Source organism: Vitis riparia, chromosome 13 (genome assembly GCF_004353265.1).
Source record: "Vitis riparia cultivar Riparia Gloire de Montpellier isolate 1030 chromosome 13, EGFV_Vit.rip_1.0, whole genome shotgun sequence".
Lineage (NCBI taxonomy): Eukaryota > Viridiplantae > Streptophyta > Magnoliopsida > Vitales > Vitaceae > Vitis > Vitis riparia.
In genome coordinates this window covers 28,185,727-28,253,744 of record NC_048443.1, presented here as the reverse complement: position 1 = coordinate 28,253,744, position 68,018 = coordinate 28,185,727, and the positions used below count along the sequence as shown (strand labels likewise).

At 33.3% G+C, this 68,018-nt stretch overlaps 10 protein-coding genes across 18 annotated transcripts; 6 read left to right on the top strand and 4 right to left on the bottom strand.

Annotated features, from left to right (window-relative positions):
• The first annotated feature begins 2,465 nt into the window (after nt 1-2,465).
• LOC117927972 lies at nt 2,466-4,981 on the top strand. Of its 2 annotated transcripts, none has more exons than XM_034847713.1 (2): nt 2,466-3,434; nt 4,228-4,981. In XM_034847713.1, exons 1-2 carry the CDS (start codon nt 2,620-2,622, stop codon nt 4,865-4,867), a joined length of 1,455 nt encoding a protein of 484 aa, XP_034703604.1. In that variant the 5' UTR covers nt 2,466-2,619; the 3' UTR covers nt 4,868-4,981. The 2 variants fall into 2 exon arrangements, with proteins under 2 accessions (XP_034703604.1, XP_034703603.1); XM_034847712.1 differs by having other exon boundaries at nt 2,467-3,470.
• A 3,197-nt stretch (nt 4,982-8,178) lies between these two features.
• Nucleotides 8,179-15,041, top strand: LOC117929039 (biotin carboxyl carrier protein of acetyl-CoA carboxylase 2, chloroplastic). The gene is made up of 9 exons (XM_034849231.1): nt 8,179-8,417; nt 10,288-10,497; nt 11,643-11,710; nt 12,190-12,243; nt 12,660-12,920; nt 13,009-13,071; nt 13,502-13,570; nt 13,665-13,710; nt 14,661-15,041. The coding sequence occupies exons 1-9, from the start codon at nt 8,384-8,386 to the stop codon at nt 14,720-14,722; spliced, it is 867 nt and encodes a 288-aa protein (XP_034705122.1). The 5' UTR covers nt 8,179-8,383; the 3' UTR covers nt 14,723-15,041.
• Nucleotides 15,042-15,358: 317 nt separating this feature from the next.
• On the bottom strand, nt 15,359-29,884 carry LOC117927862. 3 transcript variants are annotated; one of them, XM_034847558.1, is made up of 12 exons: nt 29,854-29,884; nt 29,525-29,741; nt 27,818-27,990; nt 27,531-27,712; nt 26,352-27,401; nt 26,186-26,257; nt 23,377-23,701; nt 23,052-23,251; nt 22,615-22,691; nt 19,064-19,165; nt 15,848-16,034; nt 15,359-15,748 (listed from the first exon to the last, which is right to left on the bottom strand). In XM_034847558.1, exons 3-12 carry the CDS (start codon nt 27,987-27,989, stop codon nt 15,659-15,661), a joined length of 2,457 nt encoding a protein of 818 aa, XP_034703449.1. In that variant the 5' UTR covers nt 27,990; nt 29,525-29,741; nt 29,854-29,884; the 3' UTR covers nt 15,359-15,658. The 3 variants fall into 3 exon arrangements, with proteins under 3 accessions (XP_034703449.1, XP_034703447.1, XP_034703450.1); XM_034847556.1 differs by lacking the exon at nt 29,854-29,884 and having other exon boundaries at nt 29,525-29,824; XM_034847559.1 differs by lacking the exon at nt 29,854-29,884 and having other exon boundaries at nt 29,632-29,824.
• A 6,379-nt stretch (nt 29,885-36,263) lies between these two features.
• Nucleotides 36,264-42,847, top strand: LOC117928968 (protein RETICULATA-RELATED 5, chloroplastic-like). The gene is made up of 7 exons (XM_034849128.1): nt 36,264-37,014; nt 39,120-39,249; nt 39,596-40,126; nt 40,396-40,503; nt 40,713-41,261; nt 41,886-41,999; nt 42,278-42,847. The coding sequence occupies exons 1-7, from the start codon at nt 36,344-36,346 to the stop codon at nt 42,422-42,424; spliced, it is 2,250 nt and encodes a 749-aa protein (XP_034705019.1). The 5' UTR covers nt 36,264-36,343; the 3' UTR covers nt 42,425-42,847.
• Nucleotides 42,848-43,551: 704 nt separating this feature from the next.
• On the bottom strand, nt 43,552-45,915 carry LOC117927604 (arogenate dehydrogenase 1, chloroplastic-like). 3 transcript variants are annotated; one of them, XM_034847209.1, is made up of 7 exons: nt 45,649-45,912; nt 45,317-45,485; nt 44,582-44,737; nt 44,387-44,469; nt 44,217-44,286; nt 43,954-44,028; nt 43,552-43,837 (listed from the first exon to the last, which is right to left on the bottom strand). In XM_034847209.1, exons 1-7 carry the CDS (start codon nt 45,822-45,824, stop codon nt 43,748-43,750), a joined length of 819 nt encoding a protein of 272 aa, XP_034703100.1. In that variant the 5' UTR covers nt 45,825-45,912; the 3' UTR covers nt 43,552-43,747. The 3 variants fall into 3 exon arrangements, with proteins under 3 accessions (XP_034703100.1, XP_034703102.1, XP_034703101.1); XM_034847210.1 differs by having other exon boundaries at nt 43,796-43,883; nt 45,649-45,915; XM_034847211.1 differs by lacking the exon at nt 44,582-44,737 and having other exon boundaries at nt 45,649-45,914.
• A 6,091-nt stretch (nt 45,916-52,006) lies between these two features.
• Nucleotides 52,007-52,813, top strand: LOC117929181 (protein EARLY RESPONSIVE TO DEHYDRATION 15-like). The gene is made up of 2 exons (XM_034849431.1): nt 52,007-52,367; nt 52,456-52,813. Exons 1-2 carry the CDS (start codon nt 52,022-52,024, stop codon nt 52,617-52,619), a joined length of 510 nt encoding a protein of 169 aa, XP_034705322.1. The 5' UTR covers nt 52,007-52,021; the 3' UTR covers nt 52,620-52,813.
• A 43-nt stretch (nt 52,814-52,856) lies between these two features.
• Nucleotides 52,857-53,643, bottom strand: LOC117929182 (copper transport protein CCH). Its single transcript, XM_034849432.1, has 3 exons — nt 53,479-53,643; nt 53,296-53,371; nt 52,857-53,212 (listed from the first exon to the last, which is right to left on the bottom strand). The coding sequence occupies exons 1-3, from the start codon at nt 53,485-53,487 to the stop codon at nt 53,085-53,087; spliced, it is 213 nt and encodes a 70-aa protein (XP_034705323.1). The 5' UTR covers nt 53,488-53,643; the 3' UTR covers nt 52,857-53,084.
• Nucleotides 53,644-54,844: 1,201 nt separating this feature from the next.
• LOC117928505 (cytosolic sulfotransferase 12-like) lies at nt 54,845-55,581 on the top strand. Its single transcript, XM_034848380.1, has 2 exons — nt 54,845-55,104; nt 55,176-55,581. Exons 1-2 carry the CDS (start codon nt 54,845-54,847, stop codon nt 55,579-55,581), a joined length of 666 nt encoding a protein of 221 aa, XP_034704271.1.
• Nucleotides 55,582-56,204: 623 nt separating this feature from the next.
• On the top strand, nt 56,205-58,704 carry LOC117928526 (staphylococcal-like nuclease CAN2). Its single transcript, XM_034848403.1, has 9 exons — nt 56,205-56,448; nt 56,557-56,612; nt 57,085-57,199; nt 57,296-57,406; nt 57,501-57,688; nt 57,779-57,835; nt 57,931-58,090; nt 58,166-58,234; nt 58,309-58,704. Exons 1-9 carry the CDS (start codon nt 56,299-56,301, stop codon nt 58,405-58,407), a joined length of 1,005 nt encoding a protein of 334 aa, XP_034704294.1. The 5' UTR covers nt 56,205-56,298; the 3' UTR covers nt 58,408-58,704.
• A 128-nt stretch (nt 58,705-58,832) lies between these two features.
• LOC117928527 lies at nt 58,833-64,022 on the bottom strand. 4 transcript variants are annotated; one of them, XR_004653571.1, is made up of 5 exons: nt 63,600-64,022; nt 62,834-62,903; nt 62,684-62,744; nt 60,754-60,903; nt 58,833-59,059 (listed from the first exon to the last, which is right to left on the bottom strand). XR_004653571.1 is itself a non-coding variant. In XM_034848405.1 (4 exons), exons 1-3 carry the CDS (start codon nt 63,945-63,947, stop codon nt 62,692-62,694), a joined length of 471 nt encoding a protein of 156 aa, XP_034704296.1. In that variant the 5' UTR covers nt 63,948-64,022; the 3' UTR covers nt 58,833-59,059; nt 62,684-62,691. The 4 variants fall into 4 exon arrangements, 3 of the variants coding, with proteins under 3 accessions (XP_034704296.1, XP_034704297.1, XP_034704295.1); XM_034848405.1 differs by lacking the exon at nt 60,754-60,903; XM_034848406.1 differs by lacking the exon at nt 60,754-60,903 and having other exon boundaries at nt 62,690-62,744.
• Between the last annotated feature and the right edge of the window lie 3,996 nt (nt 64,023-68,018).

The window sequence follows — 68,018 nt, the reverse complement described above, 5'->3', positions numbered from 1 at the left end:
GCATTAGCTCGCCCTAAAAAGTATGTGATCTAGCCACACCTTCCAATACAATTGTCTTGTTACGACTTCACTCCAGTCACTAGTCCTACCTTGGGCATCGCCTTCCTTGTAGTTAAGGTAATGACAAGTCATCAAATAAAATTAATGAATATCCAAAGCCATTGGAATTTTTATTTTAAAACATTATTAAATAGTTATTTAATATATATATATATATATATATATATATATATATATATATATATAACACTTTTTATCACTTAATTTATTTTTACACTAAACTTGTTTTTTTTTAAAAAGATGAATTAATCATTTTTTATATCAAATTCATCTTTTCCAAAGACAAGTTCATTTTTTTTGCACAAATTTCGTCTTTTTCACTTGATTTGTTTTTATTTTGAACTCGCCATTTTAAAATATGAATTCATTTTTTATATTAAAGCATCTTTTCAAAATATAAGTTTATTTATTTATTTATTTTTGCCCAAATTTCATCTTTTAAAAAGATGAATTCTCTTTTTTACTTTAAAATCTTTTATATTAAACTCGTCCTCATAAAAGGACAAGTTCACATTTATATTGAATTCATCATTTTCAAAACATGAATTCTACCTAAAATCTAAAAGTGATAATTTTAGAATTATTTTTGTGCTACTTTTTTTAAAAAAAAATAAAAATTACAAACCTGTTTGGTAACAATTTTTAAAAACAGTTTTTAAAACCAATTTTTAAGAACTGTTTTAGGAAATTGTTTTCTAATGTTTTGTAAAATAAAAGTTTATTTAAAAATCTAAAATATTTTTCTCCTGCTTTTAATATTTTTAAATATATTTTTAAAATAATTTTTATGTCTAATATTTTATTTTTAATCATTTTATACGTTTGCATAATTATTTTTTAAAACAATCCTAAAAATATATATAAAAACAAAATAAAACAATTAAAAGATGTGATATGAAAACACTTCTTAAAAATAAAAAATGAAAAATGATTTTTTATTATCAAATATCTTTTTCTATTTTTTTTATTTTAAAGAATAAAAAAAATATTTTTAAAAATGGTTACCTAACGGTCCTAGGCTACTCTTCCGAAAAACTCCAAAGCCACCTGGATTGCTTGTAAGGTAAGTGGTGGTAGAGGGAAAGAGCTGAAACGAGGTTTGATTCTCGTAATGAATGTTAGGCAAATTGCATTTGATGGATTCCATTTCTTTCCGGTCTTCAGTCCATAGAGCATCCTCCATTCTCATCCTTACACCAACCCAACCTTATCTCTTCTCATCCTTGAATGGGCATCTAGCTTTACTTTGGCCTAATCTTTTAGATTTTCAAACAATCCCATTAAGGACTATAAGTCAAGGTCTCATCTTCTCAAAAAGTATTCTTTTGTTCTTCACAAAAAACCTCTCAATTATTTGTCCTACGAGGCTGTGCATGGATGCAGCGTCGTTCTAGAGCTACTTTTGGCTTTATTCATAAGCTGATATGCTTTGAACAAACTTGTTTTGCAAGTAAGTATCTGTCATTTGTTTTCTTATTACCTAAAAAGGACCAATTAGTCATAGATGATGATTCAGATAACTAAATTCAAGTTTTAATTGAATTCTATTCGACCAAAAACTCTTTTTTAACTTTCATAAAAGATTTTACACGTCTTTGACTAATTTTATTTAAGAGCTTATAACTTAAAAAAGGATTGTTTAATGTATAAGCATAAGTTCTTTTTGGCTTAAACAGGAAGTCAATTCCTGTTTTAATAAAATCTGTTGTATTATTGCTCTTGGAAAATTATGATGCTCCCTTCAACTCCAACGAAAAGATGAAAAGTCATGTCAAATTATCGAAGGGTATAATATAAATTGTGAAAATAAATTCTACAAATTTATCCTTTTAAATGTCATATCACCTATCTTTATCATATAATATATATTTATTTATAATTATTTGCTTATGGATTTATCTATCTCTTTACGGCGGATATAAACATGCAAATTGCGGTATTAAAAAGTATAAAATAGAACGTAAGCTCAAACTATACAAATTTGAATTTTTAAGAAAATTAGTAGTACAATACAAATCGAGGTTTTAATTAGAGTCGTTTTCTTATAGAAATGAGATGTTTGATAATTTTTAAAAATTATCGAAATATTTTTTAAATTTGTATCTAAATACTAAATTATTCCTTTTAGAAGTAATCAATATGAATAAGAAATGGAGGCACAAGGTGTTATGTCTTTCAAGCAACAATCATTCCTCTTTTGTATGGTGTTGCATTTGATAGCAAAACTGTGAAATAAGAAATGTGCCAGTTTCCCACTTCTCAATCTTTGTAGTGAGAGAGAAGGCTAGGATATTCTTTTGTGTTCAACGTTTGATTTTCAGTTGTGATCATGCCTAGCTAGCTAGTAGGAATAAGGCTTCTCTACACGCATACTTTCTAAGTAATTTACAAGTTTCTTCCTAACCATTAAAGAAAACTTCAGTAGAAAAGCATCTCAGCCTGAGACTTCTTTTTCCATCAGAATCTCATTCACTTTCATTCATGGAAGAGTCTTTAAATATGAAGATCATCATCTTCAAATCCTTACCCACAATATAGAGCTGAATCCAGGCTGCTTTCATGGCTTCTTGCTGCTTTCCTGATATATTGGCCTGGATTCAGAACCTTCCTCCACTCCATGAATGGAGAACAAGCACCATGTCCATCTGCATATGCTCTCCAAATTCAAGTGCTCAGCCCTCTCTTAATCTCTCCATAGCCAAAACCCATCTAAACCCTTCTGTCTCCTTTTCTATCATTGCAGATTTCCATCTTCCCATCTCGCTTTGGACCTCCAAACCCTTCAAACCCAGCCTCAAATCCTCAAGATTACTAGATGAAGAAACCACTTCCAGACTTCTGTCCAATATCATTGAGGATATCCTCGGCTATGGCTTCAATAAAAACAACTCGTGGCTCAGAATTCCCAGAATAGATTCTGTCGCCAACTTCAAAGACATCTTCACTCTCTCATTTCACACCCTCACTTTTCTCATATTAATCTATGAAGCTCCGGCGGATCTCCGGTCGAAGTGCCTTACCAATGTGAAGAATCAACTAGCAGTCTCTGAGTCAAGAGAGGCATCAAAGCTTCTCATGAGAATCTTGGGATCGAACTTAGAGGAGCAGTGGATGAGATCCATAAATCTCGCCATTACTAACTGGATTGTAGAGCTCCAAGCTACTGGCCATGCCCTTAAAACCCCATCACCTCTATTTTCTTATGCGATTTCAACGGTTGGGATGTGGAAAGTTCAGCTTTATTGTCCAGTAATAGCCATGGATGTTGAAAATCCGAGCAGTTCTTCACCTGATGAGCGGCTGCTCTTCTCTCTGAATTACCACCAGCTTGAGGGTGTGATCCAGTTTAACTACAGAGTAATGGTTCGAGAAAGGTGGGTTGAGGTGATGGTGAACATAGATAATATAAGGTACAGTACAAGAATTGAGAAGAAAGGTTCAAACTGTGAGAAACTTGTTTTGAATTATGCTTTTTTTTGCCTCTACAGGATAGGTGTCAAATTTTGATAGTATCCCATCCATGAACACAACTCAAATTCATGAGCTTAGATCGAGTATAATCGGGTTTGGGTCTTCTCTTGAATAATGCTTTTTCTTTATGTACAATAAGGGTGTCAAGTTTGATAGTATCCATGAACACGACTTGAACCTAAGAATACATTTTTCATGTATTTGGATTGAGTATGATTGGGTTTGAGTCAAATTTGTGTCCACTTGCAAAACTCATTTAATAAATATGTAGTTTTTTAGTTCACCTATATAATATGAATTTGATTTGAACTGATTCGTTTAGTAATTATATGAACTAACCAAATTATAACTTTAAACTATTTAACTTATATTCGACTCATTTGAAATTTATTTTTAAATAAATAAGTTAATTAACTTATAAATATGTTTTGTTGATATATTAATTATATATATATAATATATATTTATATAAGACCTCGGCTTATTGGAATATTAAATAGGATAACCTAATTATTGAGTGAGTTAAAAAGATGATGCAACATGAAATTTGTTTAATAATGAGGTAATATTTGAGTTTATATTTTTAATATGATTATTATTCGTTTTGAGTTTTTAACTTATGGCAAATCATCTTGACTCTCACATGAATTGCTATACAATGGCCTATTTTACTTGTTTTGATATGTTTTCCAACAGGTGTGATGTTGTTAGACTTGTGAGTGAGGCTCTCATGACTGAGCGTGGAGTTGGAGTAGCAGAAAAACACTTCCCTTCACGGATATCTCTGCAACTCACCCCAGCCCTTCAAACCAAGGTGCTGAGCGTATCAGTGAGCAAATCTTCTGAGAACCCCACAAGAGAAATCGGCTTGGAGAAGACGATAGAAGGTGGGTTTGATGCCCCCGGCTCCTACTTGGGACTTAAGGTTTCATCTGCAGAAACCATGACAATGAGCTTGAAGCCATGGAAGTTTGAGGAGTCCGTCCATGGCTACAGCGCAAACTTGAATTGGTTTCTTCATGATAGCGTGGATGGAAGGGAGGTCGTCTCTTCAAAGCCTTCAAAGATTGCCCTCATCCACCCAAAAGCTTGGTTCAAAGACCGATACTCCAGTGCTTACCGGCCTTTCACCAGGCAGGGAGGAGTAGTTTTTGCAGGCGACGAGTATGGAGAGAATGTGCGGTGGAAAGTGGACAGAAGCGCCATCGGGAAGACAATGGAGTGGGAGATAAAAGGGTCGATTTCCTTGACATATTGGCCTAATAAATGCAGAACCTTCTATAATGAAACTAGGAGGTTAGAATTTAGAGAAATCCTTCGTCTTACCCTCGGTTAACAGAAATCAACTTTACTTCACTTTGTATTCAAATCGAAAGATGTTTCTATCATAGTGTTAAGTATTTTTTAGCTCTAGTTCTTTTGAACAAGTTATAAACCAAGTGTGTGCTAATATATTTGTTATTTTTTTGTTTTAAAAATAGATAATCGCTCTCCTACAAAACGTAGGAGGGTATTATTAATTTATCAACCGTGGAGGCAACCGGTAGAGAGGAGGAAAGATCTATAAATTGAGAGGCTTCATATTGCGAAAGTGATCATAATAGTCACATCTCATACGAGAAGTAGATATATACCTTATATAGTGAAAAATATTTTTTAAAAGAACTTTTAATACTACCTGATAAGTTTCTACATTTTTACTAAGAAGTTACTATCTTTTGTATATAAATATTTATTTTTAAAAACTAAAAATAAAAAGGGTATTCAAGCATTACCAGAAGTTTTGGTATCACGTTAAACTATTTTTTAATTCAAAAATATGAACTATTGGGTAATGGTGGATTAATAATGTAAATATAGTTAATTCTGATGTCCTACATCGGATAGGGGAGAAAGTTCCTGACACTATATATGTAAAAACTCCTTTTAACCAAGTAGACGTATTTTAAAGTCGTAAGGGCCCCTTTAGGTCCAAAGCGGACAATATCTATATAGTTGGGAGTGGGTTGTTACGAGTGGTATCAGAACCGATCTCCGACCCTGTTGTGTCTACATAGAGGGGTGTTTGTGATGTCCCACATCGAATAGGAGAGAAAGTTTTTTGTGCTATATATGTAAAGGTTCATTTTAATCAAGTAGACACGTTTTAAAACCGTGAGGGCTTCTTTGGGTCCAAAGCAAATAATATCTACACGGTTGAAAATTAAAGTTGAAATACCTAATAAATATCAATTAATAATAACTACGGGTTATTTCTAAAATAATAATCTAGAATTGTGTCTAAAAGATTTAATATGATGGTGAATGTAACATTGTAATTTGTGGTCTAGAAAAGGTTAGGTGGTAAACTTTTGTAGCCAATTGAGTTTTAATTATGTGTAACGGTTAGTGCATATTAATTGTATAGGCAAAAAGTTTTCAATATTAGCAAATTCAAAAAGGGAGTAATAATCCATTTGATTAATTTCTAAGTTATATATAGAACAAAGTTAATGAGTATTATAGATAGATACATGGTTAAATTGATTAGGTTGCTTCTAATATGAAGATTAATAAGCCACAATGAATAATCCCAACTAATAATAGCTCATTTATTTTCAAATTAGGCTTAATTTGAATTACGTTTTGCTTTTATCGTGAAGAAGAAGTGAAAATTTTCCATTAAACATGAAGAAAGCTTTCACAATAAATAAATTTTCTTTTCTTTCATATTTCAAGTTCATTTGATAGTCAAAAACAATTTTGCTTAATCATCCAAATATTTGAAAACATTTGATTAAGCTTCAAAAAAAAAAGTTTTGACGTCTAAAAACTCAATCCAATTGTGATCATATAGTCCTCAATGTTTGGGATAAATACATTTAACTACTATAAGTTTGAAATTTTATCGAATATCTCTCTTATTTTAAATCAAAATGGATGTAAGTGAAAATAACAAATGAAAATAGTGAGGAATGTATTCGATAAATTTTCAAACTAATGGTGCTTAGGCATATTTAGTCAAAACCTTGCCGAATGTAAGTAAAATTAACCCAACAAAAATATTACATATTATAAAGCAAACATAGTGGATTAACCAAATTGTAAACACAATGTGTAATGTAGATTTCTATCTTGGGAGCTTCAATCCCTTCATATTGGGAATTGAAAATATATTTGATCTCTTAATTAATTAGCAGTATGCAACCACACACGATCATACTTACTTTTTATTTTTTAAGAGTATATCCTTTAGATGATTTGCATTGAGACGCTCCTCACAACCATCAATCTTAAGAAATAGAATGGACAATCATGAAATGTGACATAGTAATGCATAATTTTTAAAATAAGCTAACATTTTTTTTTATGAATAAAAAAAAATTAATACCTTACTAGTATTTATAGCAAAGATGTCATATCAATATATGTCACGTATAAGGAGGGAACAAATCACTTGTACAACGCAACATTATGCCTACAATATAAGATCTTTTTAGTGTGGTTCACCTACCTTCATATGGATACAAACCAACTCTTTTTGTCACATTGATATATAAGAAGCATATGGCAAATGCTAATAGGTAAAAGAAAAATAGAAAACATTCCTCCTCTCATTCTATGTTTGTTGGTTATTTCTCTTCCAACTTAAACATTGGAGGTTCTATAATCATTAAAGACCTAGAGAACTCACCTTAAATTTTGTGAGAACAAGATCCAAAGAGTGACAACAACTTAGGGGTGGAAAGGGAGTTGATAAGGTGACATCATTTGTGGAATGCGATAAAAGCCAAAGATGATTCGTTCCAAACTATACATGACATTTGTGACCACAAGTCCATTGAGAAATTTTTTAAATCTATTTTTTTTTTTTTTTTTTTTGTGTTACATTCAAAATTATACATGATATATGTAGAAAATCATAGTCATATATCATATCCTTCTTTTGATATCGATAACCTAAATTATAGATATTTAATGAAAATGCAAAATATATCACACGTACGAGGTTCTAAGTCTTGAGGAATAATGCAAAACACAACCAACCAATGGCATATTCAATGTCAAGTAAAGCTCATGTGGTAGGTAAAAATGTGGTAAAGAGGTTTGATAGAACTTTTCCTTCAATTTTATAAAATAAAATAAAAAAAAGTTTGTCAAAGCGATTTACCTTTTATCACCAAATAAACATTATTATTTTTTTTTTTCACAAATAGAAAGTTCTGAATCAAATTCGAATATCAGAAGGATTATCATATATAACATAAAATTTCTCAATCAATTCTTTCTAGGTAAGCCTCTTATGTTATTATAGTGCAAGAAGTAGGAATTACATTTCATACGAAACTTAATAATATATCACTTCTATAAATAACTTATAATGTTGCATCTCTTTCATACCCTTTACTTCTGCAAAAAAAAAACAAAATTATACTTTTTATATTATTTAGGAAAAAAATTTACTTTATATTAAAATTTAAAAATAAATGAATAAATAAAATGCCTACTACTACTACTAACAGTAATAACTCGTGCATCTACTTTTACTGAAAGCGCATTTACGTGGAAAATGTAACTTTTGACGGACAAGAAGCGAAAATAAGGTCTTAGGTAATTTTCAGAGAGGACACTTCATTACACACAGCGCACGTTAGCCAGGAGCAGTTGAAACTGAAACGGGCGGAGAAACTGATGAGAGAAGGCGGACATTTCGAAGGCGCCCTCCCAACTGTGCAAACCAAACTCACCCACATTTCTTCTCGATTTTGCCCCCTAACTTCTTCTCTATAAATACTCATCTCCACCTCGCTCCTTTTTTTCTTTCATCTCACTCTATTTCTTCTCTCCATTCTCTCACTCTCCTCCGTCGTCCATGGAGTCCGTCGCCGTTCTCCGATCTGTTCACTGTAAGTCTCTCTTCGATTGTTTCTATTATTTCGTGTTTCGGATCGAATGAGTTGTGTGATTTGTTTTGTTTGATTTCTGCTTTTGGCCTCCGTTTGGTAGCTGAGAAAATGAGGAAACCGGGAGGAGGAGAGTTTTTGAATCTCGTGTTGTTTGCAGAAGAGGAAAGATTTGTGCTACGTTTAGTAGCGGTTTAGGAATTTTGGCTTTTTTGAGCCTGTGTCCGTTGTTCCGGTTTCGCAGTTCGGATCGAATGTTTGTAGTCTCTGGTCTTGACTCCGCTTGATAGCTGAGAAAATGAGGAAAGAAAGGAAGAGAAGATTTTGGAATTTTGTGTTGCTTGCAAAGAGGAAAGTGTGGAACTAGGTTAATTTGAGTTGAGGCTTAGGAGCTGTAGTTTTTTTCTTTTTCCTACAATCCTCAGCATCCAAACGGAGTAGTAATGCTCTTTGTTTTTAGTCTGAAACTGGACGTTGAAAGGGAAATTAGGCTCGAGGTTGTTGGATCTATTGTGCTCCTGGGCTGTAAGAACCTTTTTACAATTTGTCAATTTGAGTGGATTAAGTTGAGGTGAGGTCTAGGAATTGTAATTTCTTTGTTGTTTCTAGTATATTTTTCTTACCAACCAGACACGAGATTAATGTTTTTTTGTTTCTTAGTTTATTTTGAAATTGGACTTTGGGAGAGAAATTAGGCTATAGGTTATTGGATCTACTATGATTTGATGTCTATTGTGCTTTTGAGGTACAGAAACTTACCAAATAGGGTACTAATGTTTTTCCATTTCTTACTTTGTAGTATGAAACTGGACTTTCGGAGAGGAATTAGGCTGGAGGTTGTTGGACCTATTGTGGTTTTATATCTATTATGCTTTTGAGATATAGAAACCTTTTGGAATTGGAAAACGAGCCTCAGTCTTTTTACATTAGTGTTTTCTCTTGAGCTCAGTGGATTTGATTGAAGAAAGATGCATAAGATTTCTGCTACTAGAAGCTGTATGCACTCCTAAGTTTGATGTATATATTTTTTTCTTGATAAATAAAGAAAATGTATTATAGATAAAAGAGGGTATACACGATATATACAAAGCAATCAAAAGACCCACAAAAGAAGTGCAAAGACACAAAAACCAGCAAACGTGCCCTACAAAGAGCTTAACCAATCCATAAATTCTAAGTTTGATGTATATATATTTAGGTTCAAGTCTAGTTACTTAGTGATTGGCTGTGACACTTTAGCTGCAATATCTAAAATCATTGTTCAATATGAGAAAATTTCACTGTCATTGCTAAAATTAAATAATAATAAATAAATACATAAATCCACTCAAGACCTTGCTTAAGGCACGAATCACCTGGAAATGAAGTTAACAAAATTTTCTGTTGTTATAAAAAAGTTCCCCACTCCTATTCCCCTTAGGCACCAATTGCCTGGAAATGAAGCCCTCACATGTAATATATCATATGTGTGGATTCACTTGCCTACTTTTTGATTTTATTGTCTGATGGAATTTTAGTGATATTGCTGAAGTGTGTCTCTGCCCTAAGACAAGTTCTTGGGTCTAATTTTCAGTAATATGAAATATTTTTGTGGGGGATGTGGACTCTTAATAAGTTCTCCTCAATTTAGCTGTTATTTGATATCTTTTCCATGTTACCATCTACATCTTATGGCCAGTTTCTGTTGTCATTTTAAAATATCTTCCTGATTATATCGGTCCATCTGTTAAAGGTGGTCTTTAGCTTGAAGGATCATTTGTGTGTCTTAGTATTTTGTGCGTATCTTTCTGTAATTTTAGTTTTGAGTTCCCCTATCAAGTTTTTGTTTATTTGATATGCAATTGGATTCTTATATGGTGTCACCAAATTCCAGATTCTGTAGGTGCTATTTCAAATGTTCGGTCATTTATTGAGAGACCTACCATGGTCCCCATGTATAATGCCACGTGGCCTACCTCAAATACATTGCATATCCAAGGCTTGACAGTTGGTGGAAAGCTCATTTCTTCTCCAATTAAGCAGAAAGGAACACTAATTTCATGTGTAAAGACACCTGAAACTGCAGGAACAGCTAAATGTGATGGTCAGTACATACCTCATTTAGAAAAGAGGTAGCATTTGGTCTTTTTGGTCTAGGAGTGATGTCAGGCCTTACAGAATCCCAGCACCCTCGCAAATTTCTTTTTGCTTGTTTAGAATATATTTAATGAAAAGTTACTGTATTATATCTGGTTTTGTTTTCATGTATGTCACTCATGCATGTGCTAGTTTTTCCAGCAGCAAGTTTAACACACATGCCTGAAACTTATGAACATCATCTGTTCCACAAAATAATAAATGGATACCAGTTTAACCTATGAATTAAAGTGATGAGCAGCAATCATGAGATCTAGGCCAAAAGATCACTTTCTTGCAGGTTTGTTTCAGTTGTCCTCAGTTCTTCAGGGGGAGGAGAAGTTGTCTCTGTGTGTGTGTTTTTCTTTTTCTTTTTCCACCCCCATTGTTTTTTTATCAAGGCAAACAAAAAAAAGAAAGATTTCTTTTCTTTGTTGAATGCCCTGTTTTACAGTTAAAATAGGTAGCTTATGGTGTACATACATCAGTGCACAAGCTCATCTAAATAAATCTAGGCACTGAATGTTACTGAAATGAAGTTGTCATATGATTTGAATAACTTCAAAAAGTCATTGGGCATTTTCACTTTTTATGGTATTAGGTAAATATCTGGCAGCATTCAGTTTTGTGCTTGTGCCACTAAGTGTTCGTTTGGATACACTTTCTGTTTTCTGTTTTTAAAATCAGGGTTTTATATCAAGCTACAGGAACTCTTAGAAACATTTTGAAAAAGTAATGGTTTTAAAAACTGTTTGAAAATTTTGAGATTAAAAAAAATAAATTTGCTACCTCAAATTTTAAACTTTCTGAAATTGATTTTTATAGACATAAGGTGAATCTATACTTTTTATACAAGATGTTTTACTTCTACATAGAAGTTTTCTGATTTTAAAAACAAAAAACAGGAAGTTTAACCTAACTATCAGTACTCCAGTTTTCTCTTCTTGTTTAAACATGGCACTGCACTATTCCATACCTACTCAATGATTTCATGAAAAAAGAAGTTTGAGGATTTTAGATATGCATATCTGCATAGTAGGTAAACATATGGTGACATTTCGTTGGGCATTGCACCCTAAAATGTGGTTACCATTATGGAGCAACTTTTTTCAGATGGCAATCCTCAAGGCTTACTGCAGAAGGATACTCTTCCAAGTGCAACTTTTCCTAATGGATTTGAGGTGAGTTTTTCTCTTAAAAATTTCCCTTGCTTCTTGCTATATTTGATCAAAAGTTCATGGGACAAATTTGTTGAACTAGCATTGATTGATGATTCCTATATAGAAACTACTCACAATATTATCCTATCTTCACCCATCCTTTCTCATTTTTCTGCATGATTTCTTTCTTATATTCTGGAAAAGCCCTACTGTCTTGATATCATGCATATGGGCATAAGGGCAGGTTTTGAGATCCAGTGTGTTAATTTCTTTTGTTTAAATCCACCTTGAGGGATGTTGTAGTCCTTCTCGATTTATACTTCTTTCTGTGGTTTACCTATTTTATATTGTGTTCATGATTGTTTTTTCTTGTTAAGTTATGCTTAAACTGATTATTCAATGGTTCTCATGCTCGTTGTTTCCTTTGCATTGAAATCTAGGTATTTGCATATACCTCTTTTATTTGAACTTGACTAGTGTGCTTATTATTTTCATATCAGGCTTTGATTTTGGAGGTCTGTGACGAGACAGATGTTGCTGAGCTGAAGCTAAAAGTAAACTCCTATATTCTGTTAAACATCCCTATTATACTTGGGTACCTTAGTCTTGTGGCTCAATGGTTTGGAAATGCCTTGGATTATGGAAAATGAATGTAAGAACTTCAGAAGAAGAATCAAAATGGTAGAGGAACTGAACATGTTACTCAGGAATTTTAAGCCTATCAAAGAAAGAAAATAAACCTTTACAGAAGGAATTTTGCATATTCAACACATGCCCCCATGTCAACTAGCATTTAGGTTTCCATGTTGATCAAATGACATGAGGATGCTTTCAATATTATTCCAGTAAATGATGGTGTTGTTTGTCCATAGATCACCGGCATAGGCACATTTTGGAGCCATGGTATGAGAATTGCTGTTTCATTCAGTTCATTTGTTTTTTTGACTGGTTGTCTGTTACATTTTTATAGGTTGGAGACTTTGAAATGCATCTGAGGCGAAATATAGGAGTCACAAACCCACCCATGCCTGTCATTGCACCTACAGCACCGCCAACTGTTTCAGCTAAACCCCCAGTTGAATCAGCTCCTGCTGCCCCACCATCATTACCACCAAAGCCCTCTCAAGAGAAAATCAGTCCATTTACAAAGAGCCTCTTAGAGAAACCTTCAAAGTTACGGGCCTTAGAAGCTTCTGGAGCTAATGCATATGTTTTGGTGTCTTCTCCAACAGTATGTGACATACCCGTGTAGTCAGGACCCTGCTGTGCTTTTGTTTGTTTGAAATAATTTTTATCGTATCCATAATCCTCTTTGACAGGTTGGTTCATTTCGAACCGGGAGGACACTGAAAGGAAAGAGGCAACCTCCTGTATGTAAAGAGGTATTCACAGCACCCTCATTTGTGTATTGACTTGCTAAAACTAATGTATCCTTAAGTTCTCAGATTTGTCAGTTAATGTGCCTATGTTCTATTCTCAAGTCATCTAAGCTTGCAAAATCCCCCCTCTTTAAGTATAAAAAGGAGGCTCATCTAAAATTAATAAATCATATATGGAATAAAAATCGCTAATTTTTTCCTTTCTTATTAATTAATTTATTTATTGGTATGTTTACTTGTCCCAACTTAAGGAAAATTTCCCAATTTTATGTTCATTTAGCTGTATGCCATTCATGTCCGTCTCAAGGATTCTTATAGCCCTATACCAACTATTTACATTGTTACTCCCTAATCTATTTACCAAAGTCAAGTGGGCATTGAATTTAAGTACCACCGAGTTATAATTTCAGCGGCCTTTCTCAATCTGAAACAGGGTGATGTGATTAAAGAAGGACAAGTGATAGGCTATTTGGATCAATTTGGCTCTGAACTTCCTGTAAAGGTGACCCTTTTCATTTCAGGTTATTAATTTCTGGTTCTTGCTTAATGAAAGATTTTTTCATGACCTTTTATTCTCGATGCTTGTTGAGCAACAGTCAGACACAGCTGGAGAAGTTTTGAAGGTCATCTTCAATGATGGAGGTATGATGTCTACCAATTTTCCAGCATCTTACCCTTTTTAGTATCTTGATGTCTCAAGTCTATATATACGGAGCCCTGGAGAGTTTAGTGATTTCACCCATAGGGGAATAGATGATATTTCAAGATAATTGTACATATTGCTAGATAATTACAACATAAAACTTTTATATCCCAGGATATTTCCTAAATTGATGGGTGCCTTCTCTCCTACTTCCCCTGATGGTATCCATTTCCAGTACTGCAGTAGATATATGAATCCGCACCATTTCAAGTGCTTATAAGTTTCGACACCCGATTGGAAAATACACTACTCATTTTATTGTCATCAGGGCCACACATTGTTCGAAGGACCAAAAAACATTTTAAGTCCAATCACCTTTCTTTTCACATGGTTTCCCCGTCAGTTGCAGTTTGGCTATCCAATTTATGTTCGGTTTATCTCTTTGAAGCACCACTCTCTGGATGGTCTCCAATCACCTTCCTAATGGTTAGTACCAGGATGAGTTAGGTCTATTTTATTGCCAGATGAGTTTTCATTTTTAAGTAAAACTCTCTGGTTACTACTTACTACTGGTTATTTCCCACGGCTATCATACATCTTCATTTGTCATGGAATGTAGACCTGTTGAATCCCATTGAGCCATTGTCTTTTGTGCATGGTGTACTTCAGACATGGAAGGAAGGCAGTACTTGAAAGGGCTCTGGTTGGAGAAGTGTTGTCCTACCCAGAAAATAATTAGTTTTTGTGCACATATTTTGTCATACACATAAACTCTCAACCTATTGCACTACCAAGGTGATGCCATCGATTTCTAGCAACCCAAGAATAATAAAATCATATATTCACTCCTTGGCCTTGGTTTTTGCTTTCTCTTAGTTCATGGGCTTTATGTCCACCTGCCTGCAAATACCCTCTGCTTACTGTTTTATTTCAACTGCGTGGTTTGCAGAAGCTGTTGGTTATGGAGACCCCCTTGTCGCTGTCCTGCCATCATTTCATGGTATTGAGTGAGCCTCATCTCCCCTTTGCATTAGTTCTTGCGGTAATCATTGTTTGAGAGGCTTAGATTTGTAGTTTGCCTTTTGACGGTTGGTTTTTTCTTTCCAACTCGTTTTTCTTGCTTTTACAAGTTAGGGGACACAGCTGTCTACTTTGATGTATTTGTTGTTGCTAAATTGAACTACAATTTGGGAAAAGGTTTTATCTTTTGTATCAAGATAATACAATTTCAGAAAAGATGTTGGCCCCATTTTGGATTGTACCATACAGAGGAGGATGTTCCAAAATGGCTACAAAAAGGGTCTTCAATTTATGGCTAAACTAAAAGTCATTACTGTGTTGTTCCAAACTATTGTTAAAATTTCGATATAAAATAGAGGTAAAATCTGGTGTGCAGGCCTATGTCAAGGACAAGTGCATTGATGCAAAAGCCTTGGGATTATATCCTAATACTAGTTTCTTAATTCAAATGTCCAATTTCAATCCTTTTTTAACTGTTAAAACTATATAAACTATTTAATCTTATTTAATTATAACTTTTATTTATTCATAATAAAGATTTGAAAGATGGTTTATCATATTAGTGAGATTCTTATCATTTATGCATCTAAATTTTATTTGCTAAAATTAAAACTTATAAGGTGCGGCTGACTCCTGAAAATAAACCTTTGTTCCCTTTGTGGTGATTATGTATCACATCCCACAAAGTGGCAAAATATAAAATAGTATGCAACTTCACTAAATGCAATGGAGTTGATCCGTATATCTTAATCTTAACCATTCTAAATTATCCACTACAAAGTTGGCTGTATTTCTTATAGAAGTGTTCTATAATACCTGGATTCGTGGGAGATTCAACTAACATTAACAGAAACCCTGATAGGATAAATATGAGTATGAAGGCATTAACATAAACATTAAGGATGCACCCTGCTCTCCTTGACCTCATCATAAAACAGTGGCGGAGAAGAAGCATCGTTTCCCAACAGCTTTCAGGCTTGTAACCAGCCAACCATGACCCTCCTTGTAACATTCCACCTGTCATTATGTCAGAAAGTTGAATAAAAACAGATGCAATCTCTCCCACTAGGCAATTGAACTTTTTTTTTTTTTCTTTTTAAATGTAGATGTAATTACTGTGTCCAAAATATCCTCATTGTCTTTCAGGCCCCCAATCACGTATATTGATTCTCCAAGGACGACAGCTCCAGAATATCCCCTAGGATCATTCATTGATTCACCGGTCATCCATGAACCAATGCGAGGATCAAAAACCTCTACAGTTGGAACCATATTAGTTCCATCATAGCCACCCAAAGCATACCTGCAACAAATTTTCCATTATGAAAGACCTATGTTGGACATCACAAGAAATGCGCACACAGTTCCTTGGCCAGTTGGCGGGGAAGGCATAGCAAAACTATTGGCCAATTAGTATAACAAGGAGACACATTTCAGGTACCGACAACCTATGGATTGTTGGAAATGAAATGATGAAGTGATGAAAATGTATCTGAATCACACGCTTCCTATGGTATGGAACTTCAGGGTATGCTCTTAGTGTTACCTTAAATATCTTCTGCATTTGAAAAAAAAATTCATACAATATTCTCCTAAAATGATCTTTTTATTTTGGTACAATAAAAAATAAATATTTTTGGTTATGGAGGCTCTCAGTTGTTTCTCGTCAAAGGCAGTGCAGAAGGGCTTTACCAGTGGGTTCAAGGTTTGGGGTAGGGGAGAGGGAGGAAAGGAGGTGGACGTTTCCCATCCCCTTTGTTCTATGAGGCTAGCGAGAATCAATTGAGGCATCTCAGAAATATTTAGCCTAAAAATCAATTTCGAGAAGAGTGGATTGGCCTCTCTTCTGCCTATTTAGTTCTACCTATGGTAACACCTCACAAGCATGGTGCATTTTGGGAGTCTGTAAAGGAGTACTTTTAATAGGGGAATAATCAATGCTTTTCTTAAGGGGAAGATTGACTCTTTCAAATCTTCTGATATACTTCATGTCCATATTTGTCATTCTAAATAAAGTGAGAGTCAATCGGAAATGACGCAAAACGATTTACTATGGGGGGATCATCACACCTAAAGGAGAAGAAGTTTCATATGGTGAATTGGATGACAAAATGCTTGGATAAGAAGATTGGATGTGTGGGCATCAGAAAGCTTTCAACCCCTAAACACAGCCTTGCTTCGTAAGAGGTTGTGGTGATTTGCTAACAAAAGGGGCAGTGTGTGGAGGAAGGTCATAAAAGGAAAGTTTGGAAAGGAAAAAAGAGGTCGTGGTACTCAAGAGATGAAGGGGAGGCACAGTGTGGGATTATGAAAAGCTATTAGAGGGGAGCAGGTTGAGTTAGGGTTCAATCTTGGAACCAAGATTTTGTTTGGGAATGGCAGGAGAACTAAGTTTTGGTTGGATGAGCAGATCAGGGAGAGTTTCTTGAAAGAACCATTTCCTTTCTTTATAGTCTTGCTCCTTCCAAATTTGCAAGAGTGGCATGTCTTTGGCTAATTCAGAAAGATCAGATCAATAGAGCCTCTCTTCTAGAAGGTCTTTTTGAGAGTGGGAGCTAAAGGAGATGTATATGTTTATAAAGATTATTCATTCTTTGAATTTGATTAGGAAAATAAAGGATTACCTTTTGTAGAGGGAAGGGGAGAAGAGATTTCCAAGTGAAGTCTTTCTACAATTCATTGTACTTGAGAGATCTTACTCTTTCCCTTACACCCCTTTGAGGGCCTGTTTCTTTTCTTAGGGCACAGCACACGGGAAAAGATTTTAACTATCAACCAAATAATAAGGAAGCAATGGTCTTTGGTGACTAGATATAGTATTTTAAAAACTAAATATTTAAAAAATAATACTAAATCAGAAAACCATATGTTAATTCATAGTGAAAAGGCCCAATTACCATGGTACTTGTTATTTCCCATAGGTTCTTCTAGAATTGATTAAAATCTCATTTTGGGTTGGAAAATTTGGGGTAAGACTGAGAGGTCGAGGAAGGTTTGGAGTATGATTCCTCTTCACCTTATATTCCTTTTTTTAAAGAAAATATATTAACAGCATCCAAGTGGGGGTGCACCAAGGTATACATGATGTATATAATAGGTGCCAAAAGGCGAAACAAAATAAGAGACAACAAAGGACAAGCTTACTTTCCTTACTTGGAGCTAAGAGAATCAACAAAGTCGTATCATAGTTGATGAAAGATCAAGAATATAAACTCTAACCCATTCCAAATAAGTACTCATGATAACGGATTTGATTGCTTGATCTAGTCGTTCAATATCTTTGAAAGATCTCCTATTTCTTTCCTTCCATAGAGTCCAAACACACACAAGGGGTGATCCTCTAAGCCTTTTTCTGTTTTTATCCCTACAAAAGATTCATGCCCAATTGAGGAGGGTTCTTCTGGCTGTAGAATGCAACACAAAACCACTCCAAATAGTGAAAAAATCAGCTACCATAGAATACTTGTCTTAGGTAAATGAAAGAGGATACAATCAACCAATTCTTCATTTTTCTTTGCACGTAAAATATTATTTTGACATTATTCATCCTCTCCTTTTGAGTTGATGAATCGTCAAAATCCTTCCCCACTCAGCTCCCCAAGCAAAGAAACCCACCTTCATAGACATCCAAGGTTCCAAACTATACTTGCGGGAAAGGTCTCCCTTCTGGCCTGGGCAAAGGAGGATTCCACCTACTTCCTGCTCCCCCACACATCTGCTAGCCATGGATCCTTAGAGGTTTTTATAGAGAATAACATTGGCAAAGACTTCTAATGACAGATTTTCACACCATTTATCTTCCAAATTTAACCGTCCTCCAATTGCCAACTATAAGGCAAGATCCGGTCTTAAAAAATCCTCCCATCCGATTCTAATGATTTTCCACACCATCCATCTTTACACTTTGTGCATAATGTAAGAGCATAATATTCAGGTGTTCTATAAGGTGGAGGTATTTGACAAGAGATTGAAAGGGACTTTCATCAAATCCTTTTTAAAATGCTCTAGAGTGCCATTAGGAATGATTGATTGCTCTACTAGATTTCATAATGACCCAAACAAAAGATAATTGTTTTTTATGCAGTTTACTACTTTCATCCTCATTGCGGTTCCCCACATATACTTCCTATGGTGTTTGTCAATGTATCTTTATTCACCCATCAAACAAAATTAATAAATATTGTTACCTTTAAATGCTGAAAATTCCCACCAGAATTTGGAAATATTTAGCTCACTTAGCATATATCATCCAAAAGCACAACTTACTCTTGATCCAATGGTGCAACCAAACTTAATGCCATCAACAAGCAAAACAGAAAGAGATCAACTTACAATTTTTCATTCAGTGCAGCCAAGGAATGACACCCTCTTCTCGTGCTCATATTCTCTAGTCTAGTCCACGAACGTTCACGAGGATCAAATCTTTCAACCGATCTGCAATGATGGTAAAGAAATGTTTTGATCAAACACTCAAATTCATCTAGAATGTATTAAGCATCTTCACCAAAAATTCAAAAGGGTGTTTAGCTCTGATTATGTTTTAACTCAATATCACAAATCCTTTTTGCTTAATCATAAAGTTTAAGTTTCTACTACATTTAAAGGATGTTTAGTAAAACAACTCAATAACTTAAGTCATTAAACATATTAACCATGCATTGGTAAATAATGTAATATTGCAATTGAAGTTACAAATGACATGTCTTTTTTTTCTTTTACTTAAATCTAAAAACAAGTTGCTTTCGGCTATGTGTTTTTTAACTTACCACTTTTTCTAAGATAATTTTGTCTTAATGGAATTATTTTTATCCAAATGAAAAAAGTCACTTTTTCTCTTTTCCTCTCTTTTTTCTCTTTTCAATTTTTAACCTCTACAATATTCAAATGCAATTTTCCACTTAAAATTAAACTAAATTCACTTTGAACATTTTTTACCATTTTCCCTTTTATCTCTCGAGCCAATTTATATCTAAGATTTATTTTATTTTATTTTATTTTATTTTTATGAATCCCTCAAGAATGAAAACAACAACATAATAATTTTAATTAATTTTTAAAAATAAAATTTAAGATTTGATGTTTTTTCCCAAATTGAAAAATAAAAAATTAATAAATGAATTTCAACATCTGAACACACACTTCAATAGCAAATTCATAGATCCAAAGATAAACCACATTAAAAATCAATGAGTAATCAATGAAACTTAACTAGAAAATTTATAAAATTTTCTTTAACAATCAAGCATAATTAGAAACTCTAATTACTACTCAATTACCAAATTTCCTAACTAATTACATAATTAAACATATAAACTTCTATTATTGTAATTATTTTTTATATTTTTAGAATATTTGTAAATATGCTAAGGTTAGGTATGGATACACTTTTTATTTTTTATTTTTAAAAATAAAAAGTCCTATATAAAATATAAGAAGTCTTATACAAAATGCAAAAATTTACCTTGTGTTCTTAAATATTTTGTTCAAAATTTTAAAAATTTGAAGTAGAAAGTTTTTACTTCTTTAAATTTTAAAAAGTGTTTTCAAGAATATTTTTTCCAAAATTTTAAAAATTTGAAGTATAAATTTTTTACTTCTTTAAATTTTAAAAAGTGTTTTCAAGTACACAAAATATGTACCTACTTTTTGAATAAAAATTTATATATTTTGTGTAATTTTCTATTTTTAAATATGAAAAATAGGAAATGAACCCAAACATCAACTAAATTATTTGTTTTTTAATTATTAGTTTTTAAATATCTTATCTTGATTATATAAAATAACATCGCAATAAGTTTGGGGTTTGGGGTTTTGAGATATTTGGAAATAAGTTAAATAACTATTTTATCTCCAAATTTAAGTTTTCAAATATCTATTATTTAAAATAAAAGTGAAGGCTAATTACTAAGTTTAAAATGTTTTTAGCTCCAATCAAAAAAAAAAAAAGTTTAAAATGTTTTTAGCATTTGAACACAATGAGACTTAACAATCAATAGCATGTGAACATTGACAAAAATAAATAAATTAACACTTAATAACATTTACATATTAAGGAAAAAGAACAAATTATGCAGTTAATGACATTCAACTTAATTCCAATTCAAGTCTATTAAGATTTCAAACAAAAACACAAACATTTTTTTTAAATCCCAAATATCTTTTACCCTATTTGGTCGTATTCTCAAAGCAAACAAATTTATTATCTAATAGTAATGAGGATAAATATAACAATTTAAAAATTAAAAAAAAAAAAACTTAATTTTGTTTTACTAAACAACCTTATTACTTAAAGTAAGAGCTAAAACTAAGTTTTTCCTTTTTTATAAGCAAACAAGAAAATTTATTAGAAGTGCCTCAAAGAAGGTGCACCAAAAGTACACACTAAGTATACAAATTGCACCTAAAGAGGCTAATTTAGGAAAGGGAAATCAGAAAATGAAAAACAAACTCTCTCCTTACTTGAAGCTTAGCCAATTCATAAAGTTTATTATGGACATTGTTTGGTCCTTTATGTACGTCACAACCCATTTGGAAAAAAAAAAAAAAAAAGATGTAAAATAATATTTGATCACTTAGTCCAAAACAAGCATAAGGGAGCCCTCCAAGCTTTCTTCCACTTCTTCCCACGAGTCATGCCAACACAAAGGCTTCCTCCAACCATAAAGTGTCATCAAAACGCTCCAAGTAGAGAGTAAATCATTTGCCACAACATTTTCCATTAGCATAGTGAAAAAGCAAACAATCAGGTGATTCTTCATCATCTTTGCACAAGTAGCACGTATTCAACAAATTCCAACTCTCCTCTTGAGCTAATCTAACATCAGAATTCTTCCTCATGTTGCTTCCCAAGTAAAGAAGCCTACCTTTGGTGGAACCAAGGATTCCACATTATGATAGCAAGGAAAGGCTCTCTACCTCCCCTAGCTAAGGAGGTGTAACGGATCTAACTGAGAACTTGTTGCATTTAGATTCCTTCCAGCTTCATTTATCCTCTTCAACCTTCTAATCAACAAAGAATATAGTTTCCTTCAAAATATCCCCACTTCCTCAATTTCCTAATCATTGAACTATCTTGAGAAGTGGGAACTCCATCTACCTCCCTTCCCAACCAGCTCGCATACCTCTACTACCCAATCGTCTTTGACGGTTACTATAGAGAATAACATCAGAAAGGACTATTCCAAGGACAAGACATTATGCCATCTATCTTTCTAAAATTTTACCCTCCTAACATTCTCAACTACGGAACAATACTTGCTTTATATAACCTTTTCCAATTTTTTTCCATAACCCAACCTATAACCATCTCACACTCCACGAACACCATCCCCTTTCCTCTTCTCCAAACTTCCTACATATAACTTGTTTCCATAAGGACTCTATTCTTTCACAAAACTCCAACTTCATTTGCTAAGCAAAACCTTGTTTAAAGTAAAAAGATTACGACTACGAAGACCTTCATCATTTTCTTCCACATAGGCAATGGACCAATTAACCAAGTGAGGTCCTTTCTCTAGATCCCGAACACCCCGAAGGAAGTCTCTTTGGATCTGCTCTAGCCTAAAACTTACCCTTCACAAAATAACAAACAAAGACATAAGAGTAAATTTTCAAGTTATCTCAACAAGCATAGTTTAAGTTCGTTAAGCAACAAGCATAATTTAAGTTGTTAAGCAACAAACATAATTTAAATCTTTAAGCAACAAGCATAGTTTAAGCCAACAACAAGCATAATATAACTTAAAGTTATCTCAAATCATTACGCATTAAGCATTCAATTTTACCAAACACTCTCTAAATAGAATTGTAAATGAGTTATGTCAATTGATGGATACACAACCAAACAATAAAATAAGACACAAATGACTAAATTGATATCTTACTTCAAGTAATCTTCTCCATCATATCCACCAACAGCATAGAGCATGCCATTCAATTCAGTTGCAGCAAGACCAAACCTCTGAAGAAACAAAGAAGTAAAATTAAACAAAACCAAGTCCTAATAGTTTCTCTTCAAAGAAAATAAAATATCTAAGAACGACCCTAAAATTAACTCCTTAGAAAACATATTATTTCAAACTACTAAGATCACCTTAGCTTTGGTTATGGTCCTTTTTGGAAAAAACATTTTAACAATCTAAGCATTTTCATTTGAAAACTCTAAAACCATTGTCTTACAACATGCATTTTAGTACTTAAAACAAATCTATCCATTATTCATCTTTTTATCTTTCACAATGTCATTGTTTACTAGCAATCCAAGTCTAGCATGTTCAATTAACACCTAGCATATGTTACCCAAAGACTGATTGAGAGGTACCTTTTGTTGCATGGATGGAGCGGAGATCCACCTTCCAGTTTCTGGATCCAAGACTTCAACCTCTGAAAAACATTCCACTCCATTTCCACCACCAATTGCAAAGATCTTGTCATTTAAAGAAACTCCTGCTAAGCTTCCTTTTCTTTGAGTTAGCGAAGGACGACTAACCCATTGATCAGTCATTGGATTATATGATTCAACTTCAAATAAGTAGAATTATAGCATTAGTGCCTTGTGGAAAAAAGGAAATAAGTTGCAAAAAGAAATTATTATAATAATAAAAAACAAGAACTTTTTAAAAAAAAAAAGACATTACAACCAATACCTATGTTGTACCATGAATTACCATCCACACCACCAAAAATATAAAGTTCACCATCCAACTTTGCTGCTGAGGCATATGATCGAACAAAGGTCATTGGTCTAAGAGATTTCATCAAGTCCAAAGCAGGTGAATAGGAATCTAAGTCAGATAACCACGAGAAACCATCAAATCCTCCCACTATAAGTATTGAATCATCAAGGCTTGATTGAGGTTCATTAAGCAACTCGGGTTCTAGTGCCTCAACAACACCAATTGAAGAAATTGACCCTGATTCCAACCTCTTGCATCGGGTTTCTAATTTTTGAATCTCTCTTTTTGATTCAGCCTGATTTGAAAATTTAAATAAGTCTTCATTCAAGAAGGATAAGAGGAAGCACAATAAAAGCCATACAAATTTCACAATAGGATATATAAGAACATAATCTATTGCTACTCTATAGTAATTACTTAACACTCCAAGCAAGAGGATCTTGGAGAACAATAACATGGGGAAAAACATTAAAATGCCATAACAAAAATCTCAGATACAATTTCAATGCTTAGCTGTTCTAACTCAGTAGAAAAGGAATATATTGACATAATGTGTCAAGAACTACAAGCACAATCTATTCCCAAGTGACTCAACAAGATTTCCTTCAATAGATGTCATTCTAAAGCCTCAATGAAATCCAACAATTTCCCATTCTCAAGCTAAACAATATCGTTGCGATGAACAATTTTGTCCCTTTAGATATGTAGCCAAAAAATCAAACAATTAATACATGGATATTACATGAGAAATAAGAGCATTCTTATCCATTGTCATAGAAATAGACAACAGTGGGACATGTTATTGGCTATGTTTGGATTGCAATTGGTACTTTCAGTACAAAAATCTCATGCTGCATGGAAGATTCAGGAATTGGAAGTTGACAGAGGAAGTATGGAAAATGTCTCTCCTTTGCTTGTTTTGGGGCATTTGAAGGGAGCGTAATGTCCAGATTTTCAAGGAAGAATTTTCAAATCAAAAAATTGAGGGAGATCTTTATTAAAACATTGTTGGAGTGGCCACAATTCTCTTTGACAATGGATAATTATATTTGTAGAATTTCATAGGTAGTCTAGAATGTGAATAGTAGGTTTGCTTTTCAACTAAGTGTTGAGTTTTCACTTCCAAAGGAGAGCCACTTTGCCACTAGAGTTGTTGGGATTGCTATATTACCTCCTTACTACCATCATTTAGCTTAAAGCTTGAACATGTACAACTGCAATTGGTGGATGAAGAAGAAGAATTGCCAGACATTGACATTGATAGATAGGATAATGGAGCAATTAGATACTATGATGACTTTGTAGATGATCCCACTAACAATAGTGATGGTAATGTAGAAGAATGAAGAATAATTTGATGGAGATTGACATAGGAGAGAGAGTTTGAAATATATATATATATATATATATAAGAATTAAATTAGAAAATATCACAAAAAAAAAATGAATTTTCTTATTTCAATTTTATGGTTTTCTTAGGTTATGTTTGGTTCCCTAAAGTTTTGACAGAAAATGTGAAAGAAAAAAAAAAGAGGAAAAAAAAAGTGAAGAAAAACAAAAATAGATTGAAAGTCAATAAATCATTTTTATATCGTACTTCAAAATCATTTCATTTATCTAACTCTTCTATAAAAAGATTAAATAATTTTAAAATATATAACTTTCTTACTAATTTTAATTATATTTGACTTTCTTTCATGTTTTTCATTGTAAAACCAAATATAAGAAAATCATTTTCCTTAATATTTTTCTTCTTTTCTTAGTACTTTCTAAGAACCAAGCATAGCCTTAGTGCTTCATTTTTATGTGATTTTATTAGTATTTTTTCAGATTTTTTTTTTTTAACTTAAGATTTGTGCCTTGTTCCACCTCAAAGCTTACACCACCCTTCATTTCAGTAAAATTTCTCGAGATCCATTATAGCCTTTTAAAACACTAACTATGACAAAAATAAATAAATAAATAATGACTAAATAGGACAATGGAAGCACGCTACCCTTGTTTTTCTTTTTTGTGAATAAACCCTAGGGTTGTCAACTAAGAAATACTGAACCAAAAAAGAAAAAACATAATTAATGGAATTCAACCCAAAAGAGATAATAATGCTAAGAATTCCATGAAAGTAACGGTAGCATGTTTGATTGAATACTTTATGTATAAAGGAAAATTGAAGTGCCTAAATCGTTTTGATAAAAATAAAAAATAAAATAAAATAAAAAAGACCAATAATTATGAGAAGAATACAAAGAAACTATAAAATATTATGGGAAGAATACAAGAAACTACAAAACAATAGCAGTATCGTTGCATATGAATAGCAGAAAATACATATGATATGATAGTCACACCAAGCATATCCCACTCCAAGAGTAGCAGAATACAATTTAACCTGAAATAACTCAAACAAAGCCCTCAAAATTACGATAAATTTAATGCAATATTACCATGACAATAGAGGGATCATCAGAATTGTGATGAAGTTAGGCTTTAGCAATTCCATGAACCATGTCAGATATGGTGAGCAATAAAAATAAAAATAAAGAATAAAAATAAAAATAAAATAAAAAATGAAACTTTTGAACTTGGAACTAACAAACTAGCAGAATGTATCACCATATGAAGTGTTTACCACCATAGAGTTGTAACAAAACCAACAAGCAGCTACATGGGAGATTAAGCAACTTCAAAGACCAATCAAACAGAGAAGAAATGCAGTTCAACACTACAGCGCAGTAACTTTGTTGAAAAGAGATCATATGATATCATGAGAGGGTAATACCAGCTCCTGCTCCAGAGAACTGACTTTTTGAATTAATTGAGAAACCTTCATCCGTTCCATCTCTTGCATTAACTTTGAAAACCACATTAAACATGTTACAATGGTGGAAGAGATAATTAGATCAAAATAAATGCAAAGGAAAGACAAAGGATACAGGATTGATTACCTTAGCTACAGCAGACTGAAGATCAGATGACTTCATTTCTGAAACTGTAGAAGAGTAGGAAGATTCACAATTTGGTTTCAGGTCTACTTCAGGAATTTCCATTCCATCCTCAACTGTAACATTTTCAATAGGCTGGCTTTCTTCAGCCAAACAAACAACAGATGATGATCCCAACTCATTATTGTAGACATCTAAATGAGGAAGATTCATCTCTGAAACTGGTCCCATCTCAAAATATTCCCCTTCCTCATTATTGTACACATGTAAAGAGGGAAGATTCGTCTCTGAAACTGCTCCTGTCTCAAAATATTTACCTTCCTCATTATTGTAAACATCTAAACAAGGAAGATTCACCTCTGAAACTGGCCCCTTCTCAAAATATTCACCTTCCTTTCTTGCATTATCGCATTTTTCCACCTCCTCATTTGTGGGAGCTCCCCAAAACAGCCCCTCTTCACCCAAATGATCAGCAACACCTGAAGGCTCCCATTCCATATCCAACTGATCTGGATGAGTAAAATACATTTCTGGAACTGGTTTTTCTTCATCTCTCTTAATTGTCTCAGAAGTAAGTGACATTTTGAATAAAGAACTCCATTTTTTCTCTGGGAGGGAAGTGCTTATGTTTCTCTCAAGAGAAGAGTGAGAAGGCCAATAATTTGGCTTTGAATGAATAACATCCTGCGAATGTTTTTCTGCTGCTTCCTCTTCAGTTGTGCCATCTGGAAACTGGTTTTCTCCACCTAAACCATGTTCATTCCAAGATGAGCCCCATTCAACATTTGACGCACCTAAACGATTACAATCCACCTCTTCATCATGACTTGTACCAAGAGTGGTACCAGTTGGTAAAGCTTTAAGTGTAGTGTTCCATTTCACTGTTTTCTGTGACAGGGAAGGAGAAGATGAAAATAGGGATACCAACTTGCTGGTCTGAGCACGGTCTAGTTCAAACCAAAAAAGCCTATGCTCGTAGTAGTTTTTAGATATTATTGGCTTAAATTGTTCTTCAAGCAAAGGCTGGCACTGCATCCGAATTTGGATCCGAACCTAAGAATACATACAGTGATATTAGTAAGTGGATTCCATTTCCAACCTAAACACCGTGAACCCTAATCTAACCACAAACCTCAAAGCTACCGAAGAATGATGATGGAATGAAATAACCACAGGCACTACCTGTGCAGGATACGGCGTCAACTCTGAACCATCAGGAGTCCATCCATATGGATTTATATTCATCTGTCCTGGGCTACCAGCCTCAAAGATACCATGAAGCTTTCTATCACTATAGTTGAACAGGAATAGTGTCAAGCCAGGATTGATGTTCCTCACATAGGAGAAATGCGCAGCTGGTAAACCTGTTCAAGAATGCAAAAATGTCCGTAACTCTTTGGATGTGCAAACTTAAACATCGGATATAGTAGAAGTTTTTCTTGCATGGAAATAGGAGATAGCCAACTAACCAAACAACTGCTTGGAATGACATTCGTCGATTGTATTGTGCTTGCATCCAAAGATGACTCCTCCTAAATCACTCTTCCCTAGATTTCTAGCAGTTACACTGCAATTCACTGTCCAGGAGGGAAGAGGTTTTTCCTTCTGCCTTGAAGCCTTTGCTTTCCTCCCTCCACCCATTCTGTTGTTTCAGAGAAATGCATGAACAAGTAAAGCTCTGAATCATAAAATACCATAGTTCTAATAAAGCTAAAGCTAAAGCTAAGAAGGAAACATGTTAACACTGAACCAAACAATCACAAAAAAACTACTCCCTGTAAGCAGTTCTTCAAAAATCTGTGATCATAACAACTAAGGATTACAACTAAACAATATTTAGAAATTAAAACCAAATAAATATCAATCACATTAGGAGCGATATAAGTAAATGGATAACATAATACACACATAGAAATTTCAAAAGCTAACAAAAGCCATATTTAGTACAAATTGAAAGGCACATAATTACCAAGACAATTTTGAATCTCTAACATAACATATATACAAAGCCACTAAATTATTAGGGATAATAAAAAGACTAATTACAAATTTTATTGATATTAATTAACTATTACAGTCAACAAGATTGAAATCCCGGTTTATGTTGCAAATTTTGAATCAGAAACCTTCCATCTCCATACTCTGTAGATAGAAAAAAACTTCAGAGAAATGTTCACAATAAAGAAAATATTCCAGGTACATAGAGACTTCTTTTCCAAAAGCTTTAACAAGAAATTTTCAATAGCTTCCATCCAGATAAATGCAGAACAGAACAAAAAAAATTCCAGATAAATGCAGTACAGAACAAAATAATTTTCAGACTTATCCAAAAAAAAAGGCAAAAGGCATTTTCAGAGACTTCTTTTCCAAAAGCTCCCCAAATAACTGACAAGAAATTCAATAGCTTCCAGATAAATGCAGTACAGGACAAAATAATTTTTCAAACTTATCAAAAAAAAAAAACAAAAAGGCATTTTCAGAAACTATTTTCCACTGAACTTTGGGGACTAGCACAAGAAAATGACAATGAATTAGAGCATGTGAGCAAAATACTCTAAAAGAATTCACAATTTTCCCTGCATTCTCATTTTAGAATGACCAGTGGAAAAATCCAAATTCAAACATTTTTTGGTTCTTTAAAGTTGCATTTGATAAAAGGAACAAAAAAACATAGAATTTTATTTCTGTTAGCGCTATGTAGATCACAATCCCGGAAAATCATCGAAACCTTAGGAATAGCCCAAACAGAGAAAGAGAGAGATTTATTTTGGTAAAAGAACAAAACAGTAGTTGAATAAACTAATGATCACAGAGTACATGTATATCCTCGCAAAACACCTCCGTTTGGCTACCAAGAGAAATGAGGAAAATGAGATCTCAAATTCCATAACTGGCAAAAACAGATTAAGACTAAGAGTCGAGCATGTCTTGAGTACGGCAGTCCTCGTCTTATCAGACCGTCAACAAAAAATCAAACTACTTAAGCCTACATTTTCCTTACTTTTCCTCAACATTTTTCTCAGCAACCAAACAAAGAGGAAGACAAAAATACCAAAATAAATACAAAATGGCTTACATGGTTCATATAACACAATCACCGAACAAAAAAATCCCTCAAAAACATCAACGGGCACTTCCTACAAAGAATAAACCCTATACAACCAAGAGTACATCACCTTTGAATCCGAGCCTCCGATAAACCAGGATGATCCGAAATTTCAAAACAAAGGCAAGTAAAACAAGAAATGAGGAAAAAATGGACGTTGCTTTCTCACTCAGAGACCTGAGATCGTCCAATCCGCGATCTCCTTCGTGCGACGAAACGTTTCAGAGCGTTCCACAGTTGGTGAAGCTTAGGGACTCCAAGAGTAATATATAGACCAGACGAAAGCTCTGGAGAAGGACAAGAAAATGCCCTGTCAGGTTGCCGGTAGGCTCTGAAAATGAAGAAGAGATCAAAAGGCAAACCGAGAGAGAGAGAGAGCGAGAGTCTAGAGAACTGCACCATATATAGACCTTGAGCGATAGCAAGAGCGACTCAAGAAGCGCGATACGTGCCCATGATTACATTCTAATTTGCTTAATTTGCCTCACATCAGTCGTATGTGAAATGTGTACGGCGAAAGACTTTTTTCCACGTGTCGACTCATGAGGCTGTTTTGCCGGTCCCTCTTCTTGCTGGTCGTTCAATATGTTAATGATTTTCCCATGCGGAACTAATGTTTTAAGTAAATTTTTAATTAATATTTATATTTAGAAAACAAACCACCCGTATTTTCGTTGCAATTTTTGATAGTTTGGAACTTTTAGTCTATTTTAAAAAGAGACAAAATTATTAAGCATCCGTTTCGTACATTTTGTGTTTTTAAAATCTAATAAAGTAAATTAGTAAATATATTTTCTGTTAAAAATTAAAAAAAAAATTATACTTCAATTTTTGTATTTATTATTGATTTTAAAGCTGAAAAATATAAAATATATATAAACAAGGCTTTATTTAAAAATAAATTTTTTACATTATTAAATAATTTAAATTTAAATTAATTTAGTAAAAATGATGAAAATAATTGTATTTCTAATTTATATTTTTAAAATTGGAATATATATATATATATATATATATATTGTTTTGAACTTCCTGCCATGCTTCTGGCTTTTTTTCCCTCTCGGCGTAACTTTCCATTAAATGTTGCCATGGTGGAGTTGAAAATAAGTCCGGGGTGATGGTGACGTGTTTGTTCTTTTCCTAAAAAAGAATAGGTTTTGTTTTGTGAAGAGTTTACTTTTTCTATATTTAGCGAAAAGTGTGAATAAGAGGATGTCTCCATCAAACTGCTATGTATGTATTTTCCAAAAGGCCAATTAATATCTTTTTAAGCTAAGCATTTTGTATACCAAAGAGACGATTAAGATTTTCCTATATTTAGTAAAAATGTGAATAAGAGGATGTCTCACTCAATACTTAATAAGCCTGCAATGTATGTATTTTCAAATTTGCCGATTAATGCGGGTTTGTTTCAAGTATTTATTGAATGAATATTTTATTTGTGATATATTTTAATATTTATATAGCATTAGATGTTTGATATTTAAGGATGATAGTTCTCTTCATGTATACACTCTACCTTTAATAAGACCGATTTAAAATTTAAATAAATGGTAAGGTGTGAATTTGAGATTTTCTTTTTTTTTAAATCTAAGACTAGTTCGGGATGGGTTTGGATATTACTTTGTCTCATCCCGTTATAATATTTTAATATTTTATAAAATATATATGTTTTTTAATGTAATTAAAAAATATAATTTTAAATTTAAAAAAAAAATGGATTAGGGTTGAAATGAGGACAACTCATCCGATACTATCTCATTGTCATCCCTATAATGATATTTATAAATCAAAATTCATCATTAAAAAATCTACAACGATGATAGTATTATTGAAATGACCATTGAGAACTTGAATATAAGATAATGAGAACTATTCGAGTTTGAGGTTTTAGCACAAAATTTGTCTTCTTGAAGACACAAGTCTCGGATATCTTCTAAAGACAAATCTCGCGTATACACAAATACAAAATAAAAAATAATTTTGCTTACAATCAAATATGAAATCGGTGTATAAAAAATATGAGAATAATTTTATAATAAAAAATAATTTTCTATTATTGATTCTCCATTAGAAACACTACATGTGGCATAATAAAACTCTATATGAGTAAGAGAATATGTACCATAAGTTTTTCAAAGACACAACAACCATGACATGCAAAAAAGTACGAAATTTGTATGGATTGATGAACTTATGAGGACCTTGGTGCGAACTCAAGTTGTTAGGAGGAATATAAATTTAATAATTGATTTCATACTTTAATTGTAAAATTTGAAATATAAAATTATTAAAAATTAAAATTTATATAAAGCCAATAATAATTTCCAACTTGCATCCATAATTTTTACTATTTTCCTTCTATTTTTTCGTAAATTTCAAAATCTAACCACTTGTTCACGTTAGATTATACTAGTGAATAAATAGTTTTGCCTATAAATCATTTAGTATGCTTTTCTAGGTCGAATAAAATTTTATTTTATTGAAAGAATGTATAACTTAAAAAAAAAAAATTAAGCTAAACCTTTGGGATTCTTTGATATTTTATGGGTTTATATATGTATATATATATATATAAATTAATAATGTGAGAGAATGTTTGAAATGTGAAAATTTTGAGGGATTAAAACAAAAAAAAATGCAAAAAATTATGGATAAGATAATTTTAAAAACTTATTAGATTATTGCCAACTCTACCAAATATTTTAACCAAATTAATAAATAAATCTTAAACTTAATAATTTATTTATTGATTTTGGCATTTAAAGTGATTAAGGGTGTGTTTGGTAGTAATTTTAGAAAACATTTATAATCTTTTTAACATTTAGAATAATAAAAAACTACAAGTGTTAAAATGATTAAAATAATTTATAAAATTACTATCAAATATGTAACGACTCACTCTTAATCGTGTAGATATTGTTCACTTTAAACTCAAATGTGGTATTTATCTGTTTGACCCCGTAATCCCATAGGACACAACGAAGACATTTGTGTCTGTATGGGAGGTGTTTGTGACATCCCACATCGGATTGAGGGGGAAAGCTCCTGACACTATATAAGTATGGACTTCTCTCAACACTGTAAACGTGTTTTAAAGCCGTGAGGGCCCCTCTGGAGTTAAAGCAGACAATATCTATGCAGTTGGGAGCAGGTCGTTACAAATGGTATTAGAGTCGATCCTCGATCCCAGTGTGGGGGTTTGTTTGGCCCCGTAAGGGGTGTTCATTTATTTGGCCTCGCAATCTTGTGGGACACAACGAATATGTTGTGTCTGCATGGGGGGAAAGTTCACGGCGCTATATAAGTATGGACTTCTCTTAATCTTGTAGACGCATTATAAAGTCATGAGAGTCCCATTGGACCCAAAGCGGATAATATCTACACAGTTAGGAGCGGGCATATTATCCGCTTTGGGCCCGAAGAGGTCTTTACAACTTTAAAACACGTTTACAGGGTTAAGAGAAGTTCATATTTATATAGCGTCAGAAACTTTCCCCCTATTCAATGTGGGATGTCACAAACACCCCCTATGCATACACAGTGTCCTCATTGTGTCCCATGGGATTACGGGGTCAAATAGACAAACACAATCTACGAGACCAAACAAACCTCCACACCGAGGTCGAGGATTGGCTCTGATACCATTTGTAACGACCCACTCCTAACCGTGTAGATATTGTCCATTTTGAACCCAAATGAGGTTTTTGTCTATTTGATCTCATAATCCCATGGGACACAACGAGGACGTTGTGTCTGCATGAGGGGTATTTGTGACATCCCACATCGAATACGATGGAAAAGTTCATAGTGTTGTATAAGTATGGACTTCTCTTAACCCTATAAACGACTTTTAAAGTTGTGATGACACTTTTGGGCCTAAAGCGAACAATATCTATACGGTTGGGAGCGGATCATTACAAATGGTTTTAGAGTCGATCCTCAACCTAGGTGTGAGGGTTTGTTTGGTCCCATAAGGGATGTTTTGTTTGTTCGACCCACAATCTCATATGACACAACGAGGATGTTGTGTCTGCATAGGGGGTGTTTGTGACATCTCACATTGGATAAGGAGGAAAGTTCATGACACTATATAACTATAGACTTTTCTTAACCCTGTAGACAACTTTTAAAGTCGTGAGGGCCCATTTGGGTTCAAAGCGGAAAATATCTACAAGGTTGAGAGTGGGTCGTTACAAATGGTATTAGAGTTGATATTCGACTTCGATGTAGGGGTTTGTTTGGCCCCTTAGGGGTATTCGTCTATTTGGCCCCGCAATCATGTGGGACACAACGAATACGTTGTGTTTGCATGAGGGGTATCTGTAACATCCCACATCGAATATGTGGGAAATTTTATTTTTTAAAATTGTGAGAATCCCTTTAGGCCCAAAACAGACAATATCTACACAATTGGGAGTGGATTATTGCAAAACAAGCCTTTGCCACCATCTTTTTTCTCTCTCTCCAAAACATTTAATATTTTTTAATCACGTATTAGTATAAGCTTTGTGTAGATGATATCTATTCTTATAGGGTTGACACTTGAATAATTTAGTACAAGCTATCTTAATGTTATTCTAAAAACCTTGTTTAAAAAAACATACAAAAAATATGGCCACATAAGATTTTTTTTGTACGTTTTTAAAGAAAACGAAGAGGAAGAAGACATTCACAAGTTATACATTGAAAATATAATTTTAACCTTTGATTCATAGTTAGTAGAAGAAGGATTAACTTTTAATTTGTAGATGATAAAGTTGACACAAAAAAATTTAGTAGAATAAGACATTCACAAGATTTATATTGAAAAAAAAAAATCAATATTTGATTTTGTAGATAATATTTAGAATCGGTTTGGTAATGATTTTAGGAAGTATTTTTAATATTTATAATATTTAAAATTTTTATTATTAAAATATTAAAAATATTAGAAACACTTTCTATAATTACTCTCAAATGCACATTTAGAGTATGTTTGACAGTAATTTGATTTTTCAGTGTTAAAAATGTTAAAAACACTTTTTAAAATTATTATCAAACACGTTTTTAAAGCCTGTTTGGTAATGATTTTATAAAATGCTTTTAATATTTCTAATACTTAAAAATTTTTATTATTCAAGTATGAAAAATGTTAAAAACGTTTTATAAAATCACTCCTAAATACACTTTTAGTGTGCATATGATAGCAATTTTAGGAAGTATTTTTATCTTTTTTTAATATTTGAAAGATAAAAATTTTCGAGTGTAAGAAAGTCTAAAAATATTTTTTTAAATCATTATTAAACGCACTTTTAATCTTTGTAATGTTGATAAATGAAGAATTTAGTATTTTTATTCCAAGAATCTGGTTAGAAAAATATATACAAAAAAAATTGACAGCATAAGATTTTTTTAAGAAGGATCAGCCTTTGATCTGTGAATGATACTTTTAGCCTTACGAGGTTGACATATGAAGATTTAGTGGAGCAACGCATTCATGAACAAACTATAAGTTAAAAAAAGTCGATTTTAACCTTTGATTGAAAATAGCTTTTGAAAGCTTGACATTTTGTCCCGATAAGATGATCCCAGATGATATTTTAGTCTTAAAAGGTTGACATATGAGGGCTCAGTAGAAGAACGTGTTCACAAGCTATGTATTGAAAAGATGATTTTAACGTTTGATTTAATCGAAAGCTTGATATTTTGCCTCGATAAGATAATCCGAAAAAATAAAAAAAAGAAAAGAAAAAAAAATCCAAATTTGTATTTTGAAAAATCATTTTACAAGTCATATGTTTGAAATTATAATTTTAACCTTTGAATTAAAAGAGTGTTTGAAAGCTTGACATTTTGCCCTATGAGATGAAAAAACATTCCAAAGTTGTATTTTGAAATAATAATTTAGTAATTTTGGATCAAATTTTTTGGGTCTCATCGTGATATCAAAAAGTTATCATGGGAGATTTTTTTTTTAATATTATTCTAAAATTTTATTATTATAAATTGTTATTTTTAAAATAAATATAAAAATACAATTCTTATGGTTTAAAATAATAACTTTTGAGAGTTTTTTTTTACCAAATAATAAAAATAAACAAATAATATATGTTCAATAAATAAAAAAATCAACTTAAAGAAATCAAACAACCCTAAAATTATATTATTCTTTTTATAGAGAAATTGAATTATTTTTCATGTCTAAGAAGCTATAAAATTATATTTTATAAAAAAAAAAGGAAAAAATATTTATTATCATATTTAAATTCTCAAAGATAAAATTCATATTTAAATTTTTTTATAATATATTTTAATTGTTTTTAACTGTTTTCTTTTTTTTTTTTCATTTGAAAAATTAATTGCAGCATAAATAAATATTATTTTTAAAATATAAAAACAAGTCAAAAACATTATTCTCAAATAAAATTTTATTTTAGTAAATGACGAGGAAATTATTTTTGAAAACCGGAAAACATTCCATTACAGTTATTTTTTCTGAATTTTTTTATTTCAATATTTCAATGAAACATTCAAGCGATTTTCCCCCACTTCCACCCTGGACAACGATTTTAGAAAACCCCATCGCGACACGTAAGCTCTTGTTCGCCTTCACCTTCCTAGCCACTCAAATTCGTGCATATCCGACACGTCAGAAAATAGCAAAACTCCAGCGGCCAGAAAAAATAAAATAATTAATTTCTTTATTGCACCCTTACGTGGTGAGTGCAGTGTTCAAAGAAAAATATCAGATAATTCTTATTTCTCCAAGTGGAAAATACTTTTAATGCAATTTACAAAAATAGAGAAATTAAAGGCTGAAGGCCACGGTTGCCCACGGCTGGCCCATCTTTCTCTCTCCCGCTCTTTTTCGCTTGCCATGTGGTAACTTTTCTCTCGCCGTCCGGAAATGAAGCCTCACACTCACAGAGGCTTCGGCTCTGGCTCAGTGTTTGTCAGCTCAGCGAGCGGCCGTCGTTTTGATCTACAGGAGAATCACATCGGGAAGGCATTTTTAGCCGGAAACCATGTTTTCCGGCGGATTTCGACTGGAAAGCGCTGCGGTGTTGATGTGGCAGTCAGATGCTGCCGGAGCCCGGTGGAAAAGCGTGAGTCTTCATGCTCCGATCGAGATCGTCTGTTTGAGGTCGGGACAAGGCGGGAGGTGTTGGTCACGCCATTCTTGGCGATTGGAGCGTATTTGTTGCAGTCAGTGGTGGCGAGAGCGGAGGAGGGAACTGAGGCTGTGATGCCGGCGGCGGCATCGGGGACAGTGCCAGCGGCAGCGGAGAAGAAGATGGAGGAGGCGATAATTTCGAGGATTTACGATGCGACGGTGATCGGAGAGCCAATGGCCCTCGGCAAAGATAAACGGAAGGTTTGGGAGAAGTTGATGAATGCTCGAATTGTGTATTTGGGCGAAGCGGAGCAAGTTCCAATTCGCGATGATAGGGAATTGGAGCTTGAGATTGTGAAGAAATTGAGGAAAAGGTGTGCTGAGAATGAACGGCCTTTATCTTTGGCTTTGGAGGCATTTCCTTGCAATTTACAGGAACAGCTCAACCAATACATGGACTATAGGTTTGTACTGGTTCTTTTAACGTGTTCTTTGTCATTGAGCTCTGTCATCTTGACATTTGAGGATGTTTTACTGAATTCAATGATTCAAATGTGCCCGAATTGTGTAAGGGCTTGACATGGATGCTTTGAATGTTTTTCCTAAGAAAGCATTAGAGATGTTTCCAGAAACGTAGTTGTTATTCTAAATCTACAGCTGTAGTTCAACATGTTCACTATTTTTTTCTCACTAGGAATTGATTATGTGATCTCATGGAGCAATAATGAGTAGTGATACTGACTTTGCCTTTACTGTTCCATTGGGGAGAAGTCCATACGATTATTGCACGCAACCATACGATTATTCTGGAACATTTTGAATGAAGATCGTAAACTCTAATTTTCTAGCCTACAAGAGAAGGACTGCTTGCTGCAACAAGGAAAAACTCTATCACATGTACTGTGACAGTCAGTAAATTTTCTTACCACGTGTTGATAGCTGGCACTCATGTAAGACAGATAGAGTGACATTTTTAACTTGCCACATTCAGCCTCAAAATTTGATAACAGGGTGGGTTTCTGTGTGACATGATTATTTTTGTCTAAATGCTTCCATGAACAATCTTAAATTCTATATCAATAGAACTGATCTTTGAAGTTGTCTTTACTTGAGATAAGGCTGCATTCTGTTGATTTTTTTTTATTTTTTTTTTCCAACTAGGATTTGTTTGAACAGATTAATTATTCTTATTTTATTTGGATTCATATATTTAAGGCGCAAACAAGAATACATGGAATGAATGAATTCATGTGGGGAAAAGCCTTAACCTTGGATCAAGTTCAAAGAAGAGAGTGGTCTTTAGCGAATAGATGTTATCTTTGTCAAATTGATGAGGAACTCATTGACCACATCCTTGTACACCTTGTAAAGACAAGGGTTCTATGGGAACTGCTTTTTGCTCTTTTTGGTTTCGTGGGTGCTTCCATTGTCGTTCAGAGAGACACATCTAAGCTGACAAGGTTCATTTGTGGGCAAAAGGCGTAAGAAGGCATGGAGAGCAACCTCCCTTATGCATCTTTTGGACGGTTTGGAAGGCAAGAAACAAATTTGCCTTTGATGGTGGTGAGCTTTCACTTGAAATGCTAAAAAAACTCTTCTATTTGTTTTTAGTGGTTGGAAACTAAGATGTTCATAAAGGATGGTCCTTCGACTCTAGTAAATTTCTTTGATTGGTTGGACTTTTGTTGAGGATGGTGTTGTTGTAGCACTTCTTGTTTTGTAGCTCCTTTTCTTGGTTGAGCCTCTTTGTGGTTTGTGTATATGTCCTCTAAACTTTGGGTTGCTATTCGGGTGCATCTTTTTAATATATATATGCTTATTTATCTATCAAAAAAAAAAAAAAACGGAATACATGAAATGAATTCAAGACGAAACTTGACCACCCTTTTCGGTTTCTAAAATATCTTCAGTATCCACTGAAGTTGCAAGCATCAGTTGTTGCACCATGAAATCAGTACGCAAGAATACCATACTGATAATTCGGATAACTTGTTATTTTTTTCTTCCACACCTAACGAGTAGTGTCTCGGCGTGGAGTTGATTCACATTTGATTTGTTAAGCAAACAACTTGAAATCCCTTGAGCCTTGACTCAAGTAGCAAGGGGTTGGGGTGGGGATGTAAGAGGTTCCAGAAAATAATAATGATAAAAAAAATATTACCCATCAAAAAGGGGGGAAAAATAGAGCATGCACCTTGAGAGAGGAAGTCAGCATTTCTTCAATTGTATCTGTTGTGCTTTTTTCCATTGCCGTTGTTTGTAACTTGTGATGGGAAGTCCTTATTTTATTGATTCAAATCATCAGATATCAATGTGCAGAAGGTAGGATAAACACTTTCCACTAATTAGGAACCCTGTAAAGCTGAGCTTTCGTTGGTTACTGATACTGCACTTTATTCATACATCATTCTGTGCTTTATATTTTATTTTATGTTTGGAACTGCCTTCTATGAAAAGATTTATTTTTTTTAAATGCATTATTAGAGGTTGGATAAAGCCTATTCATTCTTGTTCATTTTTCTCTCCTACATTTCCGCACTGCTTAATTGAAGCATATACTAAATGGCAGGATTGATGGAGGAACCTTAAAGTCTTATGCATCACATTGGCCACCTCAGCGTTGGCAGGAGTATGAGCCTCTTTTAAGTTATTGTCGAGATAATGGAGTTCGGTTAGTTGCTTGTGGTACACCTCTTGAGGTATGTGTACATTTTTGTGTAAATCTGTGAACACAGGTCTAAAACTTTCTCCAAGTTCCTAGGACAAGACAATAAGGAAACAAATTCAGGAAAAAGGAAAAAAATGATCAATTTGTTTTAGATTCAAATGGAAGCAAGTTGGATATGACTTTTAGTAGTGTTTAAATAAGGCCTTGGTCTTTGCAAAGATGCATCCATATCCAAAAGGATACTGTTTGCTTTGTACTTCTCTTGGGATTGATTTTTTCCTTTTTCTATTACTTTTAATTGTTGTCATTTTAATTTGTCAGTTTATTCATGAGCGCTATAGTAGCAAATAAACTTCCTGATTATTCTGAAACAATAGGTCCTAAGGACTGTTCAAGCTGAAGGAATTCGTGGGCTTTCTAAGGCTGAACGCAGAAAATATGCTCCTCCAGCCGGTTCAGGCTTCATCTCAGGCTTTACTTCTATCTCACGCAAATCATCAATAGACACGAATTCTCCAAATCAGTCTGTTCCTTTTGGACCAAGCTCATATCTATCTGCACAGGCAAGAGTGGTTGAGGACCATACAATGTCCCAGATAATCTTACAAGAAATGGTGGACGGAGGAACCACTGGTATGCTGGTAGTGGTGACAGGTGCAAACCATGTTATGTATGGATCAAGAGGGACAGGGCTGCCAGCAAGAATTTCAAAGAAGCTGCAAAAAAGGAATCAAACTGTAATATTACTTGACCCTGAGAGGCAATATATACGAAGAGAAGGAGAAGTCCCTGTTGCCGATTTCTTGTGGTATTCTGCTGCCAGGCCCTGTAGCAGAAATTGCTTCGATCGTGCTGAAGTTGCCCGAGTAATGAATGCAGCTGGCAGGAGGCGGGATGCCCTACCACAGGTTAGCCTTTCTTAATAGTATTTTTAGAGATGGGATGACTTCTAATTATGCCCTTGACTCAATGGATTCTTATGTTTTAACCATTTTCTCATGCATTATTGCATAGTTTTAGACCCTTTGATCTCGTTATGTGAATTGAAGTTGAATCAAGTTGAGTAAGATGTTTAGCGCTGGATTTGCATGTTATAAATGCCATTATAAATGGTTCATCTTCCCCAGAATTTTCCTTTATTCTTCTCATGAAGATGGTATTGTGTCATGCTTATCAGGATCTTCAGAAAGGACTTGATCTAGGTCTGGTTTCACCTGAGGTACTACAGAACTTCTTTGATCTGGAGCAATATCCTCTTATTTCAGAGCTCACTCACCGATTCCAGGTAAGCTTGTTTTATGGGGGATCAAATCCTTTTTTGGTATTCAAGCTTAAGAACACTCTACCTTATTTACTGTAAGGTTAAACCTGTTGTGCATATGGGACATTTCCTGTTCTCTTGTTTATCTTGTGATGCTATGGGCAAAAGCAATTGATTATAGGGAGGGTACTTCTAAATAGGTAGAAAGTTGATGATAGCTCATCTTGATGCAGGGTTTCAGGGAGAGATTGTTGGCAGACCCCAAATTCCTGCATAGATTAGCGATAGAAGAAGTTATATCAATAACCACTACTCTTTTAGCACAGTATGAGAGGCGCAAAGAAAATTTCTTTGAGGAGCTTGACTATGTTATTACAGATACCCTGAGGGGATCAGTAGTTGATTTTTTTACTGTGTGGCTTCCTGCCCCAACTTTGTCATTCCTTTCATATGCTGATGAGATGAACGCCCCTGATGGCATAGATGCATTAAAGGGTCTCCTTGGTTCCATTCCAGACAATGCATTCCAGAAGAATCTTGCTGGGAAGGACTGGAATCTGAGTCATAGAGTCGCTTCAGTGCTTTTTGGTGGTGTCAAACTTGCTAGTGTCGGATTTATTTCTAGCATTGGGGCTGTGGCTGCATCAAATACTTTGTATGCAGTCCGCAAAATCCTTAATCCAGCACTAATTGTTAATCAGCAAAATAAAAGGTCACCGATATTTAAAACAGCATTTGTCTATGGATGCTTTCTTGGAATATCAGCCAATCTCCGGTATCAGGTAAAGCTCAAAATTGTAAATTATAATGTTTGCATTATTACAAAAGTTGCAGGAACTCATTTTTGGAAATTGAATAGAAAAAATTCTTCTTGTTTTGTTTTTCAGTAGTGGCCACATAAGGCATAGGTGGAGAGTAATGACAGCTTTATGAAAGGTGTCTAGGAAGTTGTGGTTTCCATTCTTTTGGGGCTATATGCACTAAACACGTTCTTAAGAGATTATCTGTATTGTTGGTCCTGGCCAAACAATGACTGGCTATTAGAAAAAGTGAAAGATTGAATGTCTAGGATACATAAATTATTTTTGAACTTGGGGGATTGAGTAGGTTGGCCCCATCAACCGATGACAGTGTTGTCATCATCATAATTATGCTTCAAACATTGTTGTTTCAATTACTAGCTGGTAACTGTTTAATCTCATTTGTTATAATCTCTAGCTTGAAAGCTACATGTTGGATATCAAACCGAGTATTTGCCACTATACTTTTAAGTACAAAATATCTTGGAAACCAACCCACATGAATTGATGTCCTTTTTTCTCTTTTTTTCTTTTTTACTATCTTTTTCATCTTTATTTTGTCTTATTATTTCTTTGGTATTGATGTTAAAACAAATTGTAACACAGATAATTGCTGGAGTAGTGGAGCATCGATTTTCTGATCAATTTGCTTCTCAACCATTACTTGTGAATATGCTATCCTTTTTTGCTCGGACAATCAACTCCTACTGGGGAACCCAGGTTAGGCTCAATTTTAATTTCTTGAAGTTCCCTCTTTTTGCCCATTTTAACTCCTTTTCTCTTTGGTAAAATTTATCATGTAATTATCATCCATACCATTACTCCTGAGAAATCATGAAAAAGGGCTGCTTCATTGCATAATTAAGCAGCCAAGTTGTTGCCGGTGCACATGTACTTCTATCTGTGTGGAACTGTTATTTAACATCTACCTGTAATAATGGTGTTGAATGGTTTTCCCACTTCATATTGGTTTAATTTCCTCTCTTTATATGCTGCAGCAATGGGTTGATCTTGCACGATTTACGGGGCTGCAGACTCGAAAGAGCGAGCCACCCTCCTACCAAACAGTAGATTCTTCAAATCATGCTGCGTTAGAATGCAGCAGCGCAGAAGAGGCCCATATTGATGAAATCAAGGATCAATAGGGTGACACACTTCATCTTGTCATACTAGTTTATCAATCATTCTGCCAAAGATGCTGAGAGATGGGATAATGGATTCAACCCGTTTGCCATATAGGTCCGATATATGCCCTTATTTCATATTGTTCAAATATCATTTTTTTACAAATTTTGGCAAACATTTCAGTGTATAGTGGCAGAATTAACCAACTGCACGAGAACTATATTGAATTCTACATGAGTTTGAAGTAAGGGATACTTGAAAAGCATATAGCTGGGAATTCAACCCACAATATAGATTGAATGGCACAACCCTCGTTTGAAACACACCTCTTCTGAATGACACTTGTAACTTAAACTTGGGTTGCAACTTGTGTGGGTTGGTCCAAGCCAACTCAATCTGATCTCAAGGTGGGCTTGGCAAATCATTTTTATTATTCGACTTTAGTGATTGTAACATTCCGGTTGGACTTTGGTTAAATTTTTTTCAACTCAAATTCAATTTGGGTTGAATTCAAGCCAAAGTTTGGATAACTAAGGTGGTGTTTATTTTTTTACTTAATTCTAAATAGAACTTTAATGTTTAATAGTGTTAAGTATTAAACAGTTTATTTTTGTAATATTTTATTTCTATTAAGCATTAAAAGGTAAAGAGAAATTAGCATGTTATTTTTTTTATTTAGAAAAAGTCAAAATATTTGACTTTTTCTATTTAGTAAAAAATTTATAATAAGTCATGAAAAAATAGAAAAACAAACAATCTAAAGTTTAAAAGCAAATTACTTTCAACAAAAAACTAAAAAAACAAACACTCTTTAAGTCTTTATACTATTTGTAATATATATTTTTATATAATAATATTCATTTTTTTTTATAAAAATTTTAAGAAAAAAATATCAAATTATAATTATATCATATATTTTTTCATTTTTTTAAAAATATATAAATTTATTTTTTCTTATTTGTTATTGTCTTAAAATTTTCCCCGCTTGGGTTGGGTTAGGCTTGGATTAGCCATTAACCTGATTCAACTCATCCATGTTGCGGTCTTACATTTTTTCTTTGAAGCTCACAAAAAGGATTGGACACCTCAAAGGTTATTGAAACCATTTTCTTAAGGTTCATTCTTTGTTTTCACATGTAGATCAGGCTTTTCAGTTCTGAATTTTGACCCATTAAAATAAAAAATCGAATCCATACATGTAGAGATGAGCCGCATTCAAGCTCAGAGGGTCTAGTTAACATTAGTTTTGGTGTACACTAATAATCTACCAGAAAAAGGAGAAGTACCAAACCAATAAAGCAGTCAAAGAACCCTCAAATTTATCTTCTCTGTGAGGCTCGTCTCTATAATGGCTGCATGCTTAGATCCGACTTCTCGTTCATCTCCTCTAGCTTCTGTTTGACCTTCTCAAATGCGAGTACTAGGTTGTTCAGCTGTATCATGATTTGTCAGTCAACCCAAAGCTTCTCATGTCAATTTCTACATAAAACAGTAGCATTTCCTTCATAAATCAGAAAGTCATCTTAGAACAGAGGAATCAGTGTCATACCTCTTGTTTAGCGAACTTATTATGGACAAATAACCCACTGTACAGATCGAAACTATCTCTGATTGTGCTCTCTTTCTGCAAATAACTGTATGTTAGTGTGTTCTTTCCTGATTATCATTTATGCTATGTTTGGTTTCCAAGACATGGTTTATCACAACCAAACAAAGGATAAATGAGTAATGCAGCTACTTTAGTGCATTTGATTCTCCCTTTTATACAAAAAGGCAAAACAAAATGGAGAAGGTATAAAGGACTGGGCATACCAATTGAATAAGTGTCTGAAAGCCTTTTGTGTCAATAGGTGTGGACTCAATCTCCATTTCTGACAGTATCCTGTTGAATGATAAGCCGAAGTTTCATCCATAACTGAGTTTTTCAGCAGTTCATGCTCATTTGGGATTAGGGATTAGGGATGGGCAAGAAGAGCTTCTACCTGCCAATGGTGTGAGTAAGAAACTGACTCCTCGCCGCCAGTTTATCATGTTCTTCACAGGACATTTCCAGCATTCTGCAACCCTGAATCAACCAGCAGATATGTAGGCATGAATTTCCTTTCTAAAACACTTCCAAACCTATTATAATAAGAGAATGGTTGCAAACCAACTCCAAATCTCACACTAACGCTTACCTCACTCTCAAAAATGTGTAGGAAAGAGGAGCAGGTAGCTTCATCCCTTATTCGAACCCTCTCGTACATGAAAGATAAACCATTCCACCCATCTCTCCCACTCTCTGGTCCAAACATTGGGTGAGTGCAAAGCACATCCGACTCCTCGGGAAGCACCTTACCCATGGAATTCAAATATATGTATCACATGGGTAAACAGTTGTGTCAAACAATGTGATTTCTATAATAGCTTAGCTTATTTTAAAAAATGACCATCAAGTGAACTTCGTGCGCTTTCCCAACTCACTTGGGATGTAATCGGATGGGTGGGCCAGGATTCCCCTCCCCCATCCATCCTCGTTTGTAATTTCTTATCCCATCTCCACTTCATTCTCCGTCTTAGACTAGGCGGGGTAGGGACAAGGAATCCCCACTAGGGGCAAGTTCCCCATCCCTATCCCACTAGGTCGAGGTAGGGAGACAAATACTCAATTACAAACCAAGAAATGGACTAGCAAACAGAAATTCGAATCCAGATCCTATAAAAATCAAAAGCTTCATGGCCATGTTAGATATAGATATTTTATGTGTGTATGGGGATAACAATTTAAACATGAACAGGGTTCTCTTATTTTATACTTGAGTTGAAAAGTGTAGGCTGTGAGGGCATCTTTCTTTATTCTCTACTAAATAAAAGTCTCTCAATTCCCCTTTTCTTCCTATTTCACATCAGGGTGTTCGGTTTTAAGTACATACTTGCAATAGAACCTCTCTTGGGCCTTCTTTAACCGATAGGACGTCGGCAAAGAGTGTCGGCCGCTTAAGACAGTGGAGAGGCAAAGACTTGAGGACCTCCGTTAGAGATAGTATAGATGTGCATAGCATTATAACATCATTCTCTGCTTCAATAAATTCAGTCATGCCCCTGTCAATCCACCCACATCTATTACATATTGAAAAAGAAAAAAAAAAAAAGCCAAGACTCCCAAGGTATTTTTCTGAAAAAGAAATACTGAAAACGGCACTTTCCAATAGCATTTTTTATTTTTTTTTTAGTCTTTAACAGAGAAAATGTGGGAGTATTGTACCTGAAGAATGAGATGCCCAAGCGGGCGCAGAGCTGAGAGTGATCTGACCGAGAAGTTGCGGTGAGGGTGTGGCCTTGTTTCATCATGGTTGTTGCCAGGAACTGCCCAAAGGGGCCGAATCCCACTATACCAATCCTGAGAGTTCTTGATAACGGAGAGGACGAAGAAACTGCCATGGTGAGTCAGAGAGAAAGAGACAGAGTTAGGCCTGTGGTGGTGGTGGTGTCCTTGGAGTGTGGGTTGGGCTTTGACCAAAGCAACCTTCGGAGGATAAGCTTCCCCTTAAATATAAGAGTTACTGATTGGAGATTTGTATAGGTCAACTTCGTCCGTTGACAGAAAGGAGATAGGCCAGATCATATTGTCCACTGAGGATGAAGAAATCCCTAATTGAGGTAAGTACATCTAAAAGCTTTTTCTAGAGGTGAATAAATGCTTTTTGAATAATTTTGCTAAAACAGTCTATGACTTAGAGCAAAAGTTACAAGAAAATATTTTGCTATATTTGATTTTACGAAAATATTAAGGAAAAAAAAGTAAAGAAAATATTTTTTTCATATTTTTTTACCATAAAAAATATTTTAAAAATAAAATATAATTAAAATTAATTAAAAATAAAAACAATTTATTGACTTTATATATATTATTTATTCTTCCTTTGACATGCGACCAATCTAGGAATGACTAACTCTTTATTTCATTTTTTTTCTTTTTCTTATTTTTTATTTCTTTATCATCACATTTTTTCTCAAAATTTTTAAGCGTCAAACACAAGATTATTTCAATTTATGCATAAATCTATTTATTTTTTTTTCATTCCAATATTATTATTTAAAAATTATTCCTTTAATTTCATTTTCTACCATCTCCCTAAAACTAAAAACAAGAAATCATCAACTAGGCTTCATTAGGTTTAATTTATGTCCCATCAAAATGTTACATAAAATTGTTTTCTTGTTTTCGATTATATTTTTCATTCTGGACAAAGTATCGATTGATACAATTAACATTGTGTTTCAGAGTGTTTTAATTAAAACTATGTTCGACAGTATTTCAATTATGTTTTTAGTTGAAACATCTTTTATAAGTGTTTTTAAATTGGTAGTAATTATAAAAAATGTTTTTAATTTTTATAATATTTAAAACATAAAAAATTTTAAATATTATAAACACTTTCTAAAATTATTATCTATCTAATTTTTCTTCAAAAGTAGTTTTTAGATTAAAAGTGCTTTTTAAAAATACTATCAAAATAGACTTCAAGTATGTGAAGACAAAATGATAAAAAATAAAAAAGATAATCCCTTACATTTGTTAGAGGTTTTTCTAATTAATCATACCCATGAAACAAAACTATAAATGCAAGAAGAATCAATGAAAAACATTGAATGTCTATATGATTAATTTATTTGTTTTAGAAATTTTTATTAGTTTTAGAATTTTTTTTTTAAAATTGTTTAAGATTCATTTGGACTTGAATTAGATTCATCCTCATCACTTTAGATAATTTTTTATGACTAATATGTTTAATAAAATAAATAAAAAATAAAACAATGATTCATGAAAGATCTAATCTAAAAATCAAATATTTTAAATTGTTTATTATATTTCCAAATATGCTTTTTAGGATCTCTTTCCATATATTTTTTCCTTAGCCTTTTTCTTCTCCATAATCCTATCTCCAAGATTTATATTTTACTCTATTCATTATAAACATTAAGTTTATTTTAAAAATAAATAAAAAATAGGTAGATATATAAAGAGCTTAGATGGACATATTTAATAATATTCATATTTTAAAATAGGAATAAATTTTGGATACAAGAGTGAAAATGAATACAAATACAAAACTTATTGGCTTGGAAGAAAGAAATCAAATTACTTTTTTTTAACTTATAAGTTCTAGTAAATTTAGAGTATCTTCGGTAACGATTTTAAAAAACATTTTTAATATTTTTAATACTTAAAAAATTTTATAATTTAAATGTTAAAAATGGTAGAAACGTTTCCTAAAATCACTGTCAAACACACTCTTAAACTCTTGAGAATGATTTTAGAAATGGTTAAAGGTCTATCTTAATGTTTGAAAAATCTCCTAAAATTTTTTAAATTATTTTTTAAATATGAAATTATATGAAGTCACTGGGAACATTTGGTATATGATTTTTTTAAAATAATATTTTTATTATATAATATATTTATATAAAAAAAAAGACATTAAATTGATTAAAAATGATAAAAAGATCTCGTATATGTAAATCTAAAATCATTTATTTTTTGTCTTGAAAAGTTACATGTTTTTGACATAAATGTCCTTCAACATATTGATTATTTACATGTGAATTTTTTAAAAAAGTTTATTTTTGAAACAAAAATGAAAACATTTTTATTTAAAATGAGTATTTTATAGGAATTTTCTTTTTAATAAAAAAAATACGTTCAGGGTTAAATTAACAAAATGGGGATGATAATTTCTTTTAATCAAATCACTCTAAATAATTGAATTAATTGACTAATAGGGATAAAAAGATTCTACATTTATCAATCTAATCTCCTCATTTTTTGTCTTGAAAAATAATTTGTTTTCGACATAAATATCCTTCACCCGGTTGATTATTTACATATGTAATATATTGATTATTTACCAATGTGTTTTAAAAAGAATTATTATTATTTTTTTAAATGAAGATATTTTTTTTCCAAAATGGATATTTTTTAATATTAAAAATATTTGAAGAATGAGGATGATTTTATCCCTTTTAATCAGAACAACCCTAAACTTTAAACAGCTTTTTTAATGGGATGTTACGAGATCATTCATCCAAAAAGTTATGCACATAAAAAGTCTGGCATAAGTGACAACTAGGGATGGCAACGGGGCGGGTTTTTTCGGGTACCCGCCCCACCCCGCCCCTAATGGGACGGGGTTAAAATTTATTAAACGGGTTTGGGACGGGTTTGAGATTTTTTTTTAAACCCGGGGCGGGTTTGGGGCGGGTTCGGGTATCGCCCCATCCCGCCCCGCCCCGCCCCGTTTACATATAAAATTAATTTTAAAATTTAATTTAATTTAATTTTAAAATTAAATTAATTTAAAATTTAATTTTAATATTTTTAATATATAGATAATAATAAATTTTTTTAATAAAATAAGTTATAAAAAATATAATAATTTTATTATTTATAAAATATATTTATTTTAATGTAATTAAATTTTTTTAAAGTAATTAAAAAAAAAAAAAAAAAAAAAGCTAAACGGGGCGGGGTCCCGTTTATTTTTTTAAATGGGACGGGGATGGAAATTGGTTTTGCTAAACGGGGCGGGGTTGGGATAGGGGCGACCCGTCCCGAACCCGCCCCGTTGCCATTCCTACTGACAACAACAAAAAAATGCACATCTTACACAAAATAAGCTGCAAATATGACCGAATTTAAGAAAAAATCAAAACCATTATAATCTATTTATGATTTGCTCAAAAAAAAAAAAAGAGACAACTATGAAGTCCAAAACGTCTCCTTTTCCTTATTTTCTCGGCCACCAAACAGAGGTTTATCTCAAATTGCCGAAACCACAAACCAACAACGACTCCAAACTTTTTGGAGAACTAAACAAAATGAATAGGACCACCACATAAAAAAATCCCAAATATTTGTATATCTATAAAAAAAACAAGGCACCGAGAAACGGATAAGATGGAGAATATACCTTTGATCCCTATAGATGTTTGGACGACTGGCCTGAACAAATCGCAGTCAGTGAGTACTCGATCTGAACCAGCTTTCCTGAAGGACGGGCCCTAGTTGGGCTTAATTACAGGCCCATCCAGCTTTGGCCCGAAAATTTCGGGCAGGCTGCGGTCCCCCTAGGGCCCTACCTACCTAATTTACATTCCTATATAAGGAACGAAAAAGATTTTTCCACGTGGCAAATAAAAAAGCAAAAGCGACCATTATTGGGGCCGGGTTGCAGCTGACACCCACGTGATCAAAGGGATGAGATCAAAGACGTGTGACCTACCATCTTTGAGTCTTGTTGATAAAGACAAAATCAATTGCATTAAAACCTCACCCACACGTGGCAGTTGCTACCTTATCTCTTTTTCCACTGAGCGGCTTAAGCTGTGGCTTATAACTTATAAGCCACGTTTGAGCCGTAGAGATATTTTTATCCATTAAAAGTTTTTTTTTTAAATGGAGAATATTTTAGTTTTTGATTTAAATGTTCATTTTATTTATGGTTTATAATTATCAAATATGGTTTTTTTTTTCTTCTAAAAATTAGAAATAAAATTAGAACTATAAGCATATTTAATATTTGTGAAAATAAAAGACACATTTAAAAAAAAATTATATTTTCTACAATAGTGGTGGAATATAAGGTTGTGTTTGAGAAACATTTTGAAAAATAATTCTAATAAACATTTTTTATAAAAATATGTTTGGAATCTAAAATATTGTTTTATTGACTGATTTTATTTGTTTTCAAATATATTTTAAAAATAATTTTTATGTATAGTATTTTATTTTTAATTATTTGTCATTTTTGTATAATTATTTTTTAAATTAACTATTGAAAATTAATTAAAGATGTTATTATCAAAATATTGTGTTTTTAAATTACTCAACATGTTTTTTATTTTAAAAAATAAAAAATGAATTTAGAAAATGATTGCCAAACACGATCGTAAGTATTTGAAAAGTAAACCTAAATTTCAATTTTTTAGAATTTGTTTGATAACGGTTATCGAAAACAATTTCTTATTCTTTAGAACAAAAAATCAAGAAAAACAAGTTTAACAATCAAAAACTATTTTTTGTTTTTTATTTTTAAGAATAGAAAATAAATTATTTTTAGATAACATATGTTAATCATTTTTTGAGAATTATTTTAAAAACTAATTATACAAATATGTAAAATAATTAAAAATAAAATATTATATATAAAAATTATTTTTAAAAATATTAAAAAACAAGTTTTTAAGTATACTTTTATTCTATAAAACATAAAGACAATTTTCAAAAACTATTTTAAAATTTATTTTTTAAAACTATTTTTTAAAACAGTTAGTTTTACACTTAAAAATCGTTTTTCATTTTTGTTTTTATAATTAAACTTTATACCATGAATCTAACACCTTCATACATATAATAATAAATTAATAATAGCAATAATATCAAAAAGACCCTTTTTCAAAAAAGATATCAATGGAAGTTCACTTTATTATACTTTATTACAGAGTATCAATTGATTTTACATGTAATCTTTGGGTACAATGTCTTATCAATCTCTTTATCTCATTTCATTGCGCATGCTGCCTAACCATTATTGCTCTTAGACTTATGACCAATTATTCAGTGAAGGAAAATATGTTACTAGACAAGTGACTACACGAGTCTTGTTACGGTACAGCACAAGCAATCAATTGAAAATTTTTAGTACCAAAAAGTAATTATTTAAAATATACTATATATTTTGTACTCACTCAATTTTTTTTTAAAAAATATCAATAATAATATTACCTTTTATTATTAAATTAATACCTTTGTCCAATCTTTATTTAATATAAAATATGATTCGATAGAAAATTTTAAAATATATAAATTAATTATATTTATTTTTTTCTTATTTTTCTTAATAAAATCAAATATAATTTTTTTTTTCTACTGCTTTCCGAGAAAAAAAGTATAGCCTTTGATTATTATCAAGATCATGCATTAAAATAAAATAATCAGGATGAAAAAGTTTGACCAGCTTGGGTGGAAATAGCGGAGTCGAAAAAGGGGAATTATTGGGCTTTGGAAAACCGGGTACAGAAGCATCTAGGTTCATTCCCATCGAAATAGGCCGGTAGGCTGTGGGCGCCACTATTATATTTACGGACAAAATACCTGTATGACTTGGGACTCGGGAAGATGAACCATTTCAGATACCAAAATTGCCCTCATTCTTTCCCACTTTTTACATTTCCAAAAGATTTTTTTAATCTTTTAATATTAATATAATAATTTTTAAAAATTATAAATTTTATGGTTTTACAAATATTTTTAAAAATTTGTTTTAAGAATAAAAATAGAAAAAAAGAAGAAGTAATCTACACTAAAGTTAGGGTCCTTTTGTTTGGCTTGGCTTCCTTGCCTATTTAAACGGCGATGGGAGAACGTATTTGCAGTGTCATTTTCGTTATCACAACCAGCTCAGACTTCTATCTTGAGAAATTTTTAGTGAAAAACGCTTAATAAACAGAAAATATAAATGGATTTGTATAAACCAAAAATGGATTATTAAAGTTCCTAAGATAACGTAAATGTCATTTGCGTAATTTCATTAAAGTTATGGTCCTTTTGTTTGGCTTCCTTGTCTATATAAACGGCGATGGGAGAACGTATTTGCAGTGTCATTTTCGTTATCACAACCAGCTCAGACTTCTGTCTTGAGATATTTTTTCAGCTTCTTAGCGAAATGGCTATGGAGGTAATTTCACGTACACCACCGTCATCGTCGACGTTGAATCCGAACGCACCTTTGTTCGTTCCGTTGGCATATCGGACGGTGGAGGACTTTTCCGACCAATGGTGGGCCCTGGTACAGTCCTCTCCCTGGTTTCGCGATTATTGGCTTCAAGAATGCTTCCAAGATCCCGAAACTGACCCTTACTGTTACGATATTGACGATCCTGCCCTCCCCGACATCGACGCTCTCTTCGACGACTGCACCGGAAGTAAGTAGCGCTTTTCCAATCTATTGAGTCTCTCAGTTCCAACTCGATACCTCGTCCGATTCGATTCAGTTTGTCCTTCTTTGTGCAGGCAAAGCGGAGGAGGAGAAGGAGCATCAGAGGGAGTTGGTGTCGCTGGGGGCGTTGAAGTGGCGGAAGACTCGAGATCCGGTGGTGACGCCTAGGCACTTCGAGAAGGCTCCGAAGATTGTGAACGTGAAGGTGAGTCCGAGGCCGATTCAGCAGCCGCGGTAGAGCGACTCCGATGCTTGTGGCGTCAATGAGTTCGAGGCCGGCGAGCTAGGGTTTCCTGGTAGTTTGAGTTTATTTGTGCTTTTTTTTCCCTCTTTGAATGTGTACAGAGAGATCACTCTAACTCGATGCATAGATCTTCAAAATCGCGGTCATGTTCTGTGTATGTGTCTCTAATAAATAAAATTTGTTCAAAATCCTCCGGAAAATGGTATAAAATTGAGATATCCAACAACAAGAAAAAGGAAAATCGAATAGAATTAATCGAAGGCAATTTTACATTCCATACATATAATATTCTAGGCAAAAATTATAATAATCTCCTCTATGAAGATTTATAGGGCCTTAAAGCAAGTTTCTGCAGGTGACTTGGAAGCTCCATTCCCCCAATAGTGACCTTTTTTCTCTGTTTCCATGGCCACGATCCAAAAAAACTGTAGGAATGATCGTTTAAGATCCGAAACTGGTTTACTCTGACTGCCAATTGCTTGCTCTTTTCCCAATCTTTTGGAGGACTCTGATGACTTCTTCCTCGGTTACATTGCCTGTCACTATGACCTTGTTGAGTTGTGTATCAATGTTGTATGTTTCAATATCTGCTAGCCCAAAGAAGAAAATATAAAATCAGAATTTGGAATACTGTAGTCGCGAAATGGATACCGGAGATGTGAGCGCATACCCTCGATCTTCTTGATGGCCTTCAAGATTTTCTTGATGCATTCCTCACAATGTAAGCCGACCTTCAATTCCACCACCTATTGCAAAATCCAGAAGAGCCATTACCTCCATGATCAAGGCCACAGAAAAAGGAGAAAAGAAGTTCAGAAAAAAAAGCCAGGAGTGGGGTGTTTGGGTTACTTACATTAGCCATTCAGATTGATGAGAGGTTGGATGACAACAATTCTGGGAATTTGGTGGGGAAATTCTTCAGTACTTTAGAAGAAGAAGAAGAAGATTGCAAAAATATTGATATTAGCTCTCTGAATGCACACATTTAAATAAATACATGGTTAGTGTAAGGAATTAGATTCTTTCCTTCGTGGATGGGAATATAACTTTGTGAAAAGTAACCTTTATTGTTCTTTTTTTGTTGACTCTAGAGACCATGCTTCTGGTAGGGTCTGGGCAATGCCTGCCATTGTCCAGGCATTAATATTAATTTGATTTAGGGGAAATTATAGGCGTTTTCAAGTCATTATTCCTGAAAAATTAGTCTGTGTTAATCATTTTCAAGTCACGAGATGATGTGTTAGATTAATGATTGAAAACTAAAGTGCCAAAAAAAGGTCATCGGTTAGTGGGGAGCAGAACAGCAGAAGAGACACGATGATCAATTCATTCCTTTCATGCTAAAGCCTGCTTTACCAGCCATTAATTAAAAAGGTAGCTTTAAGCCAAAAAGAATGGCATCGCCTCCATTTATGCCTGAAGATATCAATTTAATTTTTGTTGTTTGCTAGGGAGTACTTTAAGGCACCGAACAGCTGCCTATTGTAGATGATTCACGATTTATGATAGTATTAATATTGATTTCAACCATTAAGGGAGTCACATGCTTTAAATGCCCAAAAAGGAAAAGGGAAAATTCAATTCGCTTTAAATGCATAAAAAGGATTTCACCCACTTTAATTAAAGGATAGTTATGGAATTTTGGCATTTGCTAAATTAAATAACCTTTAACAAAAATTTTCCTCCTTAATGAAATTTTGGTCTTTTCGTTCTCAAGAACTATCAAATTTGTCAACATTTTTGACTTGTCATCACATTTAGTCCACCATTTTCGGTAATTTTTCCTACATCAATACTATCAATAGTTTTTTTATTGAATATAAATTTATTAATAAAATATTTAAGGAAATGGTTGGTGAAAGATAATTTAATAAAAAAAAAGAGTTAAAATATAAAAGGAAAAAAATAAAATTATAGTTAGAACACATGATTTTAGGAATGTTAAAACATGGAAAGGAAAAAATAAAAATAAAAATTAGAACACTTGATTGATTTTAGGAATAAATAAAGAAAATTTAAATTATGAAATCTTTTTTCTAAAATATTCCTTTATTACAAAATTTTGATAAATCTTTTTACATGGTGTGGATCAAACTGAAAGGTCATATTTCAATTTTAAAGTACGGAAATCAATGGCTTCTGGCATACTTCCCAAGTAGTGAAAGCCACATTGGCCATGCAATCAGACTTCAAGCCTCTTTCCCCAAGACTGGTACCGCATGGCTCAAAGCCCTCACTTCTCCATCATCAACCACAACTCCTCCTCCTCTGATCCTCTCCTCACCCACAACCCCCACGAGCTCATTCCTCTCCTGGAGCTGGAATCCTTCGGTGAAGACCCCAAAAACAATATCCAAGATATCCCTTCTCCAAGGATCCTCAGCACCCACCTCAATCTCCTCAACCTGCCGGACTCCGTCCTGAGCTCCGGCTGCCGGGTCCTCTACATTGCCCGCAACCCCATTTACACGCTCTTCTCGTACTGGCACTTCTTCAAGAAGCCGCTCGGCTTCTCAGTCCTCTGGACGTGGTTTATGAGGAGTTCTGCAGTGGGACTGTTCCGGGCGGTTCGTATTTTGATCATGTTCTGGAGTACTGGAAGGAGAAAGAGAAGGAGAGTCTGCTGTTTTTGACGTACGAGGAGCTGAAGGAGGACCCGGAAAAGCATGTGAAGAGGCTTGCAGAGTTCTTGGGACGTTCGCTGGCTTCATCTGAGATCAAGGAGATTGTGAAGAAGAGCAGTTATCAGAGGCTCCGAAACTTGGATGTGAATCAGAATGGATCAGAAAAGGTTCACTGGAGTGGAATTGGGTTTGGGTCTTTTTTCAGGCAGGGAGTTGTTGGAGATTGGAAGAACCATTTGAGTCCAGAGATGGTGCAACGGCTTGACCGGATTGCGAGCCAGAAGTTTGAGGGAAGTGGTTTAGAGTTAAAATCCATTGTTAGATCTTCATGAGAGGAAGGCGAGTGTTCATGGTCAATCATTTCTAGGAAGCACCTCTAATCTCTTTAAACGAAACAAGATTTCTTGCCTCAGATATTTGAGTTTTGGAAGCATCCAGTCAAGCTAGGGCTTGGACTTATTAATTTTAACAAAATTTGGAAAAAAGAAAAAAGAAAAAAAAAAGATTTAAATTTAATAAAATATTAATTTTATAAGTTTCTTCAAATTCATTTTATTATATAAAGATGAAATAATTTTAAAATATATAAATTTTTATTTAATTTTAATTATATTTTTATATTTTAAAACGTACAATGAATTCTCAGAGTTTTATCTTAAGAACTTTTATAAAATGAAATTTACATCTCACCTTATGACCGTAATGCTTTTTCTGGACGCAATCATCCTTTGATAAGTTGATAATCATACCCAACGTTTATTTTAACATTCATGTCGTACGGCCGTGATATACTCACTAACATCTAACGGACGGGAAGAAAATCAGACGCCTACATTGACCAACGGCTTTAACCGCAGTAAATTAATTGCGAGGAATCAAAATGCGCCACATTGCGTACCGCGTTCTCATTGGCTCCGCCATTTGTGTATTTATTATTATTATTCTATCTGCTTGATCGTAAGATTCCTCCTTCGTCTTCCTTCTCAAAAAGACTTGCTTTTGCTTCCTCACCTGCTGGATTCCCAAAATTCTGAAATTCGTAATCGGAAATGGGAAATGCCCTGAGATTTCTATATGCCAATTGTTGCAAGCCTAGCGCTTCGGAGTCGGAGTCGCTCGGACCTCACGGCGTCTCCACCTCCACCGTCGGCGTCTCGGCTCTCGCTCACGATCTTTTCCACTTTGAAATCACTTCCCAAGTACTTTTCACGACAATAACTTCCTAATTTTATGCTTAATTCTGTGTAATTAGCATAGTTTTTCTCTTGATTGGGGATTTTCATTTTTCCTTTTTCTGTGGTTTCAAGGTTCCTGAAAAGCTCAGCCAGCATGTTGTCTCATCCAAGAAGGCTCAGGCAAATTGGTAAATTCTCGAGGGATCTATCTTTGTAGTGTAGGATCGTGAAATGACAGAATTTTTTTTCGTATTATGAACTGAATTTTCTTTGATCATTAATGTAGTGTTAGATTTTCCCTTTTGGGAATGCTTTCAAGGAGCTTCTCTGTTAATAAATGAGGTCAATTTTATAAGGTGGAATCATTGAGGCCTCTGGCTATCATCCAGAATCCCAAATTGAGTCTCCACTCCAGTATTTATGTTTTATAAGGTGAAATGGGATATAGGGTAAAGAAGTTTGCTTTTTGTTTTGCTGATAATTGAGATAAATGTCTCCATGTTTGGGTGGATTCCGGTTAGTTACATATATAAGAACATATTGATCAGTAGCCTCCCCCTTTTTCTTAATTACTAAGATTTTAGCTGAAAATTGTGTGATGTAAATAGTTGATTTGCTGCACATTCTTGATTTTTGTTGGTTTCTTGGTGGTAAATAAAGGTATAACAAACTACTGGAGGCATGGAGAGAATCAAAATCACCACCAAAAACACCTGAAGAGGCAGCTAGGCTTGTGATTCAGACCCTGAAGAGACACAAAAAGGCTGATGTTGAGGTACACCAAGAACTCTGGAAGCATTGTGGAAAATGCTTGGAACAAACAGAGGTTGATTCTAATTTGGTAATTCATCTGTTGTTGAATGTTTTGTAGGGGCTTCTAGCTTTCTATGGTCTCCCTCTTCCTCACACTCTGGTTCAAATTTCATCTGAGTTTCCAACTTCACTGCCCCAAGGAGTGAAGTTTGAATTGCAGACACTTCCGGTATCAATAAAACAACTCTAACAACTCAGATTATCATAATCAACGTAATACTGAAGTATTGTTGGGCTTTGATGAATGATTTCAATGAAACTAGGTGGACGTTAAAGCCGTGGCAGATGGGGATACCATAACTGTTTACGTGAGTTCTACCGACCCAAGGGAGTCAGCCTCTGTTCCTGGGGAACTACAAATCTTAGCTGTTCAGAGAGCAAAGGCCCGCTCAGAGAGGAACTATGCAAAGGCAGATGCACTTCATGATAAGATCATTGATGCTGGATATCGGTTGGTTGGTTGGTTAATTAGTATTCCCCAGAAATTCCCTTTCATTAATTAGATCCATCGATCATTGATTTCGTGTTGTTTTCATGGCAGAGTGCTGAATTTTCAAAATGAGGAGGTTCTTGCTAAGAAGTATCGAATTCGACTAAGGTATAACTGACTGTTCTAATAGGATAGCATGCTTGGATCTTCAGCATACTCAGTGAATAGTTAATGCTTAATGATTTTGTAATGGGAATGAGCAGAGGAATAGATGCACCAGAGAATTCAATGCCATATGGGAAAGAAGCAAAGGAGGAGTTAGCTATGCTTGTTCAGGGAAAGTGTTTGAGAGTCCTAGTATATGGAGAAGATCGATATGGACGCACTGTAGGTGATATATATTGCAATGGTATCTTTGTACAGGTACTGTTTTCCTAATACCCCGTCGATTTCTAGTTTCATAGCAACAGTTTATTAATCCAAACTAAGCTCTCTCAGGAAATAATGCTCAAGAAAGGGTGTGCATGGCATTACACAGCCTATGACCAGCGCCTAGAATTTGCAACAGTAAGTAACCAATTGTCTTTCCTCGATCATTCTAATTCCTCATTGTGCTAAGAAATCCATACCTGTGACATTAGTGGGAGAAAGAGGCCAGAGCAAAGCGCATTGGTTTGTGGGCTTCACCCAACCCAGAGAAGCCATGGGATTATAGGAAGGACCGACGTGAAGGGAGATGATATTGCCATTAGAGGAGCAAAGTGATCTTCTGGACAAGTGTGGCCTCCTCTGGGCTGCCCGGAACTCATATGAGGCAAGCACCTAATGCAAAGAAGGCTCACATTTTCAAGACCAGGGAATGCTAGCAGAAAAGAGAACACGGCACTAAGAGACGGAAATTATGTTTCATTTTCATGTATTGAGCGTATTTAAGATTAATTGTATTCGCCGGTGTTTACTGCTGTCTTAAGTTGTAAACCAAATTTTAAGCTCAAAGTGAACTCTCAAAAATCAACAAGGACATTGATTTTCATCAACACTAAAGCATTAACAATTAAGTAAAAGAGAATGAAAGATGTAAAAAGGGCAAGAACTCTCTTTATTCAACATAGCATTAATTGCCTCATCAATCCATCAATTTCCACAAAAAATTAACATGAAAAGATTCTATCACAGCCCCAAAAACTTCAATGAAAATAGATCAAACAGTTCTTTTTACCATGTATATAAAAGATTTAAAAAAAAATAAAAATAGTGACAGTTAATGTACCCACTAATGAACAAAAATTCGAGAAAAGAAATGAACTAAGTAGAGGGAAAAATGAGACAATAGAAGCTGCTGATTGTTACTGAAACCTGGCAAGCATGGAATTGGCACAGGCCAAGACAAGACTGCAAAAGACAAAAAGGCATAGATTAGTATACAATAGGAGGGCTATAAAATTCAGGTTTCATAGAAAAGGATTTGCAAGATTGACTCATTGTGCCACACAAAGTATTGGTACCATTAATTTTTCTTCTGGTATGAGAAATGAATGTCATGCTAAAAATCCGGCCTATACAGAACAGATGAAAGTTAGGCCCAAATAATTTTTAATAGGTGTTTAGCAAAGTTCCCCATCCAATCCGAGTCCCAGGCCAAGATTGGCCATGTAGTCTAGTACTTGATTTTCTTTCCTGTGTTCATGAGTTGCCTTGATTTACATTTGTTTACAGTTCAAAATTTTATATTTTAGTTTTCTCATTATTATCGGAACGAAAGAAGTCAATGGCCACTCTCATTTTCATTTCAAATACAAGACCTGTCCTGTTTTGCACTCAAAAATTTTCACTGGGCCACTGTCCCATCATTTTTAATACTTGCAAACCAAAAAGTCACCACACCAAATCCTATGATTAATCACAAATAAGACCCAGTGTATTTCAATATTAAAGTTCTGCTTAGGGCTTGCCTAAGCAAGTATACTTTATCATACTGTAAACGAATCCAATCCAGACAACTATCACAGGACCTTGCCTATGCAGAATGAAGAAGGATTTGAAAAACACATTATCAGCATGCAATTAGCACAGGGTAGATAAAGTGAGTTGAAATGCAACTCCATCATGCATTTGATTATCTCACACAATCTTCTCAAGACAACAGCAATACACCATGTCTTAAGGCAATGATGCTGGCTAAAACATGCATTTATTAACATAAGCAATTCCATCAAAATGTCATCAAGCAAAGGCTTCCAACAATGTCGTGTACAATAAGAAACTGAAGCAGTGCCTTGGTTTTCTCCAAGTTAATCTCCTTCATAATTTGTCTTCACATATAAGCATATATTTCCTCAAAGATTTGTCTAAAATGCCCATGTAAAGAAGGAGGGATTCCTTGGTTTGGGCCGAAGAAGCAATGTCACTTGATCATTATCAAACTAACTGCAGTCTTTTTCTGTCCGTGAGGATCCCACCAGAGTGCCTTCTACTTCTAAGAGGCCATGAACTGAAAAATGAGAAGCTGGGATTCTTGGGTAAGTATGGGGTAGGTGTAGGGTTACTGAGACGGAATGGAATGCCATTGCAAGACAACAAGATCGATACTAATTCTTAACCATCTCCACTTTCTCATGCTAAAAATCATTCTCCACTTACTAATGCTAGAAATCATGGAGTCAGCCACAGATTCAAGGTGTCAGGCAGAGTTAAAAAAGGTGATCAAAAAAGCATCTTGTTACAAATTTTCAATTAAGTTATATGATTTTTTTTTTTTGGGCACTTTGTAAAGTATCAGTGAAGAAGTATATCATCTGTGCATTAGAGGAAAAAGACCAGTTTTTAAATAGACAAATAAAAGGAACCAAGCCTGCTCTCGTTGGTTTTATGTTGTTAAATAATTTACACAGTAAAGGTTGAAACAAGCTACATGTTCATTTGTAGACACCAATAAAATACATGTTTATTCCTAGAAACCTATAGAGCCAAATGAAAGACCCAATGGCCAGCATAACCTTTGTGCATGGCATGTCAATGGAAACAATGAAAAAGAAAATGTAAATGCAAATAAATCATATCATCCCTTTATCTTGATAAGAACTCACCCAAAAGCATTCTCAACTTCATCCATCCCTGTACACCACTCTCCAATTACTCCTTCCTCGTTGATAATTGATCCGAACATGAGACAATGAAAATATTTACTGCTGAGTATGTCCTAGCCAATCACTATTCATGTATGCTCCTAGTTTTGACTGTTAAAAGGAGTCACATATGATACAATCTCAATCTTGTTCATCTTTTTCTTTTTCTTTTTTCAAGGGCAATTATATATATATATATGTGTGTGTGTGTGTGTGTGTATGTGGGTGTGCGTGTGTGTGTACATACATACATACATACATATACCTAACTAAAAAGAGGGAGGGCACAATCCAAGTGTGCATGAAGTTTTTTTTTATTTTTTATTTTATGATAGGTAAAGATAGATATGTATAAATTAGAAATAGAAAAAATGAAGTATATAAAGAGCATTAATAAAAGAAAACAACATATACAACAGATACAAAAAGCTTTACACTGGCCTAACCAACACCTAAGCTATCAATGGAATCTAAGATGGGAACACTATGAAGCCAAACCAAATCAACAGACTAAGCAAACAGGATTTCAGAAGAAATCTCTTTTTTTCAGATACACCAAAACAAGCATAAACAGGCAGGGTTTCCACACTCTCATGTGACTCTTCCCCCTTCCCCCCAAACTATCATGCCAACCAAGACATATCTCTCAACAGAAAGGTCTAGAACCAAGAGACCTCAGATAAAGTGAATCCCAAGGACCACAACTGCAACACCTTTCCACAATGAATAAGAATGTGATGTCCATCTCTTCCCCAGCTTTGCAAAACCAACACCAACTAACAAGGGACCGATTATACCTTCCAAGCTGATCTGATGATTCTCAGTCATGCTCATCTTAAAACATTAATATTTTAAAGTACATTTCAGTAGTTTTAATTTAGATTGGAACCCCAATATAGCATCATCAACCAAAAGCTTAGAACAAAACTCATATTGTCATCAACCAAAATTATTTGCCAAGATATGCCATGGAAGTCTTCCTCTATATGTCGGTTAAGCTGGCCCATTACCAAAGCAAAAGAAAATGAGCATATAGAGTGACATTATATGGATCTATCTCACCACTTAAGCAACAATTTTAACCAAAATTAACCCAATAGAGAAGATCCGATTACACAAGCTCAAACAACACCACAAACTTGCGTATATACTTTTGGGTGGTGTTGGTCCATGAATGTCAGGATGGTTGTGTTTGGGTTGCATATGTCTATAACTTGAATAAAATAAAATAAATTGAGAACAACTAAGTGGAAAGACAAAACGAGCAACAATTAGGAGTTCACCCATTGGAGCTCTTGATGGTCTAGAAATGCAATTACACCATCTACAAAAATGACCATATCCACAATGGTTAAGTGGGAAGATATTTCGGTGTTTTGGCTTTTGCATTCCAACAGCTACCCTTAGGATGAAAAAGTTGAAACTGATAGAAATAACCTCCAGACAGATTATGTGACTAAGCTTGCAACAACTTAGCTTTTCAAGGTGAAAGGAACATAAGAGTGATCATAAACCAGTATAAGGTATTTAGTACAGACTTTAAATCAGAGGCTTCTTTTGACCACCTTATTCTTTAAACAAAGCCTTATTATCGTCTACTATAAAAGAAAAACTAGGAGATAGGCCCTTTGCAGGCCCCAATTTCAATAAGAGCACAAAAGTGAGAAGGAATAACTACATTGGTCTTCTTCCCACAGGACTTTGCAATTTTTGGGGTTGGAAAGTGCATGTAGTGCAATATTTTATTTTCCTACTGTAATCAGTAAAGACAATTGCAAATTTGTATGTTTGATAGACTAAAAAGAAATTCAAATAAAATTTAAAAACTCGGTCCAAGAAATTCAAGTCATCATTTTTCACATGCTCATCTTTAAATTAGATAGGAAAGTACATTTGCCTTCATTTTTCATCATTCTTCAAGTCGTCTGAATCAGAGTCACTTGCATTGTAACCTAAAAGAAACCAACCCACATTAATCATAACAAACAAAGCTACTATTAATGGTCTGAAAGAGAGAGAGAGAGAGAGAGAGAGAGAACACCTGGATGCTTATCACCAACTTTCCAAGCTGACGATCGACTCTTGGAAGCTCTACTAATCCAAGCCCGGCCCTGAATTGCCAAAAATAAAAATAAAACATAAAGTAAAACATTAACAAAAAAAAAGCCCCAAGTAATCAAATCAAAGAAATAGAAAATGCTAATATCAACAACTTGACAGATCAAGCAAAGCAATGAATCAAAATTTTCTTCACCCTGGCCATAAATCTTGTTAAAGGGGGAAAAAAAAGAAACAAAGTTTTGAATCCTTATAATATGCCGAGTCTCTTCAAATCAATAAGTCTTATATTCCCGCTCAACTATGCAAATAACTTGTCTCTCCATTGAGCAATATTTAGAAACATGTCTTTTATAGCAATCTAAGATCCAATTCTTCTCCACATTTTCTCAGCAACCAAACAACTCATATGCGGGGAAAAACTAATACTACCCTACATCCCCTAAATCTCGTATCTGGAAAAAAAAACAGAAAGAAAATTAAGAAACCAAAAAATAGTATTCATTACAACAATCTAATTTTCACCTCCTACGCGTCCCCAGGAACACCACAACCACAATAAATATCTAACACTCAAAAGTTCAATGTCCCATCTTATCCTAATTTTTCTCATAAAGCAAGCACAGCATAAAGGAAAAACAAGGGTGTCAGCACACACATGACCATGATGACAATGGCGCTAACAACAAAAACCCACAAAAATTAAGAAGCCCAAAAGCAAAAGAAAACTAGAAAATCAATGGATTGACCTTCTGAGCGTCTCTGGAAACTCCATAGCCACTGAAGTACATTTGACCCACCAAAACCTGCATGGTTGTGTCACCAGCTTTGGCTTCTTTAAGAGTGTCCTGAAACCAACGCTTTGCGCAGTCGGAGACCACCTGGGCCAGCGGCATCCGACGCTGCCCCTCTGAGCTCTCCATCTTCAACCTCACCCGTTCCGAGCCGAGTCGTGCCCCTCTCAATTTCGTTGTTTCTGGAGGCGAAACCCGGTTTCTCGAGATGGGTTTTGCGTGCTTGGGACTTTGGAACTTATCAGATGTAACAACCCTAGCGAATTCTTGAAGCCTGGTTGTGGTTGGGAGTGATTTTCCCATAAAACAAACAGAGGGAGAGAAAGAGAAGGAAAGTGATCGGAAAACTTTGGGATTCGCTTTTCTTTCTTCCTTTTTTATTTATTTATTTTTTCAGCTTTTTCTTTGGTAAAGCCTATTTAGTGTTTTCTGTAGTCAATGATTGGGCCCGTAAGCCCACAGTATTAGTCTTGGACAGATACTAACTGGGTTGGACTAAAACTCGACGGGCCACTTCTTTTCCTTTTCCCTTGTTTAGCCCTTTAATGGGCCAATTACACTATCAGCCCAAATAATTGTAGCCCAAAATAAAATGTCATTTTTATTTATTCCATCTCCTATCTTATTTTTTCACCTTTATTTATTGTTCATAGTTTCTTTTGTGTTTATACGTGTTTTTTCTTTAATTTGTCTTGCTTTTGTTTTTTGTTTTTCACCACTAAAGAATATTATAAAAATCTTAAAATATAGTTTATATTTTGGGAACTATATTTTACATATGCATTTAATTAAAATTAGAAATGATGTTGATATTTAAAAAAAAAAGTAATTAAATAGAATTTTGTTTATTATAATAAAATAAAATATATGAGGGGTGTTTATGATGTCTTATATTAAATGAGGGAAAAGTTTCTAACGTTATATAAATATAGACTCTTCTTAAGATGTGTTTTAAAGTCGTGAGAATCCTTTGAGCGTAGAGCAGATAATATTTACATGGTTGGGTGTGGATTATTACAATTTAATCATCTTTGATTAATTTTGTTCAATTTACATTTTTTTTTTTTTGCTTATTAAAACAAAATATTTTCTATGGTAAGAAAACACTAATATATTTTAACAATAAAAAAATCATGGTCCTCTATAGTTTTAAATTATCATCACTATAATTAAAATTGATTTTAATAATAATCCTTATATTAAGAAAAGCAACACCAATCAATTCATAATTGATGAAGTAGGCCCAAGGATTATGACATGTCAATAAATTGAAGTTATCTTTCAATTTTTCCACTTACATCTTTATTTAATTCATTCATCCTAACTTGACAGAATCCCTAAATGATTGGTCCAAATGCATGTACTATCATTAAATAAAGTTATCAAATGTAGATGATATCAACTAAATTTTATTGAATGTTATTTTTAAGTTTTACTCTCCATTCAATTATTGGTAATTGTTTTAAAAAATCAATTTTTTATTTTTTTTAAATCAGAAAACTATTTTGTACACTTGAAAACATGTTTGGTAATTTATTTTGTACATATAAAAAATAAGATCCTGTTTGATTATTCAGAAAATATGGCCAAATAAGTCATAAGTTTTTTAGAATTTGTTCTAAAAATAAGACGTTGAAAACATATTTTAATTATGTTTAGTTATTTTTCCTTTTGTGAGTTGTTTTAAAACATGATTATAAAAATATGGAGATAATGACTGAAAATAAAATATTTGAGATAAAATTTATTTTTAAGAAATATTTGAAAATATAGAAAACTAATCGAGAACATTCTGAAATTCAATGAACTTTTGTTTAATAAAATATCATAGAATTGATTTTGAGAATAATATTCTCAAAAATTGGTTTTAAAAACATTCCCAAATATAACATCTTTATTTTTTTATTATTATTATTATAACTAGCCTTTTTTTTTCTTCGCTCAAATGTTGTATTTTTAGTTATTTTTCTAAATTTGAAGAGATGAAGAGACCAATATTATTAAGATTCGCTCCAATTCAAACTTGAGATCCAATGAAAATGTACTTAAACAATTAAGGTGATAATAAATTAAGAAAATAAAATAACTTATTTTTAGATTTAATAAATTAAAGAAATAAACATGGAAGATTCAAACATATAACCTCATGTCAAATAAGACTCTAGTATCAAATTAGATAAATATTTTTTAAAAAACTTAAACTTCTAAGATAGAAACTCACAATATATATGTATGATAGACTCTATTAGGGCGATCCACCCTAACCTTGTCTCATATCAAGAATAGGTAATTTTTTTTGTTATTATTATTTAGAATTATTTTTGACTTTGAAGAAATCAAAGTTACATTAAAATCAAAATATCAATTCTTGCATTAGTTATGCTTATCATGATAGCAAAGAAAATCAAGAGCTTGGGTGAGACTTGAGAGAGACATTGTTGAAAAGAAAAGTAGAAAACAATTTCCACCCACCACTTTCACCATAGAGTACATGAATATCCCATTATTTCTCCTTTTAATTTTTCATCTTTATTTAAAAAGAAAAAAAGGAAAGGAAAAATAACATAATTGTAATAAGAAATCAATAATAATGCACAAGGGCATTTCAAATTATTAACTTTTGAACTACCATTTCTTTTGTGCTTTACAAGTCCGAGACCGCAATACCTAAAGCTATGAAAAATTAGTTTATGAAAATGAAGGATGAAAGTGAAACCAACATTGAACACGCCATTCTTTTTTATTGCTAGCTTTTTTCATGTCCACAATGCTCAATTATATACGTCAAGAAGCACTTATCAATCAATTTTTGTGGGTCATTTTAACTACTAGACCCAATGGGACTTATCTTCCCAACACCAAAACAAACTTTAAGTATATTTCATTGAATATATGCTTCCAACTTAATTAAATATCCTTATCATCATCCTAGAGTGCTTGTCCACTTTTGCCAAATTGATAGATTCGACAAAAGGGTTTTTTGAACATGAAAGAGATAGGCCTTATATATTTATTCATGTACATGTTGGTGTTCTTATCAGAATATAAGGAATAATGGAAAAGTTTGAATCGGGTATTCTCAAGTTAAAATATGATTGAGAATAATAAGGAAATTTGAAGTACATTTTGAGTTAAAGTAAGTTTATTCATTCTTATGATTTTAAAACGAGTTTATATAAATATAAATTAGATAAAGTTATCGATATTATCCGCTCTAAATTTAAAGGGACCCTCTCAATTTTAAAACATATTTATATGATTAAAAATGAGTCTATACTTATATAATATTAAGAATGTTTTCCCCTATCTGATATGAGACATTACTATTACCTCTCATATAATTGATGAAGTAGGGCCAAGGATTATGACATGTCAATAAATTGAAGTTATCTTTCAATTCTTCCACTTACATTTTAATTCAGTTCATTCATCCTAACTTGGCAAAATCCCTAAATAATTGGTCCAAATGCATGTACTGTCATTGAATAAAGTTATCAAATGTAGATGATATCAACTAAATTTTATTGAATGTTATTTGTAAGTTTTACCCTCCATTCAATTATTTGGTAATTGTTTTAAAAAATCAATTTTTTATTTTTAAAATCAGAAAACTACTTTGCACACTTGAAAACATGTTTGGTAATTTATTTTTTATGTATAAAAAATAAGACCTTTTGATTATTCATAAAATATGACTAAATAAGTCATAATCTTTTTAGAATTTGTTCCAAAAATAAGATGTTGAGAATATATTTTAATTATTTTTAGTTATTTTTCCTTTTGTGAGTTGTTTTAAAACATGATTATACAAATATGGAGATAATGATTGAAAATAAAATATTTGAGATAAAAGCTACTTTTAAGAAATATTTAAAAATATAGAAAACCAATTGAGAACATTCTAAAATTCAATAGAACTTTTGTTTAATAAAATATCATAGAATTGATTTTGAGAATAATATTCTCAAAATTTGGTTTTAAAAACATTCCCAAATAGATTTTAAACATTTAAAATCAATTTTCTAGAATATAACAACTTTATTTTATTAGAATATAACAACTTTATTTTATTATTATAACTAGCCTTTTGTTTTTTTCATCACTCAAATGTTATATTTTTAGTTATTTTTCTAAATTTGAAGAGATGATGAGACTAGTATTGTTAAGATTTGCTCCAATTCAAACTTGAGATCCAATGAAAATGTACTTAAACAATTAAGGTGATAATAAATTAAGAAAATAAAATAACTTATTTTTAGATTTAATAAATTAAAGAAATAAATATGGGAGATTCAAACATATAACCTCATGCCAAATTACTCTGGTATCATATTAGATAAATATTTTTTTTAATTAAAAACTTAAACTTCTAAG

What these genes read in the sequence shown, in the direction of transcription:
- LOC117927972 (XM_034847712.1), top strand. Translation starts at nt 2,620, where the DNA reads ATGGCTTCTTGCTGCTTTCCTGATATATTGGCCTGGATTCAGAACCTT. An exon ending in GTGAACATAGATAATATAAG is followed by an intron (nt 3,471 to 4,227) that starts GTACAGTACAAG and finishes GTTTTCCAACAG; the next exon opens with GTGTGATGTTGTTAGACTTG.
- LOC117929039 (XM_034849231.1), top strand. Translation starts at nt 8,384, where the DNA reads ATGGAGTCCGTCGCCGTTCTCCGATCTGTTCACT. An exon ending in TTGCTGAGCTGAAGCTAAAA is followed by an intron (nt 12,244 to 12,659) that starts GTAAACTCCTAT and finishes ACATTTTTATAG; the next exon opens with GTTGGAGACTTTGAAATGCA. An exon ending in TTTTGGTGTCTTCTCCAACA is followed by an intron (nt 12,921 to 13,008) that starts GTATGTGACATA and finishes CCTCTTTGACAG; the next exon opens with GTTGGTTCATTTCGAACCGG.
- LOC117927862 (XM_034847558.1), bottom strand. Translation starts at nt 27,989, where the DNA reads ATGGGTGGAGGGAGGAAAGCAAAGGCTTCAAGGCAGAAGGAAAAACCT. An exon ending in GTTCTCTGGAGCAGGAGCTG is followed by an intron (nt 23,702 to 26,185) that starts GTATTACCCTCT and finishes TTTTCAAATCAG; the next exon opens with GCTGAATCAAAAAGAGAGAT. An exon ending in ATGAGGATATTTTGGACACA is followed by an intron (nt 15,749 to 15,847) that starts GTAATTACATCT and finishes ACATAATGACAG; the next exon opens with GTGGAATGTTACAAGGAGGG.
- LOC117928968 (XM_034849128.1), top strand. Translation starts at nt 36,344, where the DNA reads ATGAAGCCTCACACTCACAGAGGCTTCGGCTCTGGCTCAGTGTTTGTC. An exon ending in AACCAATACATGGACTATAG is followed by an intron (nt 37,015 to 39,119) that starts GTTTGTACTGGT and finishes ACTAAATGGCAG; the next exon opens with GATTGATGGAGGAACCTTAA. An exon ending in CTTGTGGTACACCTCTTGAG is followed by an intron (nt 39,250 to 39,595) that starts GTATGTGTACAT and finishes CTGAAACAATAG; the next exon opens with GTCCTAAGGACTGTTCAAGC.
- LOC117927604 (XM_034847209.1), bottom strand. Translation starts at nt 45,824, where the DNA reads ATGGCAGTTTCTTCGTCCTCTCCGTTATCAAGAACTCTCAGGATTGGT. An exon ending in TACACATTTTTGAGAGTGAG is followed by an intron (nt 44,470 to 44,581) that starts GTAAGCGTTAGT and finishes TGGTTGATTCAG; the next exon opens with GGTTGCAGAATGCTGGAAAT. An exon ending in TTCAGACACTTATTCAATTG is followed by an intron (nt 44,029 to 44,216) that starts GTATGCCCAGTC and finishes AGTTATTTGCAG; the next exon opens with AAAGAGAGCACAATCAGAGA.
- LOC117929181 (XM_034849431.1), top strand. Translation starts at nt 52,022, where the DNA reads ATGGGAGAACGTATTTGCAGTGTCATTTTCGTTATCACAACCAGCTCA. An exon ending in CTTCGACGACTGCACCGGAA is followed by an intron (nt 52,368 to 52,455) that starts GTAAGTAGCGCT and finishes TTCTTTGTGCAG; the next exon opens with GCAAAGCGGAGGAGGAGAAG.
- LOC117929182 (XM_034849432.1), bottom strand. An exon ending in GGCCATCAAGAAGATCGAGG is followed by an intron (nt 53,213 to 53,295) that starts GTATGCGCTCAC and finishes TTGGGCTAGCAG; the next exon opens with ATATTGAAACATACAACATT.
- LOC117928505 (XM_034848380.1), top strand. Translation starts at nt 54,845, where the DNA reads ATGGCTCAAAGCCCTCACTTCTCCATCATCAACCACAACTCCTCCTCC. An exon ending in CCCATTTACACGCTCTTCTC is followed by an intron (nt 55,105 to 55,175) that starts GTACTGGCACTT and finishes GGAGTTCTGCAG; the next exon opens with TGGGACTGTTCCGGGCGGTT.
- LOC117928526 (XM_034848403.1), top strand. Translation starts at nt 56,299, where the DNA reads ATGGGAAATGCCCTGAGATTTCTATATGCCAATTGTTGCAAGCCTAGC. An exon ending in AAGAAGGCTCAGGCAAATTG is followed by an intron (nt 56,613 to 57,084) that starts GTAAATTCTCGA and finishes TGGTAAATAAAG; the next exon opens with GTATAACAAACTACTGGAGG. An exon ending in ACAAAAAGGCTGATGTTGAG is followed by an intron (nt 57,200 to 57,295) that starts GTACACCAAGAA and finishes AATGTTTTGTAG; the next exon opens with GGGCTTCTAGCTTTCTATGG.
- LOC117928527 (XM_034848405.1), bottom strand. Translation starts at nt 63,947, where the DNA reads ATGGGAAAATCACTCCCAACCACAACCAGGCTTCAAGAATTCGCTAGG. An exon ending in TTTCCAGAGACGCTCAGAAG is followed by an intron (nt 62,904 to 63,599) that starts GTCAATCCATTG and finishes TTGGCAATTCAG; the next exon opens with GGCCGGGCTTGGATTAGTAG. An exon ending in AGTTGGTGATAAGCATCCAG is followed by an intron (nt 62,745 to 62,833) that starts GTGTTCTCTCTC and finishes GGTTTCTTTTAG; the next exon opens with GTTACAATGCAAGTGACTCT.